The 72,089-nt window shown below is 36.0% G+C and overlaps 4 protein-coding genes, 1 long non-coding RNA gene and 1 pseudogene across 11 annotated transcripts; 2 read left to right on the top strand and 4 right to left on the bottom strand.

Moving 5' to 3' along the window:
- Nucleotides 1–12,004: 12,004 nt before the first annotated feature.
- Nucleotides 12,005–18,355, top strand: LOC114534883. The gene is made up of 3 exons (XM_028556361.1): nucleotides 12,005–12,498; nucleotides 14,820–15,578; nucleotides 17,407–18,355. The coding sequence occupies exons 1-3, from the start codon at nucleotides 12,171–12,173 to the stop codon at nucleotides 17,688–17,690; spliced, it is 1,371 nt and encodes a 456-aa protein (XP_028412162.1). The 5' UTR covers nucleotides 12,005–12,170; the 3' UTR covers nucleotides 17,691–18,355.
- Nucleotides 18,356–20,923: 2,568 nt separating this feature from the next.
- On the bottom strand, nucleotides 20,924–27,882 carry LOC114534888 (isoaspartyl peptidase/L-asparaginase-like). Its single transcript, XM_028556363.1, has 7 exons — nucleotides 27,807–27,882; nucleotides 26,567–26,619; nucleotides 23,924–24,054; nucleotides 23,650–23,800; nucleotides 22,588–22,908; nucleotides 22,138–22,310; nucleotides 20,924–21,540 (listed from the first exon to the last, which is right to left on the bottom strand). The coding sequence occupies exons 2-7, from the start codon at nucleotides 26,601–26,603 to the stop codon at nucleotides 21,349–21,351; spliced, it is 1,005 nt and encodes a 334-aa protein (XP_028412164.1). The 5' UTR covers nucleotides 26,604–26,619; nucleotides 27,807–27,882; the 3' UTR covers nucleotides 20,924–21,348.
- A 4,605-nt stretch (nucleotides 27,883–32,487) lies between these two features.
- On the bottom strand, nucleotides 32,488–34,036 carry LOC114534870 (annotated as a pseudogene).
- A 630-nt stretch (nucleotides 34,037–34,666) lies between these two features.
- Nucleotides 34,667–55,357, bottom strand: LOC114534857 (heparan sulfate 2-O-sulfotransferase hst-2-like). Of its 5 annotated transcripts, XM_028556337.1 has the most exons (7): nucleotides 55,194–55,357; nucleotides 50,522–50,619; nucleotides 48,661–48,733; nucleotides 46,841–47,004; nucleotides 36,386–36,440; nucleotides 35,046–35,176; nucleotides 34,667–34,927 (listed from the first exon to the last, which is right to left on the bottom strand). In XM_028556337.1, exons 1-6 carry the CDS (start codon nucleotides 55,250–55,252, stop codon nucleotides 35,056–35,058), a joined length of 570 nt encoding a protein of 189 aa, XP_028412138.1. In that variant the 5' UTR covers nucleotides 55,253–55,357; the 3' UTR covers nucleotides 34,667–34,927; nucleotides 35,046–35,055. The 5 variants fall into 5 exon arrangements, with proteins under 5 accessions (XP_028412138.1, XP_028412135.1, XP_028412134.1 ...); XM_028556334.1 differs by lacking the exons at nucleotides 34,667–34,927; nucleotides 35,046–35,176; nucleotides 36,386–36,440 and adding an exon at nucleotides 39,521–40,548; XM_028556333.1 differs by lacking the exons at nucleotides 34,667–34,927; nucleotides 35,046–35,176; nucleotides 36,386–36,440 and adding an exon at nucleotides 42,979–43,694.
- Nucleotides 50,038–61,035, top strand: LOC114534856 (heparan sulfate 2-O-sulfotransferase 1-like). 3 transcript variants are annotated; one of them, XM_028556331.1, is made up of 5 exons: nucleotides 50,038–50,284; nucleotides 55,892–55,975; nucleotides 58,420–58,645; nucleotides 59,338–59,540; nucleotides 60,014–61,035. In XM_028556331.1, the coding sequence occupies exons 2-5, from the start codon at nucleotides 55,906–55,908 to the stop codon at nucleotides 60,682–60,684; spliced, it is 1,170 nt and encodes a 389-aa protein (XP_028412132.1). In that variant the 5' UTR covers nucleotides 50,038–50,284; nucleotides 55,892–55,905; the 3' UTR covers nucleotides 60,685–61,035. The 3 variants fall into 3 exon arrangements, with proteins under 3 accessions (XP_028412132.1, XP_028412133.1, XP_028412131.1); XM_028556332.1 differs by lacking the exon at nucleotides 50,038–50,284 and adding an exon at nucleotides 53,041–53,168; XM_028556330.1 differs by lacking the exons at nucleotides 50,038–50,284; nucleotides 55,892–55,975 and having other exon boundaries at nucleotides 58,221–58,645.
- A 7,823-nt stretch (nucleotides 61,036–68,858) lies between these two features.
- LOC114534844 lies at nucleotides 68,859–71,495 on the bottom strand. The gene is made up of 3 exons (XR_003688167.1): nucleotides 71,369–71,495; nucleotides 69,679–69,776; nucleotides 68,859–69,060 (listed from the first exon to the last, which is right to left on the bottom strand). It is a non-coding gene; the product is annotated as an uncharacterized LOC114534844 (long non-coding RNA).
- Nucleotides 71,496–72,089: the final 594 nt, after the last annotated feature.

The raw sequence follows: 72,089 nt of genomic DNA, 5'->3' as shown, positions 1-72,089 counted from the left end.
GCCAACATATAGTATAATCAGAACACACTGAGCGCTATCATGAATATGTCAACAACTTATTAGTAACAAAATTGCTTATACAACTTGACAGAACAACTACATTGCTACAACTTGTTTGCAAATTTGCTACAAGCTTGTTCCGATCACAACTTGATGACAAGAAGTGAGACTTTTACGTGCATGTGTATATATAAGTTGTGCAGTATAATCACGTGATCGATATTTACGTATTTATATATATTTCCAGTTGACAACCTGAATGATAACGACATTCAAGGAACAATTGATAGAAAATGAGTTAACTATCGGTTCTTCGGCAGGAATCGAACCTACGCTTTTGGTCCTACGGTTTGAAAAAAGAAAGCGTGGTTAATGTGCATATATGATCGGTATAACTTAGCTGCAAGACTGTGCACTGCAGTGACTGCACTGGCATCGCAAAAGCGTAGGTTCGATTCCTTCCGGAGGACCAATAGTTGATTCGTATTGCATCAACTATTCTTGGCTTGAATTTATAGTGTGTATAATTCCACTCCAAATTACGACCCTTTCAACCTTTAGAATTTACCTACATCGAGCGTAGTGCTAAAAATCATAATTGATTTACCATTATAACGTGTCAAATATCTTTATAGTCTCAGCTACGATAAGTGTGCATTGTAGGTGTTTATTCATGTGTAGCTAGGGCAATAAAAGATAAAATAGCTGAAAGATATCTTGCTAAAGCTATATTTTATGGGCGCAAAGCACCGGCTCTGATCTTAGTTTGGTGGTGCTGGTGCAATGTTATGGCAGTTTTCAACATAGACTCGATCGCTCTGAAGTGGTATTTTTTCAGCTCAAGTAGTTTTACGGTTTATAACGAATTTTTCAATATATACATGAAACAACTTGGATTAAGCTCAGAACAAATTGGTATTACTAATCTCTTCGGCGTTCAACATGTGCATGTTTATACCACTCGTTCTCTTCTTGGGGGACAGATATCGTCTCGGAACTTTCTGTGGTCGCTTGTCTGCTGCCGGTATGGCCACACGTTGTGTCGCTACCGGCATGCTTTCCAACAAGTTCAGGTGAGGAAGCGGTATTTGGACAATAATCTGAAGAGATCCGGATATGGTTGAATCAACGATATTAATAAGCACTAGATATAAGAGGCTGATTTAACGTCGCAGGCAATATCCTATTTATGTCAGTGTGATTACATTCTTGTGACCAGCTTGACTTGTGACTTGACGTGGAATTTAGCTTCTCATAAGTTTAAGTATAGGAATACTTTACTTCACATGCAATGGTAGCATTCTGAAAACAAATAATTAGGCCAATTCTAGGGAGGATTCGTGTGGACAAAAGAGCAATTTTCGCCGAGCAACAGATTTGCACAAAAAGCTATGCTCTAAATACAAGGAAGAGAAGAAGTTAAACTCCAGGAGGAAAATACAGGAGTTTAAGTCTTGTTTATAGCCTTCTTTAGAAATATTTTTGATGCTCAATCAGGCGAATTAAGGAATTTGCATTCACGTATGTAATTATCCTTCACTTCCTACTGTATAATTATAAGGATACTGTATGTATGAGACACGTTATCGAAACTCTTTGCAATAATATACTTTTTTAACTACCTAAAGCAGGCAACCTGATTTGCAGAAAAGCTTTTCATAGCAGGCCAACGTTTTTAATAAAAAAAATGCACCCACGCGGTGAAATACAACCGGCCCTCTCCATGTTGAAATACAATCGGCCCATGCACTGTGAAATACAACCGGCCCACTGCATATGACATGTTTTTAATGCCAAATGGTAAAAAAATGGGCAAGTAGGGGACTGATCATGATAAAAAGTGTTATTTAAAATCGCATATCTTCACCTCCGAGAGTTGGGACTAAAACCATTGAAAATTAACTTCCTTTGAGACTTAATTGAAGAATTTTGCTTCTGAATAAACTACCCGCATATGCATACTAAATAAGAATAAATCACATCGCTAGAACATTCCAAGCAATAATGCGGCGGCGATGTCAACTTTGCATCGATAAAGATGATGGTCAAGTTGAAGGCATCGGCGCATAATCTCTTTTTAAAATGTGCAAATGTAAATAATTGTAATAAATAGGTTGTAAAACCAGTGCAGGCTGTGACATGTTCGTGATGAATTGTTTTTTTGTTATGCACTGCTTTAAATAGCTAGGCTCAAAGGGAAAATATATGATTGTGACTAACATTTTTCATCAGCCGCGTATGTGTTCATCTTTTCACCATTTGGTACTAAAAGCATGTCGTTCGATAGCTCTAAACCTGATCTTTCCAAAAGTAAAAAAAAAATTCGTTCATAGACTGAGAAGTTCACGTACAATATCGTGTTGAAGTTGGACTACCCTTTTTTTATACACTCTGTGCATATCTTCTTTGCAATGCGGTTGAAGACATGTTGAGTATAGCCTGCAGGCGAGAGACTCTTGTCGTTCATTCGTTCTTCGCTTTCATCGATTCGTACATGTTTAAATAATTATGCAAACCAGGCAATAGCCCTATGATGAATTGAACGAAATAAAACCGTCATATGCATTGCGTATATTTACATAATTATGAAGACAAATTTTGAAACAATTTTGTATTGAAAAGTTTGTCTTCGTAATTATCTAAATACGCAAATACGCAATGAAAAGTTGTTAAAAGGACCTGCAATCAAATTCTCATGCAAGCATGCACGTATAATTTTGATTAACTTCTTATTAACGTGTCAAATATCTTTATACTGTAGTCTCAGCTACGATACGTGTTTATTGTAAGTGTTCATTCACGTGTAGCTTGGGTAATAAAAGATCAAATAGCTGAAAGATATCTCTTTAAAGCTATATTTTATGAGCGCAAAGCACTCTGATCTTAGCTTGGTGGTGCATGCAATGTTATGGCAGTTTTCAACATAGACTCGATCGCTCTGAAGTGGTATTTTTTTAGCTCAAGTAGTTTTACGGTTTATAAAGAATTTTTCAATATATACATGAAACAACTTGGATTAAGCTCAGAACAAATTGGGATCACTAATCTTTTTGGCGTTCAACATGTGTTTATACCACTCGTTCTCTTCTTGGGCGACAGATATCGAGCAAGAAGGCTCGTCATGTGGATCGTCTCGGGACTTTCTGTGGTCGCTTGTCTGCTGCCGGTAATGCCACTCGTTGTGTCGCTACCGACATGCTTTCTGACAAATTCAGGTGAGGTAGCGGATTTTGGGCAATAATCTGCAGAGATCTGGCTATGGTTGAATGAACGATATTAATAAGAATTAGACATAAAAGGCTGATTTAACGTGGCAGGCACTATCCTATATGCTTGTCAGTGTGATTATATTCTTGTGACCGACTTGACGTGGAATTTAGCTTCTCATAAGTTGCCGGCAGTATAGGAATACTTTACTCCAGTGGTTGCGTTCTGAAAATATTAATTATGCCAATTGTATAAAAAGGGTGTGGGAAAAAGGGAAATTTTCCCCGGGCAACAGATTTGCACAAAAAGCTATGCTCTAAATACAAGGAAGAGAAGAAGTTAAACTCTAGAAGGAAAATACAGGAGTTTAACTCTTGTTTATATCTTTCTTTAGAAATATTTTTAATTCCTCAATTAGGCGAATTAAGGAATTTGCATTCACGTTATTCTAGTACATAATTACCCTTCACTTCCTATACTGTATAATTATAAGGATACTGTATGTCTGACACATGTTATCGAAACTCATTGCAATAATTAACTTTTTTACAAACTAAATCATGCAACCTGATTTGGAGAGAAGCGTTTCATAGCAGGCCAGCTTTTTTAATGAAAAAATCCACCCTCGGTGTGAAATACAACCGGCCGACTGTGAAATGCAACCGGCCCACTACATGTGAAATAAAGCCAGCCCACTACATGTGAAATACAACCGGCTTACAGTGAAATACAACTGGCCCACCATGAAATACAACCGGCCAACTGCGAAATACAACTGGCCCAGTGTGAAATACACCCGTTCCGCTGTGAAATACACCAGCCCACAATGAAACACAACCAGCCCACTGTGATATTCAAGTGAGATATTAAATATAACAAGATGAAATTGTCAAGGCTGACAATACACACAATACCTATTTGGTTGCATTCTGAAAACAAATAATTATTCCAATTCTAGGAAGGGTGTAGGCAAAAGGGAAATTTTCCCCGGGCAACAGATTTGCACAAAAAGCTATGCTCTAAATACAAGGAAGAGAAGAAGTTAAACTCTAGAAGGAAAATACAGGAGTTTAACTCTTGTTTATATCTTTCTTTAGAAATATTTTTAATTCCTCAATTAGGCGAATTAAGAAATTTGCATTCACGTAATTCCAGTATATAATTACCCTTCACTTCCTATACTGTATAATTATAAGGATACTGTATGTCTGAGACTCTCAGACATACGACTGAGACATGTTATCGAAACTCATTGCAATAATTTACTTTTTTACAAACTAAATCATGCAACCTGATTTGGAGCGAAGCGTTTCATAGCAGGCTAGCTTTTTTAATAAAAAAATTCACCCTCGTTGTGAAATACAACCGGCCGACTGTGAAATACAACCGGCCCACTGTATGTGAAATAAAGCCAGCCCACTACATGCATGTGAAATACAACCGGCCTGCAGTGAAATACAACTGGCCCAGTGTGAAATACACCCGGTCTGCTGTGAAATACAACCGCCCTCTGTGAAATACAACCGGCCCTCTGCGAAATACAACTGGCCCTCTGTGAAATACACCCGGTCTGCTGTGAAATACAACCGGCCCTCTGTGAAATACAACCGGTCCACTGTGAAATAAAGCCAGACCACTGCATGTGAAATACACCGGCCCACAATGAAACACAACCAGCCCACTGTGATATTCAAGTGAGATATTAAATATAACAAGATGCCGAAATTGTCAAGGCTGACAATACACACAATACCTATTTGGTTGCATTCTGAAAACAAATAATTATTCCAATTGTAGGAAGGGTGTGGGCAAAAGGAAAATTTTCCTCTGGGCAACAGATGTGCACAAAAAGTTATGCTCTAAATACAAGGAAGAGAAGAAGTTAAACTCTAGAAAGGAAAATACAGGAGTTTATAAACTCTTCTTTATATCTTTCTTTAGAAATATTTTTAATTGCTCAATCAGGCGTATGAAAGAATTTGCATTCACGAAATTCCAGGATATAATTATCCTTCACTTCCTATACTGTATAATTATAAGGATATTGTATGTATGAGACATGTTATAGACACTCTTTGCAATAATATACTTTTTTTAACTACCTAAATCATGCATGCAACCTGACTTGCAGAAAAGCGTTTCATAGCAGACCAGCGTTTTTAATAAAAAAATGCATCCTCGGTTTGAAATACGACCGGCCTGCTGTGATATAAAAGCGAGATATTAAGTATAACGAGAAAAAGTTGTCAAGGTTGACAATACAAACAATACCCGGTTATTGGTGCCATGACGACATTTTTGGTGTGACGAAGGCATGCATGTGTTTAAATAATAGAAGCTAAACGCGAACCATCGCGGAAGCTAAGTTAGCATTGAGTAAAAACGCGAGCAATTAATAATTTAGAAATATCATTCAAAGAAAATCCGAGACTAATTTCTTTAAGTCGTTTTTAAAAATGCTCCTGAGTGTTATAAAATTGTTGTATCTTTATATATAAATTAAATATTTTATGTAAAAACGTTGAAACCGTTCTATTTTGATACGATAAAATTTTCCAGTATCGAAGTCATCAGGAATAAAGAAAACGATAATTTGTCGAGCATCTGGCTTCTGATTGGTTGATTTTTATACTCAGATATGCTGGATGTCATTCATTTAATTTTTTTATTATATGGTAACAATGCATGTTTATTAACGGTGATTATTACGTGGAAGCATCTTTTCCGGTAAAATAGAGCTCAGTGATTGCCTGAGAAGAATTTTAAACGGTCCTTTACTTTCCCGTAATGGACCAGCGCTTTCTGGTGTTAGCCGTGATCCATAACGGGATGAGAAACAGAGAAATTCTAAATGAAAAAAATAAGGCACAAATAAATGCTCAAGAGAAAAGTTAGATGAACTAAATAATTATTCAATATTTTGTTTAGTTCTTGTCAAATGCGTGACAGGCTACTAATACAAATTCATGCATTTCTTGTTTGTTTCAAGTGCAAATACATGTCTTATGCCATATAATATAAACTTTTCATTAACCTTGTTGGTTGCTCGGTCTTTACCGAGAAATATCGGACCTGGATCCTCACTCTTCGAGCTCGGTCTGTTCCAAAAGAACTCGCGCTCAGTTAATACGAAGTTAGTGATCTTTAAACGATTGCATAATTAATCCATAAAACTCTTTTAATATTTTTAGAGTCCGTTATGTCTTGGACTAGCAATCTTTTTCTTGTAATGGCTTTATCAAGATCTTTAATCACATTTCTCGAAGGCGTGGCGTTTCCATTGGCCAGTCTTGCTACAATAATTTACCTGGATAATGAGCGGACAAGATACGGGGCGTATTACATGTGGAAACATTTTGGAACAAGTTCCTTTATCGGCATATCCGCCATACTTGCCTGGTCAATAAAAATAACAATATGCGGTCGAGAAGGATATGGTTTTTATATAAGCTTTCTTGTTGCAGGTTGTTTCCTGACCTTATCAATGTTATCGATACCATTTTTTGAGTTTAAATACGAAACTGATCGCACTATTGACTGGACAGAAGTCAAGTCGGTTGTTTTTAACGGTCACTATATATTCATGTTTTTCATGATATTTTATCTTGGTGCTTGTGTCGCATTTCAAATATTCTGGGAATTTTGGTATTTGGACGGGCTGCAGGCCAGTCCATTAATTATGGGTGGAGCTGCTTTGGTTCGGAGACCATTTTTAGCGGTTTTTATATATACGTCATGTTACGTGATTAAAAAAATCGGTGAACTGAATACATTATGTATTTCGTTTCTTCTTTTTGGAGTGGCATTCTTAGCTCTGTCTCTTTCTCGGATATATTGGTATGTTCTTGCAATAGACATGCTTCACAGCGCTGGATATGGTTTGGCGTATAGTTCGTTCACAGTGCATCTCTCTAAAGCTGGATCTAAAGCAAGTTCTGGTGTCATTCTTGGTAAGTGTTTACGAAGAGCTGTAAGTTTACATCAAAGTTTATTTAAATATTTTTTTAGTAAAGTTTATTAGTATATTGATTATTTATTTTTGTATTTATAGTATCAGTTTAGTATTAAAGTTTTTTAGGTTTATCTAATTGGCTAGCGAATAATGATATTTTCTGTGCCTTTGTTATTTTTCCAGTTAAAATGCATGCCGGCAGTTCAGATGGCAGTTGTTTGCAGTTTCTATAATATACAGTATGTAACAATTAAGGATTAAAGCACTTAAGGATTGGAGCACGTTATCGGGTTTTACATGGACTACTTCATAAACAAGGAACAAAAAGTTCAATAGTAGAAATACAGTATTGAACTTCGAGTTGCTTGTTTACCGATAAAGCACGAACATAAAAGGTGCTTTAATGCTTTTATTCATATTTATTTGGAGTAAACACATAAAGATTTTTATAAATACACATAAAGACATAAATAACACTTGCTTACCTCAAAATACGGATACACCTCATGCAGTTGCTCGTTTCGTATTCTTAGGCGTGGACTCATGTAAAATTTTCTCAATTTCGTCGTCGTTAAGCTTGGCAAATGTTTTATTTGTTTCCGTAATTATAATTTACCGACATTTTGACAGTGTCGTAAATAATGGTAATTGTTCTGAGTGGAGTGCAATTTGGTGTGAAATCAAACGCGTAATTACAAAATCGCACGACCGTTAAGTGGGAGTGTGATTTGTAATCCCAAGTTTGATTTCACACCAAAATTGGACGCCACAAAGTGCAATTTCCACTTTATTATATTCATTTTGAAGTCATACAAAAAATTAAACAAATTCAAAATGATTTATGGACTGAAAGAACCATGAACGGTGTAAAAGGCGAGTAATTTTCGGAGCATTTAAAAATTCATAATAATAAATATTTGTGCCATTTTTTCCCCTGTAATTTGATTGGATAGTTACACTGAAATACTTAATCTGATTGGTTATTGTGGTGAAGAGCTTCAATCTTATTGGGTTATAAATGATGTGATTAATGCTCAAAAATAGTGTAATTTGGGAATTAATCACATTATTTTTAACCAATCAGATTGCAAGAAACAACATTGATTTCAAAATGAATATAATAATATATTTTATAACGGCACTGCCGTGGCAGTGTTGGTATATATAAAATTCACTTACGCGTGGTCCAAATCGAACAATTGTAAGTTTACAAAAAATGAACATTGATATATCGCCAATCAATTTAAGACTTTGAAGTTCAATTCCCTCTACTTAATTGCAGGATTGTTAGAAATGTTCTTCATGTTTGGACTCGATTGTGGTGCAACGATGTTTGGAATACTTTTTCATGCAATTGGAACAGGAAATACACTACTTATTTATTCTGGGATGACTTGTCTCGTGCTCCTTGTATTTCTGCTGTACACTAATTTTTCAGTCAAGGTAAATCAGTATGAATGAATACCTAAAGACGGAGATGAAGACTGATCTATTAAAGGAAAATATAAAACTGTCGATGAAAATGGCGTCATGGAAAGCGCTGATAAGTAATTTTGAGTTTTTGTCTGGCACCGCGTGTGATAAGTAGGGTTTATCTAAAAAAAAACAGCGATTAGTGGTTGAATATATTTCGAATATGCTTTTCATTGACGACTCTTGACTGTCTGATCGAGCCAAGCTAGGATAGAATTTCATCTCACCCTTCTATAAAAAGAGAATGTGAAAAGTACAGGATATGAATAAAAGAAAGAAAGGAATATGCCTGTTTATTTTGGTGAGATGAAATTTTATCCTAGTCATATGCATGTAAACTTAATAATAAATAAAAAATAGATAACTTAATAATTGGTTAAAAACGCTTAAAAAGTTCGGCTGTTGAAGCCGGATCTTATATATTTTATATATGGGAAATGACCATATAGTTTCACCGACATTAAAAGTAGCGTATTCGGAAAATAATAAACATTAAAGCCCAACATAGTGCTTTTTGAAAAGCCATACTAAAGGACAATTTCAACAACTAAAAGTAATAAAATAACATTAGATATATAGTGGCGATTCGTAAGAGCTAGGAAGTTAATTTTAAGCGGATTTTGAATTGGTCAAAGTTAGCCGAGTGTCCAGGAATTTGGGAGTGCATGTGATACTGGTCATAACAGGGCTGGAGGTCTGTTTTCCAGTAATTGGAGACATTCCCAAGTGTTTAATATTTTATAATTATTTACTATTTAAATATAGTGCTTGCACGTGATTATATAAATATTCAAAGCGCTGCACAGTGTCATTAATCTATATTCTAAATATTTCTACTAAGAAAAACTATACTATTCTTCTGAAGATTAAAAGCGTTTTTTAAAAGGAATGTTTTTAATTGTTTTTTGAAATTACTGATGTTTTCACTTTGTCTGATTTCTAATGGCGAAGTATTCCATATTCGAGGAGCGGCCTACATAAAAGCTCTGTCTCCAACAGTCTTCAGTTTAGTAACAACAACTTAAAGGAGGTTTTGGTCGTCTGATTTTAGATCGTATTTGCTGGGCGATTTTAATGTCAGTAGCGCCGTGATATAACTAGGAGCACCACCATTATAGACCAGTATAGCAATTTTCAAATCGTTTCGAAACTTGACAGGAAGCCAGTATAGTTTGATTAAAATGGGTGTTATGGAAGAATCTTGAACTTTGGGAAACAAGCCTTGGTGCAGCATTTAAAACTCTTTGGAGTCTTTGAATTTGGTGGTATGGAGGGACTCCAATTAAGAGGAAATTGAAGTAGTAATTAAGAGTCAACAACCTTTTAAGAGATAGGACCATCACTTGCTCGGTACTCTTAAAAGTCCAATTCGAGCTTAAAAAAAGTTCACTTCGAGGCCGCTAACTTTTTTCAGACTAAAATCTGAATCATACGTAAAACCAGCTCCATGCAGTAACATCATTCTTGATACAAATAATGAAGTTATTTCATTACAAATTATTTAAATACAATTAAGTTATTTCAATACGAAGTGATTTATAGCACGTGCCGTGTTCTAACAGTATATAATTATGCAGTCTAACAGTATAAACGTTGGCCGTTAACATCTTTCCTGGTGTCACATAATAAACGTGCTCGAAAACTAGAAAATAGGAATACTGTAGCTCTCAACTGTCTCATGACTGCATGCTTCCGTCGGCCTTATCATTTAATCCACAATGTACACTTTTCATAAAAAAACAAACATACCTAGAATCGTGGAATCGCGTGAACATTCGCTAAGAAGCTAGAAACGCGCATGCCTGCATGCCTGGATGGTTTTAGCCGATGAAGATCTTCCTTATAAGGAACAATAATCCAGGTAAAATGGATCAACAGATCTCGCCGAATTTCACGATTATCGCTGATCGTGATAATCAGTTTAAAATGAAGTGGCATATATTCACCTATATACAGCTCGGGTCGATTTATATGCGGGGAAAAGTTCCATTCTGCCGGTGACGTTCTACTAATCCTATTCACTAATCATAGTTGAAGTAATCTGACAGTTTTCCTAATGTCGTACATTATAAGCCTTATCTTCCAGAGGTGCATGGGTTAGAAATTTCGTTGTGCCCAATAGCTGCGATAAAAAAATAAACTAAATTTCTGAAGAACAAAATGAATATAAATGTGATTGTGCTTTCAAAAGACAATGTCATCCCTCGTGTAGAACATCCTAGCTGTTTTAGAACGAGGACGTGAACGTTAAAGAGGACGCGAAGATGACAAATCATTGCCGGGACGCGCCTATATAATTATGGACACTATTTCCAGATCGGTCGACTTTGACATTTACGTTTTTTTGCTATTGGGCCGCTTATATATAAGGAATTTATTTTCATCCGGCGTTTATATCAATTATAGAAGTTGCTGTGATTAACTTGGGACAATAATTTAAATACGTAGGAAATGTTCACAAAACATGTACACTTTGCAAATGAACACTGTTTAAAATCTTTTATTTATTCTTAAAGTCTGGTTACCAGATTATCATGTTTGTTGCTTCGTATTTGAAAAAGCGTAATTAAAAAGTGCTTCCGGTGTTTTGCGTCGTTTTCTGGCGTTTTTCGGTAGTTTTGGAGTCTGAATATTGCAAGTCAGCATAATATCGTTCTGGTTCGACGGGATGAAAAACGTTGGTAAGGGATTTTTATAAACTTCATTACTCGTTATAACAACGTCATCTGCATGTTGCTTGATGATGAGACACTTCTCCAAAGTTAATTCGATCCCTGCTAGAGATCCGAGTTTAGTTGCGCGATATTGTCTCAAATATTGTGCCAAATCGTGTGTCCTTTGTTGTTCAAGCAGCCGTTCTAAAAAATAACAACATCAATATAACAATAGCTTTGTTATGAATTATATAATTGTTAAATAGCTTGTTGCAAAGTTGTTTGTATTTAAAAATAATCAACCGTGTGGGAAACCTGTTGTGAATTTGATTGTTTAGAAATGGCCCGTTTTAACAAGTTTCAACAAAAAACAAAAAACTAAACCTTAAGACAAAAGTTCTTTTCATATAATTCAAACAGCGAAATAAAGCTAAGCTATTTTATGGAAAGCTCTAACAGAACACCCCACCGTTATATGAACCAATAAATTAATAGAGAAAATATTTGAAAGCAATATTTTTAAGAGAAGGTTGTTTGTAATCTGGCTATTCCATAACAAAAACAACGTACTTGTATAGATACGGTTTTAGACACAAAGGCATTGCTTTGAAATAGCTTAATGTTACACTGCTTATTGTAGAGTTGGGTGAGAGATAGATTGTATGGAAATTATGGCATTAGTGAGATATTGGCGTACTTGAATTCGAATTTTGATATGTATATTCAATTTTTCGTCAGTTGTTTAAAGTGCTCCCTCATCAGTTATTTGAAGTCGCTTTACTCTCACAGCGACAATAGATGTTTATTTTGATGTGTTCACTCAATTGAAGGGTAAATAAAAGAAACGTTAGCAGTGGCACTTCGAGCCGTAGCGCGGTGGTGCCATGAAAATGGCAGGTTTCAAAATGAAATCCATCGCTCTCAAGTGGTATTTCTTCAGCTCAAGTAGTTTCACGGTTTATAGTGAATTTTGCAATATATTTATGAAACAACTCGGGCTGAGCTCAAAGCAAATTGGGGTAACTAATATATTGGGCGTTCAGCATGTGTTTATACCACTTGTTCTCTACTTGGGCGACAAATATAGAGCGAGAAGTTTGGTAATGTGGATCGTCTCAGCCCTTTCTGTTCTTGCTTGCCTTCTGTTGCTGTTGCCACTCGTGGTGCCGCTGCCAACATGTTTTCCAACAAAGCCAGGAGCCGATGAATCAGGTAGGTGGGCAATAATTATATTTTGAGATTCACAGTCGAGTGGCGGTAAAATTTATATAATGTGCGGGCTGCGTTTCGTACATATAATAGTTTTTTCGGGACAGATTAAAGATTAGAAATTCCATGGTCATGGTTTTTTTCGGTGGGAGCATTATTTCGTGAAAGCATTTTAATTATTCTCGAAACTGCGTGGGCTAAAACTCGACTGTACTTGTTTGATCCGAGCTTGAGGCCGTTAGTACAACCACAAGGTGCAACTATTTTGGTTTCTTTCAAACTGCCAGCTGTCAAATGGTTAGGTTTCGGGTTTAATTTTAATTGAAAGAGATTAAGGAGCGAAGTATTTGCTAACAAGCAAAAGCCATGTATAAGAAGCACAGTTCTAAAGCACACCGGGATCATTTTGCCCGGAAAACCATGTGACTAAGATGAATGTTAGGTCATGCATGTGCCGATGGTATATTACTATTTATATATAGATTATATATACTGTAGATTATATTAATTTAGTATTTTTGGTGTGGTCAGTACAACAGCTCCCATTCAGGTATTGTGGGGCAACTAATACTTCAAACACAAATTTGTTTTAAAATTTCAACAAATATCATTTCGGATCGGCAACTGACGGGTGCCCAATCAGTTGTATTATTAATCAACCGAAAGTGTATATTTATTATACCACTCGCTCACGTCGTATATGGCTGATAGTCCACTCAGTGTAATATAGCTACCATTAATATCATTTTATGAGGGAAATAAATTTGCGTAAAAAATTTACCTAGATTGGCTATTGATTTAATTTCAGCATAGGAAGCCCAAATATACTCGATATTTTGAACGCGAGAAACTTTTCGGCAATTTGTCAACATGGTGTAATAATGTATAATTACATAGGGTAGGAAGCTCTTTTTTTACGTTCCACTTAGAGACTTTATGTTCTTCTTTTGTTCACAAATAATTCGTAGAATGAGCTCGAAATTTCAATCTCAATATCTCTAACTGACACTTTTAATATAAAATCTAAGTTCATTGATTGCTGCATTGAAGATCCAAGCTTCGCTGTAAGTGGAAAGACAGTGAAAATTATCTGTAGGTTGGCTTTTCGTCGATCAGAATCAAGATAGAACCAATCTTGTATAATACTATTCATTATTACAACATGTTGAGAAATTGCCGAAAAATTTCTCGTGTTCAAAATTATCACGCATATTTGAGCTGCCTATGATTTCAGTCAATCCTTCCCTGAGTGTTTAAGCGTTAAATTAAATTCAAAAAACCGTTTTCATGAACAAAAAGCCTTCTGTTCTTTCGGAAGAGAACTTAAAAAACCTGTTTTAAGTTCTTCTTCATCACTCATGAGCAAGATTGTCGGCCATAGTTTGTTTTTGCTTTATTCACCGTATATTTAAATTAAGTGGAGTCATAGCCGTCGACGCACGCAGCGCCGAGTTAGCAATTAATCATATGCGACGATAGTGAACATAATAACTGGTTTATTATTGATAAAAACTTGAAAGAAACAACTTTCAAATTTACTCGTAATTTGAACAATAGATTAAAACTGAATAATTAAATCCCGTGCCGTGTTTTTTTGAACGTTTTAATACAAAAAAACGGATTTTACGGAAACAAAACAATATATTTTGTAGACTTATAGTTTTTAACCTAACGTTGAATACGTGTTGCTCCAAAGTTGGTCGCCCTTTTGGTGCACTTAGCTGTACTTTTAAATTTGGTGTATACTTTTGAGAAATCTTGCCACCATTTTGTTGGCGTTTCTCTACTAGACAGATGTGAACTATAGTATCTGTCTAGTAGAGAACCTAACAGATTACACTACCTAGCTCATATCCTGCGTTTGTATATAATAAAATCCCTTATACGGCAAGTATCATTTGAGAACTCTTTTGCTTTGAAACAAAGTGGCGTAGGAAGCACAATAATTTTTGGAGAGAGGGGACAAATATTCATTTATTTAATTCATGTTAACTGACTGTAAATACGTTCTAAAAAGAAATTGATCATGCACAAGATGGATATACAAATAATTATGTGCATCATCAGCAACAGCCGCGATCCGTTGGTTGATTTTCATTTATATTCCAATATTATTAATTACAAATTCATTTCACAAGTATATTGAATACAACACAGCCGCTCGTGTTGTAAACATTACGTAGATTACACTGAGACATAAGGAATTCTAGCTTCAGTGCTAGTCCCAGCAATGTAAGCCATACTTAAACGAAACGAATAATCTTTTATTTGAGCATCCTTTCACCCATTCATCCATTCATTAATTGATATAAATATTTTTACAGAGTATTCCGTACCTTGGACTAGTACTCTACTTTTGGTAATGACTTTATCAAGATCAATAATCACATTTCTCGAAGGCGTGGCGTTTCCATTGGCCAGTCTTGCTACAATAACCTACCTGGATAATGAGCGGACGAGATACGGCGCGTATTACATGTGGAAACATTTTGGAACAAGTTCCTTTATTGGAATTTCCGCCATACTTGCCTGGTCAATAAAAATAACAATATGTGGTCGAGAAGGATATGGATTTCATATCAGTTTTATTGTGGCAGCAGTTTTCATAACATTATCAATGTTATCGATTCCTTTTTTTGAATTTAAATACGAATCTGATCGCACTATTGACTGGACAGAAGTCAAGTTGGTTGTTTTTAACAGTCACTATATATTCATGTTTTTCATGATATTTTATCTTGGTGCTTGTGTCGCATTTCAAATATTCTGGGAATTTTGGTATTTAGATGGACTGCAGGCCAGTCCATTAATTATGGGAGGAGCTGCTTTGGTTCGGAGGCCATTTTTAGCTGTTTTTATATATATATCATGCTACGTGATTAAAGCAATTGGTGAACTTAGTACAATAGTTATTTCGTTTCTTCTTTTTGGAGTGGCATTCTTAGCTCTGTCTCTTTCTCGGATATATTGGTATGTTCTTGCAATAGACATGCTTCACAGCGCTGGATATGGTTTGGCGTATAGTTCGTTCACAATTCATCTCTCCAAAGCTGGATCTAAAGCAAGTTCTGGTGTCATTCTTGGTGAGTTTCAACGAACCAATTATGTATGATCAATTATGCATGTTATTCGATAAGCATTATGTGTGATAATGTGGTTTAAACAGATTATAGCAATATTGGCGCCTCTGATTCTCGTTTTAATAATCTTGCCTATTAAGTTTATACTAGAAATACATGCATGCAGCAACCCCTCTCTATTTCAAACGAAGCAAAATATTTCCTGAGCTAGCCAGACCTAACCTTCAATATTATGAAATGTCCTAAATGTAAAGCCGATAGCTGATGTTTCAAATATTTCGGAAACAAACACAGTCGTAAAGGTGATGTGAAATCACCCGTTTTCCTGCTGCTTCCGTTGCATTAAGTTATAGACTTTCACAGTTTAAGTGAGAGTTAATACTTCATTATAGCTAAACCTTCAAAACATCAAAACAGCCCAAATAATATAAATAACCACGATACGATAGTAACCATATAAATAATATAAAGAACGTCGAATGTTGTTTCTCGATTGTTAAATTCATGCAGTGATTGGAGTCGACTATATATAAACCTTTAAAGTGATATTTGTTATATTAAAACTCCGAATTGCACTTTTAAGGACTCTTTTGGAAGTTAAAACGATGATGTAAAGCCTTAAATAGTCGGTCACGTCTTCGCAAAACCGAGCAAAACGACATACTGTACCAAGGTCATAAAATTTATTCGTACAGCAAACACGAAATGAACCTCGAAATAAACAAAATAGACTCCTACCATTTCAAGGATTATAATCGAGTTGTTCCTTTTCACCGCTAATTCCTCCAATTGTAATAATATTTTAAACTCTTCCCAGTGTTTTATCTGTTATTTGATTCCACATTTCATAGTGTGTTTTCGAAACATTTTTTAAAAAAATAGTTTGCAAAGGGACAGTTGAATTGCTGACGTTTTTCACTGAAACACAAACGTTTCGTCTTAGCCAATCAGCAAGTTGATAATTACCAGTCTTCACTCGTTCAAATTTACGTCACGCGTGCGCACAAGTACCATGACCATTGAACGTCCATGGTCCAAATTTAGGCGACTTTGGATTCCGCTATGTTCTCCCGGGTCCCGGGTGTAATTCCTAATCTCCGGGCGGAATTAGTACCCTCCCACGGTGCGGAGCACCGGCTCGGGGAATATTAATTTTAAAAATAATGAAGTATTTAATTATCATGGTATACCATTATAGAGAGATCGCAAAAATATATGTATAAGCGTGTACTATGATTTTCGTAGCCGAATTTGAGTTTCCCTCATGTTGCATACTTTAGGGTTATGCTGCATGTAACATTAAAGATGATGTAAAGTCCGTTCTGCGCATATCGTGCTGAAATGAGTACTTCAAGAGTCAATAGACAGTAGAATAGACACATACGTCATGTAAAGATTATATAACAAACGTAAACAAACATTGTTATGCGCAGAATATATGCGCAGAACGGATTTACATCATCTTTAAAAATTTTAATTATTCAAAGAAATACTACCCAATGTCTAAAACTCTGCTTTTATGGCAAGTTCAGCTGTTTCTTGGCATACACACTCATGGCTTCATGATTACAGCTATTATTATTAGCGTGATTATATTATTAAATGATGACAGATGATTGGTTGACAGGAGTACATTTTTCTTTAATAATTTGCGAAAAAGCTAAATGGCATGCAGAAAGCTATATGGATGCAAACAAAACAGGCCTGAAAAAACTAAAAAGGCTAGAAAAGTACACAAAAATACTGGGAAAAGTTTGCAATCATAATTAACCTATAATGATTTAATTCCGCTCTTTATTTTGAGTCTTATGGTATCTCTGATCATTTACAGGATTGTTAGAGATGTTCTTCATGTTTGGCTGCGACTTTGGTGCGACGTTGCTTGGCGTACTTTTTCATGCGATTGGAACGCGATACACGTTACTTCTGTATGCCGCAATGACTTCTTTCGTGCTCCTGATATTTCTGTTGTACATCAAGCTTTCAGAAAAGGTAAATGAATTTGAGCGATTGCCTGCTGATAAAGATGAGACAGAAGATCAATGTGAAATTGGGAATGCAGGTGGTGATGATAATGGGGATGGCATCGAGGAAAAGCAAGACAAGGAATCCTGAGTTTGATCAGGTGTATGAGTATTGTAAGATGCGGTTCTTGAAAACGGCGTTAAAGATTTAGTGACAGCCGTGGATTGAAATAAGAACAACACAAACTGTTGAAAAAAATATAAATGATTAATTTGCTTATTATATTCACGAAAGGCAATGTAATTCTACTTTTAAGAGATGTAAATTAGTGAGGAGTCTGTTAGACTCAAAATGTTAAAATCAAAATATTAGTGTAAAAAACAAAAAAGTTCGGTAGTTCAAATTTTCCATCTCGAAAAAGAATTGAATTGGAAGTTGCAAAAAATATTGCACCGTATGACAGGGCCTTAATATCTCTTTAAAATGAAATGTTGGCCCGGGTCTTTGCCACTACTAGTACGGCCAGAGACATCTAGAACAAAAAATTTCAAATGTTGTTAGGGACATATGTATATGATTATTTTTCAGTAATTTATGTGGGCACGTAGCATCGTTATACATATATAGGACCTCAGTCATAAGGATGGCAACATTGCGACAATGTCACGCGAGAATTCCTTTAAATAAATGCTACGTTTAAGAATTGTTGTAAATTATATCAATCAAATGAGGTTTAACACCATAAGACTTTGAAAACAATGGGTCAGTTAGTTTGGGAATTTTATGGAGCAGTAATTAACGTGGAGCCATATGATTTTGATCAACTTTTTGTAATAATAAAAGTTAACGTTCTAACGGAGTCATTGCGATATAACTAACTCACATTAGTATAATTTCAGTATTGAAAAATGACCTTTGAGCATTCTGATTGGCTCCCTTGGCAGTAACTATGAGGCAATAGTTACTGCTCAGAGCAGTCTGAGCAGTAACTATTGCTTTTCCCCAAAAAACATGGCTGAAAATACTCAAAATCGTTTTGGAAAAATTTCGGAAGCAGAAATTGAGAACATAAATCAGTTGTATTTGTAAATAAAACTTTTTCAATACTGAAATTATACTAAAACAATTAGTCGCCTCAGGCTCGGTGATTGCAAGCCTATATTCACTTCGCCTTCGGCTCAGTGAATATAGGCTTGTAATCACCTCGCCTTCGGCGACTAATTGTTAAATAGTACATAATTATAATTCCACGCTATTACACCATAATTTGCCTGCTGTGCGTCGATTGATAGGGATGGAGACACGGTATCCGAGCGAAACGATCGGGGTGAAACTGTGTTTCTTTTAAATTTGCTGTTGTCGGAAGAAGCAAAACTTAAATGTCTCTTCAAGTATTTGGGATAAAGACCCCGGAATACGACCAAACGATAGCGCTTGAGAACATTATTTAGATATTACCTTCAAACCAGCAGATAGTTATAAGGTGCATTTGTATTATAAGTGAAAACAAGAGTCAAAATAATATTGCTTTCGACCTTTAGACTGTTTGCCCATTTTAAATTGTGTCTTTTATGAATAGATATTTCGTTGTTTACCTTGTAGTTTGCTTTTTCTTTGACAAGTGGTATATAATAGACCGATCGTATGCAAGTATGCTTTAGAAAAAAATATTTACATTTGGACATGTATCTAAACTTCGGAACAACTGCTGCATTCACCAATTTCTCAGCATTGGGAAAAATTATCTGTCGTAAACATAAATTTATCAGGCTCACAATCACAATCACAATCACAATCACAATCACAATCACAATCACAATCACAATCACAATCACAATCACAATCACAATCACAATCACAATCACAATCACAATCACAATCACAATCACAATCACAATCACAATCACAATCACAATCACAATCACAGGATCACCGATTACAGTGAAAAATTGCAAAATGTATTTGCGACCGTATAATTATTATCCGGAATATGTGTTGTCCTTGATCGTAACGGAGCATGTAAGGGGCCTGCGTCTTACTTGGTGTTGGGTAGCATTTCTTTAGCTATCTGATCCCTTTCTAGTTATCTTCAGCAAAATTAATAATCTCGCGTATTCATTTTTACTTTTATTTCATGAGTTAACCAAGCACAGTCACGGCCTTTTACTTTCTTCTCTTTCAAAGGGGCATGTCGATTTATAATAATGGTCGTCAAGGTTCGTTTGAATGAGTTCCAACTAGACTGTACGTTGTTTTCATCTTTAATTTGCTTTTTTAAGACCATAGAGTTTATTGATATGTGGTCTGCATTGTTGAGATAGTTTCAGTTTAGGTCCCCAATGATAATAGTTTCGTTTGTCTCTTCGGCCGCTAAGCTATTCATCTCTTCAAAATTACTCTCAAAATTTGCCTCTAGACGTTTTGACGAGTTGGGAGGACGATAAATCATGCACAACAAAATGGATTTGGAACTCTGAAGGAAAATCTCAATCCAAAGTGCCTCAACCGATTGGTCTTCTAAATCTGATCTCCTTTTCCATTTAATATTATCTCTAATACAGCAACCAACTCCACCACGAGGGCCTTTAACACGATCTTTCCTGACGAAATGATAACCGCTAATAGCAACTTCAGCGTCTTGTATATTCTTGTGGACTTGTGCAGATGTGATTCTGTAACACCGTATATCAGTATATTTTTGTTTGTGTCTTGAAGCATTAATCGACTATGTTCGATATTTTTCACTAAGCCATTCGCATTTTAATGCAATACCTTTAAACCTTTATTTCTAAGAAGATCGTTGAGATTCTCAAAGATACCAGTGGTATTAGACGGATCGTCTTCAATGGGCACATAGCTTGGGCAGTAGAATTTCTCCTTACCTTGTCTATCAACCATGTCCGGTAAGCATTTTATGTGATGCTTATTTTCATAGATTGAGTAACATCCAGCTATTTGATTCTTTCTAATGGTCTTAGAACAGCAGTTACATTTAAGGCAAGGACCTGGGCATGTCTCAATATCCTCTGATAGCATGAGCAATATCACTAAGGCTGATCTCGGGCGAAGGCTTATACCATTTTCTTGTTCATAATTCAAGATTGACGCCATTATGTGAGAATCTTTTTAAATCTTGAGTACCTTCAGTGATATTAAAATAACATGCGGAGTTTGATGAGAATAGAAACGGCTTCTTAGCAATTCTGACCATGCAAGACCATACAATAAGGCCGCTATATTGAAACAGTAATTATTCCGTTTTCAGTGGACGAACACGCCGGATAAATGTGACATTTTAATCTTCACACAGAGTAAACATGTGTGAAGAACGTACTATAGGTTTTGAGACAGATTTTTGTAGGAGGTGATAACAATGGCACAGTAATAAAATTGTTTTATTAATGAAATGACATTTTCGATTAGTGGAAATTTAAATAGAAAAGTAAAAAAATTGACACAAGATAACCGATGCAGTAAAAAGTACAGTGCTGCCCAGAAATAACGTAACAAAAACTGCGGTTAACCTGGGTCAAACCTCGGTCTGATCGCGGTCGAACCGCGGCCAAGAAAACGTATACCGCAGCCAAACCGCAAGCGCAGTGTTACTGAGGTTATTTCTGTACAGTACTGTATTTGAAGTTTTTCTCAGTTTTGTATATTACTTAGATACTTTTTGCAATGACTGACTGTAGAATTCTAATTATACATAAATTTCTAGGTACGCTGCAAATAAAAATTAGGTATTTTGCAAAACACCTCATACCGTACAGAATATGAAATCAGTGCGTACTGGATATTGAAATTTAAATTAAAGTTTTTTGAATTTAACAAATTCCTTTCTCTTAGAGCCAAATTCCAAATCAGAACCTTTGCAGGTTGCCCATAACATTCCAGCAGCGTTTGTTTCCACTCCGAAGTTCCCATCTTTGTCAATTGCAATCATAGAACACCAGGATGACAGGCGATTTTTCATTCTTTCTACAGCATTCTTTGCAGATAACTTGATAAAAGAAAAAAAAATAAAGGTGTCAAACCGAGAGCATGAGTCAATTATTTAGAACAGGGAGCTTTTTTTCTTAAATTTGTAAAAATACAATAATTCTCTTCGTGTCGCCAAAATTTTGTGTGAAATCAAGCATTCCTTCCCGCGGAGAAGTCCAGTTATTTTCATTAAATAAAATTATACGGCTATATCTGCCATAATCAATAGCAAATACTGCAATTTCGTTGGCTAAGGACACGATTTGAGCATTAATTGCACCTTTTGCGAGTTGTGGTTGTAAGTTAAAATGACAAAAACCGCGGCAATGAAATTGCTGACGATTAGTTATTTTATAACTTAGCATATTTTTTGATGTTCTCTGTTTTAGTGTGTCACATAATTATACGAGCGGGGATACCATGCACCAAATTTGGACTTTGAAATGGACTGATTTTCATTCTTTTTCAATATGAAAGAGTGCCTTGATCATAGATAAATTTTGTACCGAATATTACAAAACGTGGTCGAGTGACGAAAGCACCTCACGCAAAATTAATAAATGCAATAATACCAAAATTATATTAATGTTTAAAAATTTTAATGGTGAATCCTAACCGAGGCATTCTGGCCTTGTTCCATGTTAAAAACAACTTCTCGTGCTAAGTTCATCTTCATTATTGATTCTCCATTTCCACTTGATGCTGCAGCACCAAATTCATTTGCATAAGCTCCGCAGCCTACCAGCGGAGCATCCCCAATACGACCTTTACTTTTCCTGAGTACTCCACCTTGAAGTGTTAAATAAGCAAAGTCATAAAGGTGATTGACTAATTATAAAGAGAACTGTGTATGAAAATTGGGGGAACACATATTCATATATTCATGTTGTGTCTGCAAATCGATTGTCTTTTCAGTCAGTTAACACGCATATCAAATGAATTTGTGTCCGCTCCCCCCAATCATCGTGCCTTTTGCTTCCTAAGCCACTGAAAGGGAACAGAAAACTATAAGCACTGAAGAAGTTCCCATTAAAGACGTTATGACAACAGGATTTTAAAGTACAACCTGTCGATGTGGCGCAAGCAAAATGACCATCACTATCCATAGCAACCGCTGAAACGGTGTCAAATGGCAAACTTTGTTCTGGAGACGAAGTTCCGGGCGGAAAATATCGACTGGCAAAATCTGAAATGTCCATTGTCATCATTTTTTCCTTGATTTCATTAACAATAATTTCTGCAGGATCACAAATCAGATCGTTAAAGCCTTTATCCTGCGCGAATTTCAGTGCCCCTTCTCCAATGAAAGCACAATGATGTGACTCTTCCATAATTTTCCTGCATATTTTAACGGGATTGAAGAAATGTTTGGCAGCCATGACTGCACCTAAAACAATTATACTTTAAGAATAAATTATTAAGCTCTTTGATATAACTTATATATTAAGTGGAATGAAGACGCTGTTGTTATTAGTCTTGGGAAAGATCAGACTACAGACAGGTGTTCTCAATGAGCATGTCATTAAATATATAATTATATGTACGCGTATTTAAAGTTTTCTATTTAATTAACATTAGAAACCGTTCAGTATCATGACGCCAGAGTTGACAGCTACGACTGAAATCGACGTATCAACGACTACAGACCAAAAAGTTTAAGGTGTTTACCTTATTGTTTTTACCGACCAGAATACAGAACAGAATACCGAACGTGAATATATTAAAAATTCTTCTTTTAACAAGAAAATATTACGCAATTTATTACGCATCTATATTAAGAAACATGAATTCAAATGTTTTCAATAGGTACCCTGCGGCCTGCGCCTATATGTCCATATCTTATAAGGTTGTTCAATAAAGTTCGATCTTCAAAGGATGTTATTTTGTGCAAGTGCGCCGCAAGAACAATAATTTGAAGAGAGGCAATATTCATACATTCGTGTACTGCATTATCACCTCCTTTGAAATCAAATTTTCTTACGGCATATGAACAATAAAATATAAGTATCTGCCTCCGCCCCACAGTTATCGTTCTTGCAGTCCCCTTGGCTACACGGATATTGCATGGTATTTTACATAAATATTTAACTTTGCAGTATGAAAGCGCATATTTTACGCTTACACATACCTATGTTCATGGTGTTTCCATCCATAATCATTGCATCACATTCTACGTCTCCTTCAACGTTAACTAATGATCCACGACCAGCATTAAAATACTGATCATCCTCCAAAATACGAACAGCCTCTTCAACGGCATCCACTGCGGTTCCTCCACTCTAAGGAAATGTTAAAATTCCGAAGTATACTTCAAGAAACCCAACCATGCAGTCCCTTTGAACGAATACGGCATGCGCCACATTTACATTAACATAATTATGTAGATGTTTCATTATACTTACAATCATTTTTTCATATCCAGTCTTTGCAGCATTTTTCAATGTGTGCAGCAGTTTTTCTTCTCGTTCTTGAAATACTACAACATAGTATGCTCCACATTGCAGGATAATTGCGGGATTCGTTTCTTTTTTTCCTTTAAAACAGAATTACACAAAAATGAAAAAACAATATCATGCACACGTCCTTTATCATCAGTGGCGCATTCGGGGTAAGTCACAATAAATTACTAAAACTCTAAGCAATTGCATTAGTTGATCATTTTTATGTAAAAATATTCTTTAGAAATGAATACCCACTGAAAGTTATTCACTATCTTATCTTTTGCACCATTTCGTATAAGCAAAATTTTTATGCCGTTTTCAGCAAATTAAAAATCCCAGGTCTGTATATCCCTGAGATGTCGATCACTAAACTTCTACTATTTTAACAATGTTAAAAGTTCCGATCCACACACAAAGCAAAATAATATATATTTGAGGCTAAATAAAAGTTACTCCGTATTTATACCATCAACATTAATTAAGTTATTAAACGATTTATGCCCAGAACATAAAGCATGTAAGACATTTTGTGAATTTAAATATGAATTAAAGAGTATTTTGCTTAACAGGTTTTTATCATAACGCATGTTATAGTTAATATACAGGGTGTCCCCAAAAAACCCAAAACCATTGAAATCGTCCATAGCAATGTAATAGCTAGAGTTTGAATGCTTAAGCATCCTGTTGGGACCCACAAGTATCCTCTAATTATAGGCCTATATCTTTCATCTCAATCTTAGCACGAATTATGGTGAAGCTGATACACAACCAGATCTATGATTACTTGATATCTTCAAACTGGTAAACTAATTCTCAGCATGGATTCACACCATGCCATTCTATACGGTTACTGCATTGCTGGACATCACCAATAGATGATATCAAATTATCGACGTCGACAAACTAAGCGGTATCGTATTCTTAGACTTAAAAAAAGCTTTTTTCTAATATACGACTTGCCTCAATGCTTAGAGAGAACAAGAGCTATAGTATGTTTTCCAATGACACCCAAATCGATACATCTATTGAAAACATTAATGAGATTGTAGACAATCTTAATCAGGACTTGGAAAAAGTATCATCTAGGATGTCAGCTAACCAACTTTCCCTAAATCACTCTAAAACAGAACACATGATAGTAGGTAGCAATAGAAGAATTAACCAAATTGATGCACATCCTCGCATACATAGAAAAATAGATAGAGTTAAAGAAACCAAATCACTTGGTGTAAAGATTGACGAAAAATTCTCATGGAATGCCCAAGTGAACCAAATCACTAGAAAGCTAAATGCAGGCCTCAGCATCCTAAGACATCTTCAAGAAATAGTGGATTATAGATCACTAATTATAATATATATCCATCAATTATTCAACCACACTCGCAAGTTTGGGGTTGTCTAGGAAAAGGTTTATCAGACAAAGGGGGGTTCAGGCTTGGAATGACCTTTCCACTGAAATGAAATCATCCGGTAATATCTCAAGCTTCAAAACCAATTTTTAGTACCAATATGCTTTACATAAAGTATGTGGATAACAAATATTAAATTTTAAATTGTTGTAGGCGAAAATTCGCGAACAAATTATTCAAATTTTCAGGTGATTTCAATAGTTTTGGGTTTTTTGGGATACCCTGTGTAGTAAATTTTAGCCTTAATTCATTATAATTTATGTATAATTGGATTTTATATCATCCATTTCGAAAGTATCACTTTGTATAATTGTAACTGAAAAGCCCCAATGCGGGGCTGTATCTTTAACATTAGCGGATTCAGGGTAATTCAGAATAAACAAGATGCCCGCTAGGCATTAACCTCGCATTGCTTGTGCTAAGGGTTGTTTGGTTAATGTTAGTTACTTGATCACAAATTACCACAATACTGTGACTTGGTCTTATGTTCATGAGAGTAACAGAACAGCCCATTTCGAAATCGCTCGGCGTCTTTAGGTGTATTCATATATTCTGCTATGCCTGGATAATTTCTTTAAAAACAATTTCAAGCTATTTCACTTTCAATGGAAATCGCCTTGGTATAACAGATTATATGAATATGGTCCCCCTCAAATAATATACAAATAATGAATGTTTATGAGTGCAATAGTAAAAATATTTTCACGAGGTGAAAGATGGAATGTTCCATCTTTCACCAAGTGAAAATATTTTACCATTGCACGAATGAAAACATTCATTATTTGGTTTATATCATACCTAATTAGACTGTCTCGTTTCAAAAATATAATTTTTTTAAAAAACATACTGTATGGGTCAATAACCATATGTGCGAGAAACATTTTGATGGATGGTATTTACTGAAAGCATTAAGAGTGCAATGGAACAAAATGTATAGTACAATTGCATTTCGAACGCACCATTGTACTCTTGGGAAATGGGACTTTCTATTCAATATTACGTGATCGTCATCAACCAATTAAACGCTCTAAAGGTATCACTTCTCAAGCCCACAACAATTACATCTCAACCGTTTGAATTCTATGAGAAATGCTGACTGAAAATATTAAAAGATAGACTCGGGTATAGTAAGGGTAGAACGAAAGGTAGAACCTTGGTTAGTACGATTTTTGAAGTGTGTACGAGTATATGATACCTTCTGATACTTTTGATGGTTCAGAATTTCCTGCCATATCTCCAACACAAGATCTAAAAGAAAGAAATTAATAATATGTATTTCGTCAACTTCGTCAACAATTTTAAGTTGATTGCAATTTTATTTTGATGATTTATTTTGAAAATCGAAAGTGAAAGATCTCTTCGTGGCTTGAGAAAAACTGCTTATTCGAAGAGACAAAATGAACCCTGTTTATGACTTGTTACGAGCTAATCGTAGTTTATCACTCCACAGATGAAATTGTAAAAATGTATTAAGACAACGTTGTTTCATGCAGAGAAGCTTTCAATGCCCTCAATCAACATGAGTTCATGTGTTGATTCTACAAGTTAAAATTTACGTTATGGACTAGCGGTCAAATTTCACCATAATTGGTGCATAATTTATGCATACTTGATATCAAACGATAACTATCGCATTTCATCACAGCACAAAATCTATCACCGCACCTTAGAATAATTTTTGCCTTAACTTTCTTACAATTATATATGTTTGAGCATGTGTGTGAGAAAAAAAAAGTGCAATAAAAAAGTGTAAAACTACTGACAAAATAATTACCACAAAATTGCTTATTATGATCGAGGTTTATATGTCGCTGTATAATACAAGTTAGAAACTACACAATACGTTAAGCTCGACTGTAAGAGCTGCTTTTCACTTACGTGTTTTTCATACACACGTACACGGACGTAAAAGTCTAAATAATCTAAATCGTAAATATAGGTGAATATATCGAAAGAACTTAGTTTCAGTATATTTTGTGCGCATTTGTTGAACCATTTGTTAAATATTAACAATTTGGAAGCATTTAAAGTTTTCCGCCAGTAAAAAACGCGTATGTAAGTGGAAAATAAATACCAAAACGGATGTGTTGAAGACATCCTCTTACCCTCTTATGAAGAGTTTAATTCCTTTCCTAGCTGTTTGCCCTAGCCTCAACCATCTAGCGTCTGTGATAACAGAAATTACCAAACGCGATTTGCTAACTTATATTATTCAACGCCGTATAAAACAACCACGTGAAAGACTTTAACTTAACTTTCAAATATCCTAGAGTGCAGGTATCTACGTAGCCACGTAGTCAGCTATATAATGTATTTTTGTATGACGGGTATTTTACCCCGCAGTTTCCCGTAAACGTCTATCTAAAACTTTTTATTGACTGCGTGTGACAGATCATGCAGCTTGAACGGTTAAAAGTTAATTAGATAAAGCTTACCAAAGTTGAAGAATTGTGACGAATTTGCACCTGCAAGTTTATCTTTAGTCTGTCAATAATACGGTGTCAGAATTCCTTGACACGTCGCAATGTTTATTTTGTTCAAAACACTTCCTACTTCCTTATATGGGGATAACTGATTCGTACAAAAGCATTTTTTAACTCATGCATGCTGTGAAAATTTCAAATATCTTGACACATTTGCATTTCTTTGTCGTTCCAAGAATTAACCCGATTTTCCATGTATTATTAAATGGTTGGTTTATTTTTGGTAAATTTTGAGATTTTTGTACACATTCGTTGTTATAAAAGCTGTTTGTTTTTGTTTCGTATTTTAAACTAATATTGTAATGCCTATCTGTTCTGTAGGTATATATGTCTGTTATGAGTAGCTGATATTTTCAAATAAATGGACATTGAAAAATTCAAATTCCTTGGACCACATTGCCATTGATCTTGTAAAAATACGAGTGTATTATATACTTGAAATTAGCTATTCCCAATCGAGCAGGATACTAGCCGGGTCTAGTCGCGAACCTCAAAGCATCTATCGACTGTTTGGAGGGGCAAATAATTTCAGACTTATATTTCCTGCACTTTCAAACAGTCAATAGATGCGTTGCGGTTCGCGACTAGACACAGTCCCCTGCTCGATTGGGAAATGGCTAATTGAACTTGGGGTACATGCATGCACAACTCATTTCTATTTCAAAAATGAAATTTTCTGATTAAAATTTTTTAAAATTATAACAAACAAACTATCCTGTAAACTGTCCTTTGACTTCGTATAAAAGTTCCTCTTTACTATCTTTGATTTTATATAAAACTTCCCTGTTCAAGGTAAAAAAACACGCAGCGTCAGCATTTTTCGTATCTTGCGTGGGCTCCACGCGTGAAGTCAGATGTGTATTTGGAAATGAACGGAAAACGCTTGGGACTACATCCGGGAAGTAAACGAAGTGCTTTTTTTTTAAAAAATATATTTATGACGACAATTATCGACAAAGTTTGTTTTGAAAAATATATAATGTAAAAAATATTAAAGACAACATAGGTTTAATGTAAGCAAAATCTTTGTTGAGAAGCAGCTAATGGCTCTTAAACGAGGAAAATCTGCTGGACATGATAATATTCCACCAGGTATGTTGAAGGATGCAGCAAGTGAATTGGCGAAGCCATTATCGTATATTATAAACTTGTTTTTACGTACTGGTGTAGTGCCCTCAGAGTGGATAATTGCCAAGGTGACGCCTATCCACAAGAGTGGATCAACATCACTGTTCGACAACTATCGACCTGTTTCAGTGTTGCCGATCTTATCCAAAATCTTGGAACGTGCAGCAAATAAGCAGTTAACCAAATTCCTCGAAAGCAATCACTTGTTATCTAAATATCAATTTGGCTACCGTAAAAAGAGATCTACAGAACATGCAACGGTTTTGTTCACCGACAACATTCGAAAGAAAGCGAATACGGGGAATCTTGTAGGGGCAATATTTGTTGATCTTTCCAAAGCTTTCGACACACTATCCCATAGTATATTACTAGCGAAACTCGAAAGTTATGGTATTGTGGGTTTAGAATATAAATGGTTTTCTGACTACTTATTTCAACGAAAGCAAGTGTGTAATTACAAAAACACATTGTCAGATGAATTCCCCTTAACATGTGGTGTGCCGCAAGGATCAATCCTGGGACCAGTATTATTCCTATTATATTTTAATGACCTGGAAGAAACGGTTCTTTATGTGGCAGACCCATCATTTTCCGTCATCGAGAGCAAGCTAAACGCTGATTTAAAGAATTTAAATATATATTTTACGGACAATGAACTAATTATTAATTTAAAGAAGAACAAAACCGAGTCAATGCTATTTGGTACAGCGAAAAGACTAAGCAGTTGTCCAGATGAACTAGACCTACGTTACCAAGATACAAAAATAAATTCAACGACTACATACACATATCTTGGAACTACCCTAGACAAAACATTAAATATGGCTGAAAATTTTAGAAAAACCTATAAGAAATTATCGTCGAAGTTATGGTTACTTTCTTCCTTGAAGCCGTGCTTAACTCGGAAAAGTCTGGGGAAGATCTATCAGGGAATAATTTTACCAACAGCTTTATTCAACTGCACTGTAAACCTTAACTATTCCAATACTCAACTAACGATGCTCGAATCTATAGATCGAAGGGTGGAAAGGATTCTTGGGGAGAAAAAACCTAGTATCCTAAACGAAATTTATAAACACACTGTGTTGATTGTTAAAAAATGTATGTTAGGGGAAACTAATGAACATTTCGCGGATTACTTTACTCTTAAGGTGCATGAAAAAGTCACGAGGAATAATGGGACTTTACTTTGTATTCCGAAAACAAAGCTGAAACTTGCCAAATCAGGATTTTTCTCTATGGGTGTTAAAATTTATAATACCTTGCCAAATGAGATAAGGCGATTGGAATCTTTTCCTGCTTTTAGAAATAAAGTAAAACTTTTTTACTTGTTATTAGTAGTTAGTATTTTATCTTTTTATGGATGATCTAAGCATGCATACATATTACCTTTTTATATGTAGTTTTACAATCAGTAATATTCTACTTAATTTAAAAATAGTTTAATTAGTTCTAACTTGACAGGACACACGGTAATAGCAGTAATTTTTTACTGAAGTGTTTTATATCCTGTTTGTAAATATTCATGCATAATAATAAAATAATAATTTTTAAAAAATGTCTAAAACATTTTCAGTTCGGGGATGCTAGCAAACAGTAATAATTATTATTAATGCCGTTTCCGAGTGGGTTTAATTTTTCCTGGAAATCCTTATCCATGCCTTCCTTTTTTACTTTTCGGACAGCGCATTGATAGGGGTGATGACACATTGGCTTGTTTAATGGTGGTATGTCGCCCCATTGCTAGAATTGACATGGATTTTTCTTGTTTATTTTGTTTTATTATTATCATTGTCTTATTTTTTCCGAACGAGCAGATAAAGTTGCAGCTTGGTTTTTGATCGGGCAGGTGTCCCGTGTAGACACCGGATGTTGAGTCAGTGATAATTTTTGTATGATTTGTTTTTATGGGGAGTGTGCACCTACGCATTTGTTCTAAAAGGCGTCGTGCGTACGTACGCGTACGTATGCATACGTACGCATTTGTTCTTTTTTAAAACGTTTTTAGTTGAATGGTTCTAGGCAAGAGGGAAGAATGTCTTGGACGAGCGAATTATTGCTAAACGAGATTGATGAGGTGGTGCCGACCGATTGAATTTAGTGTACGTACGTGTACGTACGCACATACGCTAAGTGGCTATCATGGGCGACAGGGCATCTTTCTTTGGCGACAGGACATCTTCTTGCTGTGACACATATTCGCGAGGGGTTTCGGCTGTAATTGCTTCATCGGGGAAAAATGCCGCTTCCGGTACCACTTATTGATATTCGTCATAAATGGTTGGATAGTGGAAGCAAACATAATTAATTTTTTAAATGTCTGCAGCTCTTGAATCTCTCTTTTTCAGTGTTCCGATTGGTCTTTAGACACAGAGATTCGCGTTCACGATAGCTTAGGCTTTGTTTGAACATGTTTACAGCCTTATAGGATGATTAAAATGTCCAAGTTTTGTTTTTACACTGTATTGAAGTGTTTTTAATATTTGAGACATGAACAGTGTCATGTCATTTTTAAATGGCAAGGACATAGTTATGTTTTAAGACGGAGAATCAGAGAACAGCTATCCAAAATTTAAAAGAATTGGTCCAACTTGGAAGAAAAAACCTCCCTTCGTTTATGGGGAATGAAATTCAAGCATACATTTGTTCACAACCACAATCAGTCAACAACCCGAGTAAAATTTGTCCGTTTTACTGTTAATATTTCTCATAACAAAATAAAAAGTCTCCGCGTTTAAATTGCATGTTCTTGCTTTCACAAAGCTAAAAAAATCAACCAGAAATATAAGCATGGAAATTTACCCCCCCCTGAAATGTTGCCCACGAGCATTTGTCCTGGAGAGTGCACTAGACTTTTAAATTATTTTGAATACTTCGCACTTAAATTTCACCCCCGATAAACGAAGGGAAGGGTTTTTTACTTCCAAGATGGACAAATGCTTTTAAATTTTGGATAGCTGCTATTGTACTATCAATTGTTTATCGATGCTGTGAAAAAACTGGGGATACAGCTGGGGATCAAGAAGTGGCATTTATCGTTCAGAAAGGCGGCGAAACATTGCAATGGCGACATAATTTATGAAATGTCAAGGGACACAAAAATTTAAAAAAATTTACATGGCAATACTTCAAAACCAATCAAAAATTGGTTGAATAATTCTTTAGTCAACTAGAATCGTGCTATATAAAGTACAATATTTGGAAGGCGCTTGCGATGCACGGCGAAAAACGGCGATTAAATTTGCAAAATATGGCGGAGATGTTGTTCTGGGGGGGTAAGTGAAATGAAATATGTCGTATCCCAACAAAACATTGTTATTTCCTAGGAAATTTATAATAAATATATTAAAATAAGCATGCTTTTTCATCATATGGCAAAAATTTTTTGAAAATAGGCAAATTAGACTTTGCCAGGTCCTGCTGCTAATAATAATTAGTTATTTTGCAAAAAACCTCATACCGTACCGAATATGAAATCAGTCCGTAGTGGATATTAAAATTTAAATTAAAGTTTTTCCATTTGAACAAATTCCTTTCTTTTAGAGCCAAATTCCAAATCAGAACCTTTGCAGGTTGCCCATAACATTCCAGCAGCATTTGTTTCCAGTCCGAAGTTCCCATCTTTGTCAATTGCAATCATAGAACACCAGGATGACAGGCGATTTTTCATTCTTTCTACAGCATTCTTGGCAGATAACTTGAATAAAAGAAAAAAAAAATAAAAGTGTCAAACCGAGAGCATAAGTCAATTATTTAGAACAGGGAGCTTTTTTTCTTAAATTTGTAAAAATACAATAATTCTCTTCGTGTCGCCCAAATTTTGTGTGAAATCAAGCATTCCTCCCCGCGGAGAAGTCCGGTTATTTTCATTAAATACAATTATACGGCTATATCTGCCATAATCAATAGCAAATACTGCAATTTCGTTGGCTAAGGTAACGATTTGAGCATTAATTGCACCTTTTGCGAGTTGTAATTGTAAGTTAAAATGACAAAAACCGCGGCAATGAAATTGCTGACAATTAGTTATTTTATAACTTAGCATATTTTTTGATGTTCTATGTTTTAGTGTGTCACATAATTATACGAGCGGGGATACCATGCACCAAATTTGGACTTTGAAACGGACTGATTTTCATTCTTTTTCAATATGAAAGAGTGCCTTGATCATAGATAAATTTTGTACCGAATATTACAAAACGTGGTCGAGTGACGAAAGCACCTCACGCAAAATTAATAAATGCAATAATACCAAAATTATATTAATGTTTAAAATTTTAATGGTAAATCCTAACCGAGGCATTCTGGCCTTGTTCCATGTTAAAAACAACTTCTCGAGCTAAGTTCATCTTCATTATTGATTCTCCATTTCCACTTGATGCTGCAGCACCAAATTCATTTGCATAAGCTCCGCAGCCTACCAGCGGGGCATCCCCAATACGACCTTTACTTTTCCTGAGTACCCCACCTTGAAGCGTTAAATAAGCAAAGTCATAAAGGTGAATAACTAATTATAAGGAGAACTGTGTATGAAAATTGGGGGGGGGGGCACATATTCATTTATTCATGTTGTGCCTGCAAATCGATTATCTTTACAGTCAGTTAACATACATCTATATTAATTTGTGCCCGCTCACCCCAATCAGAAGTTCCCCTTAAAGACGTTATAAAAAATGTGTAGTGAGTGTGTTAACTTCACAATTTTTGTTTTATTTCAACTGGATTTTAAAGTACAACCTGTCGATGTGGCACAAGCAAAATGACCATCACTATCCATAGCAACCGCTGCAACGGTGTCAAATGGCAAACATTGTTCTGGAGACGAAGTTCCGGGCGGAAAATACCGACTGACAACCTCTGACATGTCCATTTCCATCATTTTTTTTCTTGATTTCATGAACAGTAATTTCTGCAGGATCACAAATCAGATCGTTAAAGCCTTTATCCTGCGCGAATTTCAGTGCCCCTTCTCCAATGAAAGCACAATGATGTGACTCTTCCATAATTTTTCTGCATATTTTAACGGGATTGAAGAAATGTTTGGCAGCCATGACTGCACCTAAAACAATTATACTTAAAGAATGAATTGTTAAACTCTTTGATATAACTTATTAAAAGTGGAATGAAGACGCTGTTGTTATTAGTCTTGGGAAAGATCAAACTACAGAAAGGTGTTCTCAATGAGCATTTCATTAAATATATATTTATTTACGAAAATTTAAAGTTTTCTATTTAATCAACATTAGAAACCGTACAGTATCATGACGCCAGAATTGACAGCTACGACTGAAATCCACGTATCATGCGACGACTACAGACCAAAAAGTTTAAAGTGTTTACCTTATTTTTTTTACCGACCCGAATACAGAGCAGAATACCGAACGTGAATGTATTAATAATTCTTCTTTTAACAAGAAAAAATTACGCAATTTATTTTGCATCTATATAAAGAAACATGATTTCAAACGTTTTCAATCGGTACCTTGCGCACTGCCCCTATTTCCATATCTTATAATAGTTGTTCAAAGAAGCTCTTCAACGGAAGTTATGTTGTGCAAGAGCGCCGCAAGAGCAATAATTTGTAGGGAGCAATATTCATACATTCGTGCACTGCATTTTCACCTCTTTTGAAATCAATTGCTCTTACGGCATATAAACAATAAGATATAAATATCTGCCTCCGCCCCTCAATTATCGTTCTTGCCGTCCCTCTTGCTACACAGATATTGCACGGTTTTTTACATATTTAACTTTGTAGTATGAAAGCACATAATTTACGCATACACAAAAATACCAATGCTCATGGTGTTTCCATCCATAATCATTGCATCACATTCTACGTCTCCTTCAACGTTAACTAATGATCCACGACCAGCATTAAAATACTGATCATCCTCCAAAATACGAACAGCTTCTTCAACGGCATCCACTGCGGTTCCTCCACTCTAAGGAAATGTTAAAATTCCGAAGTATACTTCAAGAAACACGGTCATGTACCCAACGAATCCGGCATGCGTCACATTTACAGTGACATATTTTATGCAGATGTTTCATTATACTTACAATCATTTTTTTATATCCATTCTCTGCAGCATTTTTCAATGCGTATAGCAGTTCCTCTTCTCGTTCTTGAAATACTACAACATAGTATGCTCCACATTGCAGGATAATTGCGGGAATCTTTTCTTTTTTTCCTTCAAAACAGAATTACACAAAAGTGAAAAAACAACATCATGCACACGTCCTTAATCATCAGTGGCGAATTCGGGGTAAGTCACAATAAATTACTAAAACTCTAAGCAATCGCATTAGTTGATTTTTATGTAAAAATATTCTTTATAAATGAATAGCCAAAAGTTATTCACTGCCTCATTTTTTGCATTGTTTCGTATAAGCAAAATTTTTATGTCGTTTTAGATTAGGAATTACACCCGGAACCCGGGAGAACATAGCTGAATCTAAAGCTGTCCAAATTATATGTCATGGACGGTCGACGTTGGGTGGTTTTGTAAGTTACGCGCATGCGCGAGTGACAACTGGTAATCAACAAATGTTCTGATTGGCTAAGACAGAAAGTTTGAATTTCAATGAGAATGTCAGCAATTTAACTCTTATTTCGTAAACCTTTTTGAAAAAAATATATGAAGGATGACAGAATGATAGCAAAGATGAACATGGACTACAGTCAAAACAAAGCCGTGTAAGAGAAATAATTCATAATCTGCAAGCTTATAGAAGTGTTTTCAAAGGGTAGGTGTTTACTTTGTTTATTTCGTATTAATATGTTTCGCGGTAAAGATGAGCTGTAGCTACTATTATAATTTTCAGGTTTGTATAATTTTCAGCTTTTTATAACAACGCATTACAAGGCTATTACACCTTTGCTTTAACTTCAAAAAGTGTTTTTGAAAGCGTAATTTGATGCATCACAGAATAAAATAATATTTGAGAAAAATAACTTTCTCAATATTACTAATATTTATTTAAAAAAAATTTTCTTTGTGTCTGAAGATTTTGTACTACTTTAACCGTTTCAAACTTCGATTTTAAACCATTACTTAATTGCTGCCATGGTATATTGCAGCAAAATTGAACGGGCAATGTTTACACTAGCTTTATGATTATTTTTGTGCCAGTGAGAGTGAATGATGGAAATATTAGCTATACCAGAAATAAACGTCGAATGTTGTTTTTCAGCAAATTTGTGGACTGATTTGCGTCACATCATTCGTTAGATGAAGTGTACCAACACGAAATGTATCACTTCTCAAGCCCACAACAATTACATCTCAACCGTTTGAATTACCGAAGATATTAAGAGATGGACACGGGTATAGTAAGGTTAGAACGAAAGGTAGAATTATAGTTTGTACGATTTTTAATTGTGTACGAGTATATTATACCTTCCGATATACTTTTGATGGTTCAGAATTTTCTGCCATATCTCGAACACGAGGTCTAGGAGAAAGGTATGAATAATATACATTTCGTCAACTGGATCAACAATTTTAAACTGATTGCAATTTTATTTTGATGATTTGTTTTGAAGATCAAAAGTGAAAAATCTCTCCGTAGCTTCAGAAAAAACTGCTTATTTGAAGAGACAAAAAGAGCCCTGTTTGGGCCTTTTACGAGCTAATCTTACGAATTACTGTTAGGAAAGTTGATCACTCCACAGATGAAATTGTAAAAATTTATGTATATAAATACAACGTTGTTTCGTGCAGAGAAGCTTTGAGTGCCCTCAATCAGCATGAGTTCATGTATTGATTCTACAACTTAAACTTTAAGTTATTGACTAGCGGCCATAATTTATGCATACTTGATATTAAGTAATAACTGTCGCATTTCATCACTGCACAAAATCTCTTTTGATTTCCCGGCGCAAAAATCACCGCACATGCAAACTGGTTATCACCGCACCTTAGAATAATTCTTGCCTTAACCTGTCTTAACCTGTTTGAGTTCTGCAATTAAAGGTGTAAAACTACGAGAAAATTAGTAGAAAATTGCTTATTATGAGGTTTATATGTCGTTATATAACACAAGTTCAAAACTACACAATACATTATGCTCGACTGTAAGGGCTGCTTTTCACTTACGTGTTTTTCATACGCACGTACACGCGCACGTAAAAGTGAAAATTCTCTAAATCCTAAATATATTCCAAGACTACTCTGAGTCACCCACCGGGCAAGGTAAAAAATTAGCTTGACCACGGTGAGAATCAAACCCGCGACCTTTGCTTTGCTAGTCCAATTGCTCTAGCTAACCAAAGGTCGCGCGTTCGATTCCCACCGTGGTCAAGCTAATTTTTCAGCTTGCCCGGTTGGTGACTCAGAGTAGCAACATCACATTTACATTTAATATACCCACCTGAGTCTTTGCATTATCAATATTCCAAGACGTTAGGTGAATAAATCGAAGTAACTTATGTTTTCAGTATAACCATTTGTTAAATATTAACAATTTGGAAGCATTTAAAGTTTCCGCGAGTAAAAAACGCGTATATAAGTGGAAAGCAGCCCTAAATATCAATCCGTCATCCGTACGTGTTGAAAACATCCTCTTACCCTCTTATATAGAGTTTAATTCCGTTCCTAGCTGCTTCCTATTCCGTTCCTAGCTCAACGATCTAGCGTCTGTGATAACAGAAACTACTGAATGCGATTGAATTCTAATCCAGGAGTTTCCCCCTGTTGTGACAGAACGTCTGTGGGCGTAGTTACGCAAAATAAAAAGTTAACAGAATGAAGCATAGCAAATTTTCACACCGATAGGGGACAAACTATATAGGTGCAGGTATTACCATAGTTAATTACCAGAGAGGTGCTGAAATCACCTAACGCTCGCCTGCACTATTTGTCTAGAATAAGGCTAAACTCTGTATGAAAGGTATCTGTATGAAGCACAAATTACCGATCTTTTTATTACAAATTACAAGGCTAAAATCCGCGTTGGAAGGTAATATTAAGCACAAACTTCAGATATTAGTTGTGATGGCCGGGAGCCGGTCCTCCAGGAATTTTAATATAGCTCAGTGGGTAAGCCCTCGCTGTTTAAATCTAAGTAACTGTATTTGTCAAACGGGAAATCCTATTTTCAATTTTCAAAGTATTTAGTAGAAACATTCAGCGAAGCTAAAGCAGTGGTTGTTAACACTGAGATACTTCATCCCGTTACTCCCTGCAAAATTTGAGATCTACCAATAGGCAATACAAATTTTCCTGTATGTACAGGAATTTGGACGAGAGTGTAAACCGGGCTTTAAAAACTTGTTCAGTGTGTTCAGATAGTAAGTTTAATTCGAAATCCTAAGCTACACCTATATATGCCAAATTCATGACAAGGCGCGACTAAGGTGAATATAAATGTTTAATTTAGTTTTATAGTATATTCAATTAGGTTCCGTACATGTCGACAATTTATTAATTAAATAGTGCTCATTGAGCAATTTTCATTGAGCAATTCAGCAGAAATTTTAGCTGCGAAAACTATGAGCAGCTGCTATTTTTTACTTTGTTTGCAAAGTGGAGAATCAGCATGCTATTACAATCACGCATAATAATACACAAAAACAATCAGAATGAGGTCAGAATGAGGTAATGATGATGCCAAGCCTGCCAAACCTGCCAAACCTGCCAAGACTGTCATCCTGGCATTTCAATATTCCTGGTTATTTGAGTGACGACCACTGAGCAATATAATAATTCTTCGAGGACTTGCTCTTGACAAAAAAGTGAATGCTGATGCCATATATCCATCGTCCCAATGGCCAATGGTAATGACCACTGACAACCGCGATGCAGTACTTCACGCGCATTCCTTCGCCCTCCGGCTCCGGAATTTTTTTGTACTTTTTGTGCTTACTTAGTGTGTTTTCAAAGGAATCATAATATTTTTTGAACTATTTTTTTAGCCTTTAAAAAAAACTGACCCTTTTTATAGTTTGTGAATGCAATTATAGTCGCAAGAAGGGATGGATATCGACTCATACTTGTAAGATTTTATATGTTTACGCATTTAAAATAAACGACAAAATTTTTTGAAGCAAACATGTTTCGACTTAACTATAAGCCATCTTCAGTGCGAATGAATAGATTATTTACATTGTGAATTATATAAAGTAGAAATATATACAAGCGAGGTGATACTCAATGAATAACTAGATTATTTACAAATATGATTGACAACATAACAGGATACAGAATATGCATACTAAGTGAGACAACACAAAAGACAGAACATAACAACAACAAAAATTATTTATAGCTGGAAAATAGTATTAAAATGCTAAACCTGTCTGTTAAGGTCTGGTTTGTGTTTACGAATATAAAGAGCCTCTTTGAGTTTGAGAGAGAAGGAAGTTTTAGCAGTGTCTAAGATAGAAAAGCAGGACCGGGTGTATTTAGAATTGCAGTTGGGGTTTTGTAGGTGTTTACAGACGTGTAAGTTTTTGTCAGTGGAGGTGTGTTCTTTGATCCTTGTGGCGAGATATCGGGTGGTTGTCGTTTATTTTAAATGCGTAATTGCTCTTGTGCTACTCCGATCATATGGTAAATTTATATGTTTACTTTTGAAGACTCACCGATGGCATTTTTGAAAGCTTGCATAGGAATAAATTTCATGTAGAAACAAATCTTTTACTTGTGATGTAAATATTTCTATTATTAATATAAAACCGAACGGTTTAGAAAATCCTTTCTACCATATTAAATTATTACTAAAGGAAATTGCTTGTAAATAATATAGTAGAATGCCCTCATAGGGGAATGACAATGGAAGAAGTAGCCCAACGGCCTTCTCTCTCTCTCTCGTGGTGGTCATTTTGCAGTAATTTTACTTCGCAAGAAACTATGAATTGCAATATAGCCTAATTTTTTTACGAATGTAAAATTACTCTAGGTTTTAATCTCAATACCACAATTCAAGGCTTGTTTAAAAAACAAGGTTTTCGCAAATTCATACAACTCAATATCGGCCTTGTTAACGTCCATAATCCTTTTTCTAGTGGACTGATTAAGCGGCTTCTTTGTAACTCCCTTTGTTACAAATTCCTTGCCCATTCCTGTCTTGGGAGGCGGAAGTACAAAATCGGGCAATCGTTTATGCAAAACCATAACGAACTCGTTAATGTATTCCATAATCCCCACACTTGCATAGTAATGAAGCATATTATGTTTAGCTGCCGCTAAAGCTTCGTCACTTCCGGTTTTGCAAAATGCTTGGGGTCCGCAGAAGAATCTTGTCATATGATTCCATACGCATCCTTCGTATTGTTTTTCTAGACATTCTTCAATGGTGACATTAAAATGGCCTAATTCTTTTAACCTTTTTAACTTGTGAGCATATCGGTTTGGACTTCTGCAGTAATAATAATGCGATATAAAACGGGCGACAGGTTCTCGTAACAAATTAATGTAAGCTGAATTGATATCTTCTCTGAAATACAGATGAGCAACTGCCATAAGTTTTCTATTTAGCTTCCTGCTCCGGGAAATTTGTGATTGAATACGTGTTAGTATTGGGTGTGAGATATTCTCATTTTCCCATTCTTCAGTGAAATCTAGGCAGAAGAAAATTCAAATACTTAAAATTTTACATATTTCGCATTTAGGCCGTGTTAAACTATGCAACTTTCCTTCCAACTTGCAATGCAATTCTACTCCTGAGGCATCTAGGGACAACAACTTTTCGAAACCAATATTTTAAAAAAAGTTTTATAATTCAAAATATCAGTTATGCTGACGCGATCAAAAATATTAATTTAGCAAATCGCACGCTTCCAAACGCTTACTTGTTACCAGTTTTAACTCGTCTTAAACTCGCGCATGCGCATAACTTACAAAAACGCCCAACATCTATGACATAATGCAAGACATAATGGCGGAAAACTTTGATTTCGCATTTCCATTCCCGGGCGTAATTAAAATCTCCTGGCGGAGTTAGTACCCTCGCCCGGCAGCTCGGGGATGAATGTTTATGAGTGCAATGGTAAAAAAGTTTTCATGAGGTCGAAGATGGAATGTTCCATAAAAGATGAATAGATTACCCCCCCCCCCCTCCGCCCGATATAGTGCACTTTGTTACATTTCACGCGTAAGTGCACAGAAAGCGCATACGTCACAACCATGCGCAACAATCTGCAAGTCGTAACTCTAACCCTAATCAACCCAAACCCATTCGTATTTCGCAGTCTGAGGTCTCTTGCGTAACTACACAGAAGGCTTATTTACGCACGACTTGTGAACTGTTTTAAGCGTGTACTTAATAGTAAGTTTCATGGTAAAAGAAACAACAACACCTCATTTCAATGGGTCATTTTAGTATGAATTTTTCTCAAGTTTATTAGAAGATGCTCATCTGCTCATAAAAGTCAATTGCTGCTCGATAACAAGCTATTGAAACTCTGCCGGTTCTAAGGGAAGGAGCTGCCAATTTTATGGAAGGTATACTTTAGCCGCAGTTACAATCAGCAAAGACACGAACGGGAATATTGTGCACTACGAGAACAAGAAAGAAACATGTGTTCAAACAGACTCGGACAGTCAAGAAAGAGATTTCCAAGACGATGTCTCGACCTCTTCCATGCACTCAGCAGTCTGGAGGTTCGACAGCACTGACTTAGAATCTGAAGAAGAAATAGATCCCTGGATACCACTAATAGAAGAAGCAAAACAAAGAAGTGACACAGTGTTCGAGAAAATGAAAAAAAGTTTTATAAACAGAGGTTACGATGAGCAAAGTGAAAGCTTATTGCTAAAGTGAAAGCTTATTTGAAAATATCTATTTAGAGCGCCTTTTGTGGATGAGAAAATTAAAGAAAGATCCAATACAAAAGAAATTAATGGAGACAAAATATGTGTTTCTTAGAAATGATGATTTTGACCCAGAAGAAAGCAATATAAGCTGCAACTGATAAGAGAAAGTTTCTTATTGAAAGGCGTTTAAGCGACCACGAAACTGAAAATAAAGAGGAAAATAAAGACAGTGGTGATGATGATGATGATGATGATGATGATGATGATGATGATGATGATGATGATGATGATGATGATGATGATGATGATGATGATGATGATGATGATGATGATGATGATGATGATGATGATGATGATGATGATGATGATGATGATGATGATGATGATGATGATGATGATGATGATGATGATGATGATGATGATGATGATGCTGATGATGATGATGATTAGAATTTAAACTTTGTTCAATGGTTTACCGATCTTTTTTCTTAAGGAAACCATGGCAAACGAACAAAAAGCGATAAAAACTATTTAGAAAAAAAGATATTCCGCACAAAATTGTACCCAGTTCATACTGATAGAGTATGCCCCTGTTCATTTGACGGCCTTAATCGCCACAATTATTTTGTAATAGTAAATATTGTGATGTTTTGTAAATAAAGGGGCTTGCAAAACCCTTGATGCCCTCAACAATTTCACGAATCCGAGGCAAAAATTCAGCTCCGATCCGAAGCAAAATTATTTAGAACCAAATAAAACTTATTCCGTCGTTCTTCAGTTAAAACCTAGTTTGTTTTCGTGTTCACAAAAATGATCTACTTTCCACCATTACGTGGATTTGGTCAGAGTAACTATAGTGATTTAAGATTCCTACATGTCATTTTCCACTCAAAAATTTCTAGTGGACCACCAAGATAATTTATTAAAATTCTAAGATGACGTAAGCATCTGTGTGGTATAATCGTTAGAATTTGTACTTTTTTGGCGTATTTTGTTCAATTTGTTGTCTTCAAAAAAGTGAAAAAACTCGAGGTTAAAATATAGACACGTTATTGAACGGTAACTTTGGTCCGGATGACAAAAAAACATGTCTTCGGTTATAAAAGCGGGCACATTTCGGGCTGAATAACATAAATATTTTTAGAAACAAAATACACATGCGAAGGACGCTGCGAGATTAAATTGCGGCCTCCTTTAAGCTTCAATTTACTTGATCAAGCCGTTTCATTTGAATTTTCTCAATAGGGCGAAAAAATATTTATTTATTTACAAATACAAAAAACACATCATGTAACAATTTTGATTCCACAATTCAACGCTTGTTTAAAAAGTAAATCTTTCGCAAATTCGTACAACTGAATATCAGCTCTGTTGGCATTTATAATCATGCTCCTTGTGGATTCACTTATTCCATTTTTTGTTACTCCCTTTGTTACTTTCTTTTTCCGCATTCCATCCCTAGGGGGCGGAAGTACAAAATCGGGCAATCGTTTATGCAAAACCATAACGAACTCATTAATGTATTCCATAATCCCCACACTTGCATAGTAGTGAAGCATATTGTGTTTAGCTGCCGCTAAAGCTTCGTCACTTCCACTTTTGCAAAATGCTTGGGGTCCGCAGAAGAATCTTGTCATATGATTCCATACGCATCCTTCGTATTGTTTTTCTAGACATTTTTCAATGGTGACATTAAAATGGCCTAATTCTTTTAACCTTTTCAACTTGTGAGCATACCGGTTTGGACTTCTGCAGTAATAATAATGCGATATAAAACGAGCGACAGGTTCTCGTAACAAATTAATGTAAGCTGAATCGATATCTTCTCTGAAATACAGATGAGCAACTGCCATAAGTTTTTTATTTAGCTTTTTGCTCCGAGCAATTTGTGCTTGAATACGTGTTAGTATTGGGTGTGAGATATTTTCATTCTCCCATTCTTCAGTGAAATCTAAAAATCAGAAGAAACAGACACAAAAATTATGCATTACTTGCATGCGTATAAAAATTACTTAGGTTCAAAATAATGCACTAGCTACATGCACAACGTCAATTCCAATTTCAGCTAAGAAATTATTTATATTCCGGAAACACACAGGAAGGTTTCTCTTGTAGTGCAACTATAAGCTGCGCTTGAAAAACCCCGGGCAAACCTATACCTAACCAGAGAACAGCCGTTATAAAACATACACCTACCCAATGTTGGAAGAAGATTGCAAATTGATACAACTAAATCACAAAGCTGCGGTTTACAGTTGATCAAAGAGCAGTGCGCGAGCATGTCACAAAACTTATTAGAGATCACAAAAGAAAAATAGCAGCAGAGGAAAGGGCAAGTGGAATAAGTCCTGAGAATACATGAGTTCGTTGATGCAATGGAGGATATCATAGAAAGAATCACAGAAGCAGAAGAAGAGCTTGCTAAACGGGAAGATATTAAGGAAATGAATACTGAGATAGAAAGAGCAATTGCTGAGAGCGTGAGAAAAACTAAGAGACTTTCACAGACCATGGAAAAGGAATCTGACCAAGAAAGTGTCCGTTTGAAAAGAAAGAAAGAGCTTCAGGTGACACAATTGAATATCTTTGGGATAAAAATTATCAAGATCTATCAATAAGGAAAGAAGAAATTCAGTTAAAAAGGAAAGAGTTCGCACTCAGAGGGAAAGAAACAGAAAAACAATAGAAATTGAAGCATAAAGGACAAAATTTGAAAGAGAAAGAGATTGGGATTAGAAAAGAAGAAGCAGGAGCTAGAAACAAATTATCGTTCTGATAGCTATGTTGCAGCAGCAAAATAAACTGTTGGTAACCCTTGTAGCAAAAGCACATACAGTAATAAGAATTATGACATGGTATGAATATTATATTAAACTTATTTTCCTAAAACGTTCATATGTTGTTAGAAATTTTTGACAGTTAATAATTGGTTTTAATTGTTAGTTATTTTTTAATAGTTACTTATTACAACGTTTTTGTTAAATAATTTAATTGATTCATTTATTCAATTCACATTATTAATTGATGATAAAATTTGCTTTAGATAACTTCCCAAATCCCTAGCCGAATTTCTGACTTTTACATATTCTGCAGACACTATACATTATATTCATTCAGACCTGGTGGTTGTAAGTGAAAAGAATGACGATGTTGTGTTGCCATAAAGGCAAGTAAGTGCATTCCTCAACAGGGCACTGTAAAGTCCAATTTTAATGTTCTTCCTAAAGTCAATAAATTTGAAATAGTTGGCCATGCCACCAAAGACCCATTCAACGGATACTCGAGCTTAGCTCATAGATTGATTGAAGCCCTCGTCTTTCAAAGCGATCCCCGCACGTCTTGCATATAGGCACAAATGTACAACTTACAATTTACAAATGTAGGCGATGTGGATAGGATGGATCATCCCCATACAGGCATAAATCTTGGCCAGTTGGCATTCTGCTGTCATGTCGTCGTCCTTCTAAAGGGCCATACAGGTTTGCGATCATACCATTAGGTGCCACGACAGACTGAAACTTGAGAGCGCGTACCTTTTTATGGCCATTATAAACCCATCTCTGATCCCCCTTTGGTCTGCAAATAGGCCTGACGGTCCGTCAGTAAAGCCTTGCAGTTATTAAGAGCAGCCCCTTTTTCATGAATGATTGCCGCATACATTTGCAGATTTGCAGGAGATAGCCAGGGTTGATCCAATTTTAGAAGAAGGTAACTAACTATACATATCATATAGTCAATCATCATCTTAGCTCTCATGCAGAGTTGTGCTACCGGTCGTCCGAATTTAGGTACAAGGTTTGCGTATCTGCACGAATAGGCAAAATGGCTTAGGCAAATGAAAAGAGCCTCCACAACTAGTCCATTAAAACATCTGTAAACTTCAGGAAGTCCAAATATAGCTACACAATACTATACATATATATCATCCTTTTGAGATCGTATTTCAACCTCGCACTCATCATTTCCGATTTCCGCGATCACAATTCATCGCTATTGCTTTTATCGCGATAAGCCCTCAGCGAGAACAAGGCTTTACCTTCCTGGTCATGATTACAAAAAGCTTTCGTCCAACTTTGTTGATTTTTGAATTCCGGAAACAGGTATCCAATTATCTGCCTGTTTCATTCTTTGGAATCTGTCGAGAGAAAAATCGTTAATGTAATGTAATCATTAAAATAAATCTTTTGAGATATTTTGATATGTGCTGTACTAAAATCAGGACGTTATACTGCAAAGTTATATACTTTTACTTACTTTCTTTTGTATATAGCAATGAAAAGGGTTTTTTTCTTCCTATGTCTTCTCTTGTAGAACAACGAAACCTTCTCTGTCCTTTTTTGACGTTTACTTTGGGCGCTTTTTACTTTTCGCCGCACACCGTGAAAAGAAAGTTTATTTCCCGAATTTTTTTAATTTTACAATTTTGTTCTAAGGGAAAAAATTGCCTTGTTGCATAATCCCAGTGCGTTGCAAAAGCAAAATTTGAAAAAAATTCTGTCGTTTTGTTCCCGCCGGTCAATCATAAACTGATTTGCATTCAACCAATCATCACGGATACAATCCCCACTTTTCACAGCAAATATCACTTCTATTTTATCTCATACCCAGTGTAAAAGCTGTGTTTCTATTGGCTAAGACCAGGCGTGTTCAAACTCGAACCCACCTGCCGAACCCAATGCGTAACTTTTAGAACACATTTTCCCGAAAAGACATGAACCTTCCAGTTCGGAAAACCTTCAGCCGCCCTCGGTGCATGGGTTAATCACGGACTCACCTCCCAGGCTGCAAGTATGTTTATTGTAAGATCACCCATTAGATGTGCTCCCTTTTGAGAGTAACTAATTAATATGCCATATTATTGTTAACCCAAAAATACGAAAATGATCTTAAGAGAGAGTTAGCGGGCATAATAGACCTTATCGCACGCGGCAGATATACAGTGGCGAGGATTTTCGCAAGATTTACTGTTGACTACTGCAATAAGCCTTGTCAACCTAGCTCTATATTTGTAAAATATCGTAAAATATTGTAAAATTTAAATTTAGGCTGAAAAATTTAATAGCATTTGCCTATATTATAACTGCAGCTATAAAGTACCTTTGGTAAATATATAGCCAAGTCGTTTACTGCATTTTTTGAAGAAACTGGACATTGTTGAACTGGCAGATTTGAATATCCTGTTATAAAATACCACCCGTGGATGTAATGGTTCACAGCTTTGCGTTGTCAAATCTCCAAATTCCCGTGATCGTGAGACGGATCTAAAGAAAACGAGACGATTGTTCATTTCTATTATAATACATTATTTCATTTTAATTCAAGGAATTGGTTTTCAGGTTGATTTCAGGAATTCGACAGTTTAAGCCTCGAGACAACAGAAAATTTCATTAAACAAACATTTAAATAATTAGATACTATACATGTCTTGCATGATATTGTTGCAGGGACGCAGTCAGACCATAAAAAGGCGGGGGGGGGGGAGCCGTGCATCGGGAGGACAGGCTAAAAGGTACATTAGATTAGTAATGGATGGTTAAATATATATATATATATATATATATATATATATATATATATATATATATATATATATATATATTTGCTGAAATGAGTTACATATGCTGTATTCCATGTAACTTTTGAAGGTTAAACGCTTACAGTGAAACACAAAACACCATTGCATTTTGCATTGCGATTTTGCATTTTATTGAAAAAAAGTCCGTCGTGTTAGGGAAAGTGGGACTCAGGAACGATTTGCAAACACACCGTCTTTTGCAATGTAAACATATTATAGAATTTTACTTGTGATAAATATTTTGCGCTCTTCAAAAAATGCCGGAACGTTGCGTTGTATATATACGGCTGTAGCTAGCAACACGGCGAATTCGGTAAAGGGTATAATCTTTACATCGCATACCGTATTGGGAGAATGATCGACGATTGGCGAAGAGCAGGCGAAAGAAATGGTTGGCTTTTATTAAGCGCAAAAAAGCTCAATGCACGCCAAGTTTTGGTTCAGTGGTTTGCTCTGAACACTTCACTGAAGACTGCTTTGAACACGGTTCAGAGATTGTGAAAAAATACAAAACCCCAAAACTCAAACGAGATGAGGTCCATTTCATAACCAGGGCAATCGTAGGAGCCTTCGCCGTCAAAAGAATTCGATGCTGAGCTTGGCATAACGTGTTTTCTTACAAAATCTTCGTTATTGGAAAACCGCGAAACACGTTTCCTGAGTCCCAGGCCCCCGAGGACGATGGAAATTTTTGCAAATCGCTATGTTTAGATGTAAATATTTCCGAAACTATTTGACTACATCAAGAATGGTAATAGAAGTTATAAGTTTGCAGATCCGTAAAGATCCCACAAGTGATATAGGCGCTTTAAATTCGTGTAATTAACATGAATAAGAGACTATTGAAAATGGACGCATTTTTGCAGTAAGGCGGGCATCCAGGCGATTATGTGGCTTGGGCCGCCCAATTTTGGCGTGTTTATTATGTTCATCCAGTATTTATACTAGCCGCAATTTACCACAAATTAATTCGTTCTGACCTCTAAGCTGTCCTCTAATATAAATAAATACGGTTATGTCACCCCCATATGTGACATACGGAAAATAGGCGCACTGTACCCCGGATGTAGTGGCGCATGAGTTCTAGGAGAGTTTTGATTCTCAGTAAATTAAATGCCACGATCCATATAATAAAAATATCTATATAATTATACTTAATGTAAGAAAATTGGCTTTTTCCACATAAATTTCCAGAAATGACGTCAAATAATTAGCGTTGAAATATAGTTATGAGATTAGCGTTTGGTTTATGCTCTGCGTGTTTATGATTCGGGTTAGAATTCAGATAGTAGAGAATTCAGATTGTTAATACGGAACATCTCGTGAAAATAACCTGACTTACGTATAGTTCTTTGAAGTAATAAAATAACCACGCTGTACGGATAGTTCTTTAATTTGTTTCCATGAACATTGACCTAAAGGTAAAAAATAATATATACCACTTATTAACCGAATTTGAGGTCCGTACTAGAAAAATATCAGACCGAGGTCTTGACAGTACGGACCGAGCGATAGCGAGGTCCGTACATAAAAGACCGAGGTCTGATATTTTTCCAGTACGGACCGAACGTATTCGGTTAATAAGGGATTTATTTTATGGCATACAATATTTAGTTTATTTATTTATACAATGCGCTGCAGCATTCTTGCCGGCTCTTTCGCCAGCCAGTCGCCAAGCAAGCACTGAAGTTGCTTCCAAACTTTGCTTTTTACTCGTTAAATAAGAATGATACAGTAATATAAACAAAAATCAAAGATGAATAAATATAATATTCACATGTACCAAATAATACTCTTCTTCGTCCATTCTCCGTCGATATTTTTCGTGTCAAAAATAAAAGTGCAAGCTTGTTTTTGTTCAGAAATATGAGAATTGGACCGTTACTACGGCAACGGTTCAATACTGGGAGATTCCAGACCGGCAAGAAACCAATCAGCGCACGCCATTTTAGTCACGAGACCGCGTGCCATATAATAAATATGAATATAAATTATGGATGATGCTGCGATTGACTTCCCTAAAGTTTTGCATAAACAGCTCAGTTTTAATATAAGTCATATATGTCATGCGTTTCACTTGCAATATTGGGCAATATCTATGTATTGAAATGGCGACTTATTGAAGTAATAAACGACGCGTTGAAGTTGTTTATTTTGTCATTTTTTCATCTTAACCTACAATATAATCCTACTGAACTCAGGAAATCACTGAAATTATTATCACCGACGAATTTAGAGCCGTGCTCGAATTCGTTCGATTCAGGTGTTCACACGGTAAATATGGACTGGTTTTATGTGTTCTAGCATGCACTAGAGAACTCTATATATATGGAAGGCTCGCTCCAGTTCAAAGTGTGAAGCCAAACATGGCGGATCATGAAGGCTGCTTGGGTACCGAACCAATCCTCCACGAAGCGTAATGCGCGAATCACGCATGTGGAAATTATAAAATTATAAAACCATATGACGAAAAATAAAAAAGCTAACATTTCGGACGTTACAAAGTTTTTAAAAACAAAGTTTTTAAGAATGAATACATACAATTTGTTGAAACCTTACCTGGCAATGTTACTCTTTCTGGAGAGGTAACTTATGCTGTATATTTTTGTTGTATTTGCAAAACTGACCGAGTTCAACTCCTACACGTTGCCGCCATATTAAATTTTAACCGCTCGTGCGTGGAGGTCTGGTTCGGTACCCAAGCAGCCTTCATGATCCGCCATGTTTGGCTTCACTTTTAGATTATGCAATATACTAGAGCGAGCCTTCCGTATATAGAGAGTTCACTGGCATGCACACGAGGAAATCTGACAAACTGGAGTACGCGGAGTATGCCCAAATTCGTCCTGCCCCGTGTGAACGTTGTCTAAATGCGTAAATTATAGCGCGAATGGGGCTCCTATAGCTGAGCGGACGTAATCCAACGGCATCTACTGTGGCGACGGAATCAGACTAAACCGGCAATGGTGAGCGGGTCCAAATAATTCACACTAAATATTTCTTAAGACTCTTTTCATCGCAAAAATTAAACACTTTTAAATACTTGACAACTTCGCTTCGTCAGGATGGGGAAAACCAAACCTTGATTATTATTAATAGACCACGCAGGCCGCAGCTGGTAATTATTGTGGTATCATCCATAACGTGAGTGTTTATACGTTTTAAATATAGTATGGAATATAGTAGCGCGATTTTTTACTTACTTGAATATACACATAGCATCAAGAATAGCACCGACATGATCAGCGATAAACCAATGATGTAAAAGAAACAATATTTCATCGTCTGAGCGTAGTAAAACCTATACAAATCGAGAAACATTCATGATTATTGTAAACGACACGGCTAAGAACTTAAGCATTCGGCAATATATATCAGAGTCTGAATGTCATGCATGCGGCCATATCAGGCAGACAACATATCAGGCAGACGTACAATCACGCAAACGTACAATCACGCTGTACACAGCGACGATAACGTTGTAATTTACATAACTAAAAGAATGCTTTCCCAAAGGATTGATATATTATTTTACTATGAGACATAGTTCAATAGTTCATAAGACACTCGATCGAGATGGCCATGTTTCCATTCCATCCAATACTTGGTGTTAAGTTACCAAATACAATGCGTTAAAGTTGTTCCGCTGAATGTGGCCTCCCCCCCCCAAATATTCATAATACTTGCATTGTTTGTCCCGATTTATACTAGAGACGGATCACACGTATGGACGAACTTGGGGAAGCGAAGATAATACGTCTGCTATTTCTTCTGTAAACACGGGCAAACAGACGGATCATCCGTCAACAGGAATTATCCCCATAGTTCGTCTATTTAGAAGAATTTGAATAGTTCGTTATGACGCATCACCCGTCTTTTAATATACAAATACGGGGTGTGTGGGGAAACAGAGAACCACGATAAATCGATAAAACCGCCTTTGTGCACTCTTCTTACCTCATGAACAATTTCCAAATCCCCGTGCACTCTCTAAACGCGCGATGCTGTTTCGTCTGACTTATTCGAACTATCGTCTCTCAGATAGTTTGTCGTTTGTTTATACTTAGGCGAATAATCTGTCACACGAATAAATATGTCGACATAAATCGGGCCATTATCAGCTTTACACCTTTTATCATGGTTATTATAACAGGTATATATAATATTAACTATATGCTTTTATTCAACCGTGTTTTACATTGTCGGCACATAAAGTAAAATTCCGGCACCTACGTAGTATGTACGAAGGTCTGTCTGCCGCAATTACAACTACAAGATAATGAGACGTACGACATACTAGATTTCAAACTCATCTTGAGGTTTCTGCTGAACGGCCCTTGAACAAAGAAAACTAATTCCTACACTCGACATATTTTTATAGCCCCTACAGATAAGTAGAAAATTTCAAAATTTTATTGATTGTATGATATGTGTTACTGAATAGAGGCAATTTAAACGTCTTATTGGGCCTGATGGATTGCTCGTAAACAGGCGTGGACCGCTTGGACTGGGCCCAAAACGCCATCCTATCCCTCCTAATGTGAAGGCCAAAATTAATAGGGCCTAATATAAAGAGGGCGATAATCCCGCCTTGCAAATTTACACCATGGTGTTGTTGCGTGCGATTTCTGACGAATTGAAACAAGTGCCTTCCCTAAAATCTTTCTAATTTCATTGATGATGGAACCCTAATAGTATGCAAATACTCTGTATTCTGTTTATACGCAAATGCACATGTATTGGCCAGGTTAAAGCCTAATTTTCATTTCTCGTGATCCATCGACGATGTTTACTGTTCTATACGATCATTTGTCAGTATCTCGATGATCAATGACCAGATTCATATTATACAGACAGATTATCGGTCTTGACGAATGATATGTCTGACAGACAACAAACCATCTAGATGATCGAACTATGTATGTATATATATATATATATATATATATATATATATATATTATATATATATATAATATATTATATATATATATATATATTATAATATATATATATATATATATATATAATAAGTGCGCCCAATATCTACATGATATAAAGATGATATAAAATTTTTTTATTTACAAATTTGGGCTAGGAGCCTACCAGAAACCATATGGCTTTTATTTTAGGCCCCTAATTTACTGAACTAAAATAGTTACTGATTTTAAATATAATGTCAGTTCGAATGTTATTTTTTTATAATAAAAAGATACAAAGTCAAAGGTATATTAATATGTATATATATAAAAAAAGGAAAAAAAGAATAAAAATAGTAAGCAGTATGGTGATATAGGTGATAAGGAGTATGTTAATATTCATCTAAGCGTGAAAGTTTTTTTTAATTATTATATAGACGAATATGTCAAACGAAACAGAATCGCGCGTTTAGAAAGTGCATGCAGGAATTGGGAAATTATTGATGCAGTAAAAATAGTGCAAAAGAGCCGAATTTCTCGTAGTTCGCGTCCCCACCCTGTATTTATACAAAACAGATGCATGACGTCTACACGAACTACCCATTAATGAAGTCGATATTTTCTGGCATAGAAAAATATCTTTAAGAGTTTAAGTATCAATTACCACCTACAAATGCCATCTTAGAATCGTATACGAAAAATCGAGCAATTAAATTGGTCTTTACATGCTATATAAATAGCACCTGTTGATAACACGCATACGACAATAGCGCCACATTCAATCGAGCAACAATACTGTCTTCGGTTCAACATATTTATCAATTAGCTACATGTGAAATTTCTGAAATGAAAGCGTACTTTTTTGTCAATTTTAAAGTTTAAATTGAGCTTTTCAATGAAATTATGTGCCCTAGTCACTGATGATCTGAAGGTAAGGTTATTTCAACGAATTCTCGATCCTTATTTTAATTTCAAATCTGAGGACGTTTTCAAAACTTTTAACTTTGGCTCGATTGCCAATTGATGTACACAGAATATCAGATAAATATACTAGATCTGTCAAACCAGTAATCAATTGCCATGCACTACTCCCGATTATACGACGACTTTACTAGGCTATATAGCGACTGATTAGTTTTAGCCTGTGTTTAGTGTAATATTTATGTCGCTGAATCATAATAACAGGTATTTTATGGTAATGTTTTACAAAATAGACTTGCGAAAGAACAATGCATGCAGTACACTCAGTACACACTGATTTATTACTTATATCTTTTTGTAAATTTGCAATAAGTCATATATTATTTTTTTATAATTCTGAAACGCATTAGAGTTAAAAAAGTCGGTAGCTTTAGGATGTTTGGATGTTTCATTACGGAATAAAAACTTGGAAACAAGTGGAATAAATTACTATAGTTGCCGTCAAGGTTTTACACTTGGTGTTACATTTGATATTAAAGTAGATTTCTGTTATGCATATCATACAAAATTAGTATTATCATTTTATTATTATGCTCTATATATTCAAATACTGAAATTACGTAAAAAAATTGCCTTTGATGCAAGTAGATTGTGTCTTATTTTGTGAGTCATCGGTTCTAAGTTCCAAAATAACAATGACAAATCAAATATTGAATGCTTAGCCTTAGGTTGAGTTTTATTTTTTATAGGGAGAACTTTCATTCATTCATTGAGCTGGTGCAAATGCTTAACACCCCTGTAAGAAGCAAATTCTGCTTTCTCAGTACCCATGACAATAAAATAATATATAGCTACAGTATGAATTGAAAATATTATGAGTAACCGTAAAGTAAACTCTGGCGATTTGTTCAACAGAGATTGATTGAAGATTGAAAGCAATTATTACTACTATACCATTTCGGCCAACACCTATGCATGTATAGTTGTCAATTTTATAAATTAGTATAATATATACAAGTAAGTGCAATAAAAAATTATATTGTTGATCTTTGTTGATTATGCAAATATCTCGGTTGGTTACGGTTTGAATAAATAATTAAGCAGAATGCTGTCGCAGTGTCGCTTCGTGAGGAATTATACCCGTTTACTTAGTAATATATCAAACAGCCTTAAAGAATATTATACTTATACTTAAATGAGGTTTAGTATACCCCAGTTTACCCATATATTAATATTCCCAAGTCAAGATTCCTCTTCAATAAGAGTTTGCTTCGTAGCTGTATTAATACGATTGAAAAATCAGTGCTATATCTAGCTTTTGTACAACCGTCCTTGAAGTATAACTACATGTGGAGATTATTAGGCATTTATCAACATAACAATTTGCTTATTTACTTACATACCGATTTGAAATGCAAATTATATGTATCTTCATGATAATGTTGCATACAGTATACTTCACAAAATGATAGATGGATAATAATTCATAAATTTTCAATCAATAATTCGTTTGTTGAAAGATATGCTGAATTTTAGTGTCCTTCTTGCTTTCATGACCTTTTAAAGTGAGCAACTAAGTATCTCCAAAGAATGCATATTATTGCAAATTGTCAGACTCAGACATTACGAAGTGTTGTTCACTTACCGGAACGAAGATGGCTCATTGCTTATATTGTTATACTTATAGAAGCCTCCATGCATGCAGTCATAAAATTATCTAGTATCATATTTATTGGCTGCACTGATTTATATCCTCTCGAAACTATTTACACCTACTGAACATCAGCATCTCTTTATTTTAAGCTGTGTAGGTTTAGGGTTAGAGTTAGAGTTTGGATTAGAGCCAAGATTAGGTTTAATCAAACTTATTTTAGAGCGATTGAAAATCCACTATCTGATAGATAGAGCGCTATCCAGCTTTCATGTAACCAACCCTAGGTGATTGGGCTCGAATTAGAAACGAGCAAATCAGAAGGTTTATTAAGGAATGCATGAAATATTATATCTGCTTATCGACAAATAATTTCTACTGTACCTTCCTTTCGCTTCTTCGTTTAGGCTACGAGGGAGGGCCATATGGCAATTCTTACACATCTATAACATTATTTAGAATTTACGCTTATAGCTAATCCATCTTCTTCGTGACATGTAAAGTGAAGTTATAATGATATTGTCGTCGTAAGCTAAATCGTATTAAAGCGAGTGCCGCACGTTGCTCCAACTGATTATAAATTCAAACAAGCGCGGTCTCTTTCCATTGCAAATTAGTTGTGCTGCGCGTTGACGTCATGGGCGCCATCTTGGATGGTGTCGCCATCGAGGTTTTTCCAACGAGTCTCTCTGTTTGCAATTGGGATTTCTCATATCATCCATTGCTCACATCTTATCCAAAATTCGCCGAGTTCAATTATTCTTGCTTTCCAATTTATCATTTTTGGATAAATTGACAAGATTTAGTTTGTATAATAACAATTCTTAATAAGACTTCACAACATTTTTGGGCCGCCAATGTTCCTACGGCCGTTTCGAACCGGGCGTATGAAAGTGCCTCGAAAATTTATAACATATAATGTCGATTGTCGAAGTGGACTTTGCGACCGAAAGTCATTTAGAGGATTTTAGATCTTAGGCATCAATAATTATATCGTTCTCGATTTGTTTTCTATTAGCCCAGCAGCACTACAACGGCCCAAGGTTAACGCCAAGGTTAAGTCGGCGTTTTTTGTTTTTCAGAATAACCACCCACGATGTTCAGGCCAAGAAAGTGCCATTTGGCCGGCATATTCATGTTATCAATGTTGGGAATAATGTTCTACTGTAAGATAAGTATTCAACACTGTTCTGATTATACACTGGTAACGCAATTTCGGTAATTATAGAGCAAGGGTTTCGGTTTGAATCATGCTCTATAAATCAGTTTGTAATCCAAGAGTCGCGCGTTTATTAGTTGACATGCACCAAGGACGTATGCGACGTTACATTCAGTTATGTAAATGTCTAAACATACAAGTTCTTCGTTGTGATTGGCTATATAGATGTATAATGATTGCAAATGGGACGATGTACGTGCTTTGGATGCCCGTTAAAAAATAATAGTCGAGCACAGATTTATTTTCTTTATATTTATGGTATTTTTTCTTAGGTTTATAGCATGCATGGACAGCAAACAACACACCCCATATACTTGAACCTAAAACTAATAATTTTTATATGCATCCAACATTATATGAAATAGTCAGAAAAAAATTATAACACAAAATGCTGTTTCACAGTTTGCCGAAAATTTTAGGCAGAATTTTAGGGTCTACATAATGTCAAATGAACTTGCTTTTGGATGTAGATAAGGTACATAATTAGTCGATCAGTGTAAATTAGGCTTTTTAAGATTAGGATATATTAAGCTTCAACTTGCGTTGAAAAAACTTATGCAAAAAAGAACTCCAAACTTATTTTCGTTTATGAATATATCACATTGGCGTTCAACCGATGCGATCCCGAGATTTTACGGTGACAAACGAGTTTGGCAGTCTCAGCTAATAGGCTACCCGCAAAATATCACCGCCGTGGCATATTTGCCCGAAAAAGGCCTGCTGAGGAGGTAGACCAATAGGAAACAATGTTGTTAACGTAAGTAACGGGGGTCCAATCAATTATCGTACACTTTCAAAGACAATTATTTCCAAAAAATTGCAAAGATGAAGAATCGATCATTCCAAGACTGTTGGTTAGTAAACAATTACCTAATATTTTCGTATTTGGATGGGCTGATACATGCAAAACACGCGGGAATTTACGAAAGCGCGCGAATGCAATCAGAACACGCACTGACACACGGGCTTCGACTAATCAGAACACACGCGTTATCTACATGTTTGTTTATAATAATTCTAGAGGAAAAAGTGTTTAGTTTGGTAAATTTTCTATTACTTATATGATTTAAAAAATTAGAGACATGACAACAAACGAAGCGTTCGTTTCAAATTTAAATGACTTACGATAGCAATGTCAGTTTATATCACATCCAATAAATTATTGTACGCCGGCTACATTTGTCCAACTTTTGCGTTTGCATTGCGAAGTAATCTGTCAAAGGTTTATATAAAATTATTGTTAAAATTTCCGAAAACTGTTTCCTCAACTGTTGGCTGGATTCTTTTAGAGATACTTCAAATTGAACATACCAAAAAACGAAGTTCTGAAATAGTATGCGCACAATGACGTGACTAGAACGACAATTGTTTGGGGTGTTTCTTTATTATTCAGTTCAGTAAGACGGATTTTGTAAGTTCAATAGTTAATGGTTAAATAGAAAACCGTCGGACAAAACTGAATATATAACACCTCGCAATTATCGTTCTAGTATAATTACGCCCCTGTATGCGCAGCCTGTGAAATAAAATTGCTACGAAATCCACGTTCGATGTGTCGCATACGGTTGTTCCAACACACCTGAGAATAACTCAATATCGATATCAAAAAACTTAATAAAACAAATTTACATTCAATACCTAACTTTGATTTGCAGTCCAAGCCATTTAATGCATGAAGAACTAGGTAGACTTTGCAACGTTGGCAAATCCAATCACTGAGCCCTCTCCACAAAGCCATTTGTTTGCTCAGAACATTTCACAACCGATGACTTTTTGCGTCCACTGGATTTGTCTGGAATTGTTAAAAAGGCGCACATTACCTCGTCTAAAAAGTTACAAAAAAACTTCTGATGCACTTGTGTGCTCAGTTGCGTAGCTAGCCTCACAATTTTCCCCGTTACACGCTAATATTTTTATGTTCATTGCCAGTAAAAACAATAAATTAGACAATAAAATAATAAAGATACAGCCTCGTACCCAGGCGCTTTATTAGAAAACATAAAGTCTGCATTCAGCGTAATATAGAGATCTATGGTTGAGATATGTGCGAGCGCGCATGGGTGCTTGGGAGGACGCGACGGGAGAGCAAGGCCGCGTCCTCCCCAAGCACCCCTGCGCGCTCGCATATCTCAGCCACAGATCTCTATATTACGCTGAATGCAGCCTTTATGTTTTCCAACAAAGCGCCTGGGTACGAGGCTGATAAAGATATGAATAATTATAATAACTGGAAATTTACATGGCGGGACAAATTGCTGGCTACGCTATGTGTGTGTTTCCATGGTGTTAACGAATGGAAAGTTAAATATATTTATATCAACTTATCAGGATTACAACTTATCCAAAAATGCAAAAGTGCGGTAGCTAAAGTTTCTATTATCTCGTTTTTAGTCCATTTTCCTTGGGATTATATTGAGGAATCACTTTTATCCGAAAGCCAACGGTTCCGAGAAACGAAATCGGTCACATCAGCCACAACATATGAACCGAAGGGGATCGTAATCAATAAGCAAATATCGTTCCAAAATTTCGAGGATTCAAAGTCACTGGGAAAAACTAAAAATATCGATGTCCTCGAAATTCAAAATATTGTTAAGATCAAAAGACGCAAGTACCGGTAAATAGGAAATCAATATATAAATAAGTATACAGTAAAGCAGCTTACATAATTATATATTAATAGCTTGGTTGGTAGCTAGTTGGTATAGTTGAAATCGATCTGGCTTTCACGGATACACAGCCAAACGCTTCAATCAGCGTAAAGCGACGTGTCTTTTCTCTCAACATAGGGAGTTTAAGATGACACAAGGAGCAACGGTTACGAACTACGGTCTATAGTTCGTCCAATATTTGTACTCAAAGTGCTTAGCTTAGCTGCATGAGACAAACAACTGAGCGAATAAAATTTGCATATTCGAAAGGTATACTCGTGGGCGTGCTGGACGGTAGAGCCTCGGGAAACAAGGCCAAGCTATTCGCTTCTCAATTTGTAAACTTCATAGCAAACTTATAGGCAGAGTAAAAAGGAAATGATTTATTTATTTAGCTATTAGTCTATTTTGTACCGGTGTTGCCCACTGCATAACATTTTCAGTTTGAGTTTATTTTTCAGTTTTTAGTTGGACGTTTCGTATCAAGTGAGGCATTTTTCGTAGTTTTCCTGCCACTCGGGCAAATGGGTATACTTTACACCAGCGACCTTGATTATGACACAATAACAGTACTTTTAGTTTTAAAAGCAGAATGAAGAAACTCTATAGAAAGAAAGAAAATTAATTTAAGTTCGAATTCAAATTTTTTTTATTATAGGTTACCGAAGAGAAATCGGAGTTCTACTCAGTTTTGGAACAAAACAATTGCTAGTAAATATTTGATTAATGTCTCTGACCACAGCTGTGAACCATTATACCCCCAGGTGGTACTTTACAACAGGATATTTAAAACAGCAAGTACAACTATGACCTCGTTTCTTGAAAATTGTAGTAAGAGCCTTAATTATGGAATATTGAAAGGTGAGAATCTTTTAATACTGAGTATAAGTAGAAACTTACCTATAAACTTACCTTTCTTAATCGTATTTGAAGGTACGAGAATATATAAAAAGTATAAAGCACATTGGCTATTGCCTATAATTTTATTGCCTATCGCGAAATTACACCCGTAAATGTAGAGAAATGATAATATCAAAATTTTAGCAAAGAAATAGATGTTTTATAAATCTCTCATTTTTTGCAGTCGTACGTGGGATTTTATTCCATTTCCACGCAGCCTGATCATGAATTTTTCTGTCGTCCTTTGTGATTATATAATTGTCAAAATGATTGGCGGTCCGAGTTAGTTTAGAATTAAGATCCACAATCCTAAAAAAAAGCTTCGGGGCAGACTTAGCAAGACAGATTATTACTGCAAAACGGAGTAAACGAAGTTTCCTTTATTCTCAGAAAGCCTGTAGACACAATCAATACTTTTATATTTTCTGTCTTAGAAGCCACGGAAGAATGGTCTAACCAAAGGAAATCTCATCCAATACTGCAACGCATTCAAAGCAAAGCGTATCAGGATCTACGAGAACGCAGACGTCACTTGGCAATCTCTCATTTTTACTTCAGGATTAACTCGGGCCTTAAAATGAAACATACCTATATAAATTTACTTCGTGAACCCGTAGAACGTTTCATATCTCATTATTATTATGTAAGAAGCCCAAATCGTTGGGGGGAAAAGCTTCGTAAGTTGAAAGCTTTGGGTCATTGGAATGTGACCCTGGAACAATGCATTGAAAATCAGTACGAAGGTTGTAAATGGAACACTATGACCAGATTCTTTTGCGGACCAGATACGTTTTGTCAGAACGGAACCAGCCAAGCCTTGTCGCAAGCGAAGGCCAACATGTTTCGTTATTACTGCAGTATTGGTTTAGTAGAATATTTAAATGAGTTCACGGCTGTTTTGCACAAACGTTTGCCAAACTTTATCTCAAAATATCACAAGATAATAGGCAAGAAATTCGTAACAGTCGGTGTCGAGAGGAAACCAATTAGTGATAGTGTCATGGCCAAACTAAGAATGGTTAACAATGCAGATATTGAACTGTATAATTACGCCAAAACTTTGTTCCTTAAACAAGCCGAGCAATGTGGAATAAAAATAAAATGAACGTCTTCCAAATTAATCTGACATTGGAAGAGGCCGGGTGAAGTCGAAGTGTAGTAAACAACTTCTATTTTTTTATAATGCAAGTTGTCTTCTGAGCGATCCAGGATATACTCACCCGTTCCCTATTAATGTCTGTCATCTTGCGCGAGTAATCTTTGTATTATTTCCTCACATGTCGCCCCATGGATGTTGCATTTCCGCAGCTCGTTACTGGGCTTTTTCCCTCGGTCTTAATTAAGATTGAAAAAAACCAAACACGAGTTTGGGATATTTTGAGCTAGGGGTTACAATTACCCCTAGCCATTTTATTAATAAAATGACGTAATATTTATTAACTTTAACAGAACTGATTAACTGTATAACTTTACATATTTTTCATCACATTGTTTTATATTTAAAGTTTATTTAAAAAATCTTCATATTGCAGTTACAAAACTGAATTGCATGAAAGATATTTACAATAAATTATAGTTAAAAATCTAAGTTTGTAAGATATTTTAAATACAAATAAAATCCAGATATATAATGATGGAAAAATAATTAGGTGGAATGTTTCGCTGCATAATACGTGATAAAGGAGTTCTTACAACGATCGGTACGAGCTCGTGATGTGTGGAATGTTCTCTTTGTTCGCAGACGACTTGTGGCGGTGCCAGTCCGAGGTGGAAGGAGGTTAGCTAGCTTGTGGTAGCTGTTAGCAACAATCTCTTGAAAAAGTTTTTGGGAACAAGATTCTCTACGTTCAAACAGTGTTTGGAGGTTTGCTTTAGCCATACATTCCTTAATTGTAGGGGATTTTTGGGAAAATAATCTGCAATGCCCTTCTTTGGATTCTTTTGATCTCATCAGATAGATACTTGGGGAGGCTGCTATGGTATAATTCGCACGCGTATTCAAGAACAGACCTAATACACGAACAGTAAAAATGTATTAGGTCTGCAGTTTCAACTTTTGCTCGTTTCAGTTGGCGGAGAAGATATAGACGTTTAGAAGCTTTCGTTGTAATCTGGTCAATGTGATCGTTCCATTTTAAATCGTTCCTGATTGTGACTCCCAGCACTTTAGCAGATGCAACCAGATCGAACCGTCGATCATTCACATCAATTGGAACATAAGTTGGACATTCCTTCTTGAATGAGATGACTAGTTCCTTACATTTGATCGGGTTTAGTTGGAAGGAATTTTCGCAGGACCAATCAGATATCTGTTTGATAATACTCGATAGGTTGCTTTCTTCATGTTGTGGAACAACTTCGGATACTGTAGTATCATCGGCGAACTTCCATATACCAGTTGATGGATCGTCAGGCAAGTCAAGGTCATTAATCATTGCCAAAACAACCAAGGGCCTAACCGGGTGCCTTGCGGTACTCCAGCAGGTACGTTTAGCCAATTAGAGAAGGAGTTATGGTCTAACTTTACTCTTTGGGATCTATCTCTTAGAAAGTCAATTATCCAATTTAAAACAGTGGGTTTGACTCCAAGACTTAACAACTTTGCAATCAGAAGATTATGGTCCACCAGATCGAAAGCCTTACGATAATCAAGTAAAGAAACTCTTACTGTGGAGCTTGTTCCGTCTGTAGCATGTAGCCAATGATGAAGCATGGATATAAGGGCAATTGTAGTCGATGAGCCGGGAAGAAAACCAAACTGGTGGGGGTCAATCGATTTTAATAGAGTTGGTTTCAGTTCTCTTTCGATGACTATACTCTCTGCGATCTTGGATAAGGTTGACGTAAGGGAGATGGGCCTTAAATCCTTGTTAAAGTCACATATGGTAGGCGCCTTTGGAACAGGTGGAACATTTGCAAGTTTCCACACCGGAGGAACTTTACATTCTCGAAATGAGGTGTTAATGATATCAGTAACTGCCGGAGCGAGAAGGTCAGAGAACTCTTTCAGGACCCAGTTAGGCAAATCATCAGGGCCACCAGCACGAAATGTGCTAATCTCTTTAAGCTTCTTCACAACAGATGTTTCAGTAACAGATATCGGTTCGTCGTTTTCGTTATCTACGCAAGTGTCCTCCGATAAAGGAGAGTAATTTTCCATTACACTAATGAATGCTTCGTTAATCTTGTTGCACAATTCTTTGTCCTCGAGCTTTAAATCCGCGTGTAAGATAGATCTCAGGTCATGTCCACTAGCTTTGGCTGGATGGCAGAGCTGTTTTATCTCCTTCCACCAGTCGCGAGGTTTCGACTTTCGTAGGCAACATTTTCTTTGGCGGTTTACTTTATTCCTCAGAAGTTTAAATAGAGATTTCTTACCCGATGCAAGGGCTTGTTGTCTACGTGATATCAAGGACTTTAGCTGACTATTCATCCATGGACGGTCATTTATGTGGACTTTTATACACCTTTTGGGCATGATGGTATCTAAGCCATAGTTCACAATCTGCGTTAGCAAATTTAGCTTCTCTTCAGAGGACTGAACTGAGGAAATTAAATTGGACCAAGGGACTTCCATGAAAAAGCGCCCAACACTTGCTACTTTACTAGGTCTTTTATCTCTTAGTTTGATACTTTTTGTTTGGGGCTTTACTTGTTTCGTGCGGGACTTGGGAAACAACGTCACTGTGATCCGAAAGGCCAAATGGCGGAGCGGAGGTGGCATGCGAATAAAATTCCTTCAGGTTGGTAAAAATTTGATCAATGGTGTTAGGACCTCGAGTTGGAAAATCCACATGGGTTTTCAGCTGGAATTTTCTCGCGGATGATTTAAAATCAAACCTGTTAAAATCACCCGCAAGAATCACAGCACTATTGGGATATGTTGATTCCACTTTTTCCAGTGAGGATTGGAGATAGTTATGCATAGATTTTTCATCGGCATCGGGAGGATGGTAAATAATTGCTGTGATAATATTTGAGAAACCGCGTGGAAGGCGTTTAGGTCGTAACAGTGTCCACAGGACTTCATGATCTTCACTTTGTAAATCTGGAAGTGGGTGGCAAACAATGCCATTCTTTACATACAAACACACTCCACCACATTTTTTGTGTTTGCGGTCACGTCTCATTACTCGATAGCCCGAAATATTAATAGCTTCATCTGGGATTGAATCTTTAAGCCATGTTTCGGTAAAAAGTGCGATGTCTACGTCTTTCAATTTCATGAAGTAAGCAATCTCGTCGATCTTTGGGGCAAGAGACATCGTGTTTGAGAGCAACATCGAGGGAACGTAGTAAAATGCCACGGATGAAGTCTGACTTTGTTCTCCGGTTTCAGTTGATGGATTAATTCTTTTAGTTTGCTCCAGCGGCGTAGCCAGAACGATAATTGGGGGGGTCCATATTCATATATTCGTGATACGCAGGATTAATTTCTTTTCAAATCAATTGTCTTTACAGTCTGTTTACATGAATATATGAATATGGACCCCCCCAATTATCGATGCTGGCTACGCCAGTGGTTTGCTCAAATGTGTCCGCTTGAATATTTAATAAGTTCTCATAGTTGGCAAAACACTGATTCCTTCCGACTTTGATTCTTATAAATTGGTTCGATTTAATAACCTGGATACTCTTAATAGATTCCCTTGCACATCCACCACGATTTCCTCTGAATGGTTTCAATAAGCCAATCCGTTTGAGATCATTCCACACAACAGACGACAATCTATTTAGCGGCTTGTTCAATAACATCTCGCCTTGACAGCGAGTTTGTAGTTTCCATAATTTTCCAATGTTGAATAGCGAGTTCCTTGTGTAATACAGCATTATATGGGATCCTTGCAATATATAAGTGGATTTAGCAACTTATCATTTATAAAAACGACGCAAAAGCGGTAAAAACTTGGAAAATATGTGGAGCTATTAAGATGGCAGCCGTACAATGGCGCTCACAATACGTGAAATACAATACGTGCCCAGTAAGGTGAGGGTAAAATTTACAAATAACGCCCCCCTTTAGCCCCGAATACCCGCACAACCAGGTTCATGGATGCAGGCATGGGGAGGAGGTGGGATGTATGAAATTGTTTCAGAATAGTTTTTAACTTGCTTCGCCAGCTGACTTTAAGCGACTAACTAGAAATGTTTATGAGTGTGTCTTATGACAGCACCCTGAAAATAATCTAATTGTTCCATCTGTTAAATTATTGGCCTACAGCTAAAGTTTTATCTCTTCAGAGCAGATTTCCTCCACCCCTTTGGCAGAGTTGCCCATTATGATAATGAAACAAGATGACAGACATAAAATTCCTATTCGCAGGCAAATATTATATTTAATTTAAGGAATTTCCATGATAAGGAAGAACACGCGATCTTGTGCGATTTTGTCCAAAAAGATTTATTCCTGCGACTTAAATACAAATAATATTCATAGATGTATATTTTATTAACTTAACGTATTTAATGCCCTAAATATGCCCTCAATTACGTGTTTTTAAAACCTTTCTATCTAAACTCTCCGGTCGTGCCATAAACGCTATATTTACTGCTTTAACTGCAGAGACTATTCATTGGGAGTGACGATTTACTGGTTTTATACATAAAAGAAAACATCTTCTTACTATACAATTAGTGATTATGGAATAAAATACTACTCACAAAGTCGACTGAAACGTAAAACTATAGCAAAGGCTCACAAAGTTCTGCTCATCCAGGTTCAGTAACTCGATTCTACTCATACAAATATTGTACGACACAATTTAAGTATTCGAATATCAAGACATTGCTGACGTACTGCCTCGAGTATTCATTGATTCACTTGGTTGACTAGACATGGAAGCATCCATGTTGCTAAATGCAGGGTTGGTCCTCTCATTTACCAGCACTGTTTTCGGATATTGATATGATGAACTTTCAGCATATGCTCCAATTGGATAGGCTGGTTTTCCATGCTTGCTTATATCAAGACCTTGAAGACGAAATAGTGTACAAAAATGAAACTTAATATTGCAACAATTTTTTAACAGAATACGTAATTGTGAAAGATAGAACACAAATCTTCCAATCAGGAATATCCTAGCCCTGTGATTTTTAATAGGAAGAACCGTAGGAACGAGACTGACCATCATATTTTTTTTGCAACGTTTGCAAAATTTGAAAAGTGGGTATTGATAATTGGTGCATGGTCTTTTGTAAAAATCAGCCAGCGTATGTAAAACTGTTACGAGGCGTATGTGATATTACAATAAATTGTTTCAGATTTGAAAATCACCTTTCGCTTCAGCTTCAGCTGTCACTTTCAGTTTCTTGAAGAACCTGAGACTTAGAAAAAGTATTGCCGAGAAGAACGCAGACAAGACAATTATCGCAACACCACCAAGGAGATTCCAACCGAGTAATTTAAAACTGAGCTTATCACCAACATACAATATACCATCATTTTTGTCCAACAGAGGCGCGGCAAGAAGCCCCCACATTCCGCCACCTAAATGAACTGAAAAAATTTAAAGACTTTAATTCGAAGTCGCTTAAAATTCAAGGGTGCTGGTGCATGAAGCAACATCAGCACATATAGGTTATGGATATGAATTAAATAAAAAGTGGAAATGAGATTTATTTATGCATCTAACAATGCTCATCCGAGTGCGACCAAGGTCCTCAAAAATAAAGCGAAAATTGATTACCCATTTAAATGGAAATCCATTGTCAGATCTCGGAATTTTTGCAACAATTAAATTACACCTCAATTATTTTTCGTGCATGTGCCACAAATGCTCCTAATTATCTTCCACCTGTCATATTTAAACTTGTCAAAATTTTGTGGTAAGAAAGAATTGAATAAACTTATTGTTTTGAATCGCCAGCAGGTTTGTATTTTGATGAAAATAATTTCAGGAAAACGTAACGAAAACCAATTCGGATGATGAACATTTTTTCATAGAAACTACTTTCATTTCAAGTATTCCGGATCGCCCCCTATGGCAACCTGGTATGCCCAGCACAAAAACGACTCTCAATAATTATGCTTCATCATGTGATTATTTCAAATGAGATTGCCATTGCCTCATGATATGATTGAATAACCACACTTGAATTACCTGAAGTTGCCGTCACTGGATCGTCGATTTTTAAATGGAGAAGTACGATATCCCAGGCGATATAGGTGGCCCAAGCAATGAAACCGACAATAAAAGCTGCATACGGATGCATCTCGTTGCCACCGGCACTAATAGACACCTAGAAACACGCACGGATCAATTGATGAAAGATAGGGTCCACCGCGGTCGAGCCTATCATAACTAAGACGAGAAATGTTTCTGGCCATTGGCAATCACGAGTAGCTGGTTTTAAATATGCATTTAAATACGATACAATTAGAAATTAAAATGAAATGTATTACTGAATGAGCACTAAATGAATTGAATTGTAAATTTAGCGATGACTGCAGGGAAATAATTTGCTCTATCACAATGAGTTGGAATTAACATTTAGGCCAACATTGGGAAGAAGTTTTTGTACTGTTGAAAATTTTTATTCTCTAAAATTTTATACTATTAAAATGTTTTCCTATCACGTGCATGCCCTATAAGTGGTACTGTTTTTCATTGATTGGAAACTCCACCGGTTATATAACAAGATAGTCAACTATTCGGTTAAAGTAAATGAAAAGGCACATTTTTCACTTTAATCCTATCGTAACATGCCACAGCATATTTATTTTTCTCAATCTGATTAGTTTAGTTGGGGACGCAGCTAAGTTATGGAACTATTTGTTTGGAGTGAAAAAAAACCCTTGAAATTATACTACAGGCACACTTGAAATTTAGAACTTGTGTTTGCAGGAATACCGTTCGTCTAGCTGGACAATGATTTCTTCGCTGTGCAAAAGCATTATCGTTGCCGTCGGGAGGTTTCCATACGCATGAAAAATAGAACCGAACAAAACGTATAATTCGCTAATATCATCTTACCGCTCCAGTCAATGCTCCATTGATCATAGTAAGGACACTGGAGTGATGACCATAACATGTTCCCCAAGTTCGACGGATAAAAAACGCCGTCAATGCCCCACCGGAAGACGACAGTATCGTGTTGATTGCAATTAGAGCTATTGCTTCAGTGTCCCCGCGGGATGTCACGTGCCCTTGGTTTCCGCAAATCACAGCGAGAAAACCAAGCAAACAAACGTATCCTCCAAACGCAGCAAGCTAAACGCGAGGTGTACATGCACAGGGAGCCCGCTATTGGATTTTCTATTAATTAAATATTAAACACATTCTATGCAAAACGACATGAAGTGTCATCTTCCTTCATTCACTGCCGACATATTATCGCAGGCGCCAATTCGTGCGGTGCAGTGTAACCTTTATGTATATATTAATATAAGGTTGGCAACTCTTTGTCGTATTTTCACATTTACGAATTACATACCCAAATTACACATGAAAATACTCGTACTTAAACACAAAAATATACACAAAAAACTAAATCTATGTGGGAACTGACTCTCCTAAAACATTTCCGAAACATTTGTTTGTCTTTAAAGCCATTGCAAATATGTGAAATTTACGAAAATACAAACACTTTTTGGTTGAATTTTTTGAAAAGCCGTCGGGATCCCATCACCCTGCCCTACGTCACAGCAAACACGCAATATGATTGGCTTAGCTTTGAATTTTGAAATTTGTTTACGTTAACGGGACTCAACCAGCCAATCATATTGCGTGTTTGCTGTGACGTAGGGCAGGGTGATGGGATCCCGACGGCTTTTCAAAAAATTCAACCAAAAAGTGTTTGTATTTTCGTAAATTTCACATATTTGCAATGGCTTTAAAGACAAACAAATGTTTCGGAAATGTTTTAGGAGAGTCAGTTCCCACATAGATTTAGTTTTTTGTGTATATTTTTGTGTTTAAGTACGAGTATTTTCATGTGTAATTTGGGTATGTAATTCGTAAATGTGAAAATACGACAAAGAGTTGCCAACCTTATATTAATATATACATAAAGGTTACACTGCACCGCACGAATTGGCGCCTGCGATAATATGTCGGCAGTGAATGAAGGAAGATGACACTTCATGTCGTTTTGCATAGAATGTGTTTAATATTTAACTAAAAGCAAATCCAATAGCGGGCTACCTGTGGTACATGTGCAAAAAATTAATTAAATGCCTTCATGGTCGCCAGGAAAGTGTTTATGTAAAAAGTGTTTATGTATTATATAAAATTATCATATAGTTTCTCTATCCACATTACTACTTTTAAATTTTATTAAGCCATAATGCACATGATTCAAGATGGCTAAATATATATTTACGAATACGATGATTAAAAAAAATTCTTACCGGAACAGTATGTCCACCAATAGGAACTGGTTTACCACGTTCAAATCTTCCAGATCTTGATCCAATTACTGCTGAGCCTACCAAAGCCATGGTTCCTGCAGTGACATGAATTACACCACTGCCTGCAAAATCCTGCAAATGTGTAAATATAGATAGATCACAGGAAGCCAGTGATATTTCAATTTTGAATTTATTATTTTTGCTTTAAGCAGCTTCTCAGGGCAAAACAAGAATTGGTGATCAGCAATTACTTAACTTTTTCAAAAAAATTTTAACCGACTTTGGCTAAGATTTTACGATTGTGGTGTACCAGCTTAAGGTAATTTGCATATTTATAAAATATTGAAATATGTTAAGAAGTAGAAATGTATGATTGTTGTAATTCGCGTTCACAGTACAGACATTCACATGCCAAGTTCGCTTCAGCAGTCGTTTCGGAGTTTAGATACACGTCCGAAAAGAAATAATTTTTGCGCAATTGTGCCGAAGTTGATTTGAATAATACAGCGGCAAAACTCTTGCTCTTTTCTACCATAAAACTAAGCTCCAAACTAAGCTCTCATTTTGCACACTGAAGCAGATCTGTGCTGTGAACTAGACTCTATGTAAAAGACGGATATTATTATGTTAAGATATTTCGATATTTTCAATTTTATCAATAATTATGCAAAATTAATGGTGTACCACCTTAGGTATTTGATAAAAACCCAGGGTTCCTCGTCTTCCTGATAGCTGCGAAGTTTCGCCTACCTGAAAAGAGACACCTTCTCCAAGAGTTTCTTCGTCGCCTTTCTTGAGCCAGCCTTCCTCGTGCCAACACCAATGAGTAACGACGGGGTAAATGAAGCCTTCAACAAAGTGAGTTATTAGTAACGACGCAAAAGCTGCGCAAACAATCAGTTCTCATAAACTTCAGGATCGTTAAATATTATCACGGATGTTCAACAAAAGAGACCCCTCCTCTCCCCCCCCCCCCCTCAGGCTAAAAGCATTGAAATTATTTATTATTTATTTAATACTTGATCACGTGATCTGTGCAATAATAACAAGAAACCGAGCTGCATGGCTAGTAAGGTAGTAAAGTTGCAGGGGTTTCAAATTTTAAAAAGTTTTGGGGTACTCGAAAATGAATTAATTCTACAGATTAACTTAGAGTGTAAGCACCGTGCGAGGATACTAATTTCGCCCGGAGGTTAGGAATTACACCCGGGTATTGTGACAGAACATAACGGGATCAAAAGTTGTCAAAATTCTATGCCATGGTCGTTGGATGCCGGTTTTGTTACTTATGCGCTTGCGCGAGATTTAAATGAGTGGAAGCTGATCAGCAACTTTCTGACTGGCTGAAAATTCGTGTTTCAATGATAACGTCAGCATTTTATTAACTGCAAATTTGGAAACGTTTTTTATGAAACTGCTTTTAAAGTGCCTATATCACTCGTGGGATCTTTATACATTCGAAAACAACGTAAAAAGTTAGTTAATATATTAAAAAACATTTTTTGATTTAGTGCAATAATTTCGAAGATACAAGCCTCTAAACTAACTGCGGTTCCTGAGTCCCAACCTCCTGGGTTTAAACACGGCTATTCAATTTGAAACTGCCCATTGTTTACAGGAGCCTGGGACTCAGGAATTGCAGGTAGTTTAAAGGCTAGTATCTTCAAAATTAGTGCACTAAATCAAAAACTTTCTTTAATGTATTAACTAACTTTTTACATTCTTTTCAAATGCATAAAGATTCCACCAGTGATATAGGCACTAAACATTATTATTACATGCCAAATAAAATGGGTTTAATTAAAAATCCAATGAAAATCATCATTGGGATCCAATGATCTAAAACAAAGAAGGTTTCCCTTTAAGTTTAAAAAGCGGAAAAGAAACGATTTATTCTTTATATAAAGCTTTCAAATGTTTTAAATCGGTACGTGTCTATATAGTATAGTTGCTTATAATATACTGTGTTCGCTGTATGAAGAAGGATGAAGTTTATTTATATAATTATGAGCTGGATACGTTGTTTTCTAAAGTCATAATAAAAATATTATTAGGCTACGAAAGGCTTTTACATCATCGCTTAAACTTCAAAAAGGGTTTTTTAAAACCAAAATTTCTATTTTATTGTAAAAAGTCGCTTCAAAATCAAAGCTTTCACAGTCAACGGCATATGTAAAGAATATTTTGAGGTTCTGTATATTGAAGATTTTTTCACTGTTTTGATGTTTTTCTGAAGCCTCAAATGTTGAAATTTTAAGCCAGTTACCTAAGATGGTAGGGTCTAAAAACGCCTGTGGAGAACGGGTTACATCACCCTCAATCTTGTATATACCAAATGATAAGAATATTGGCTATCGACGCTTTGCCTTTGAGTCATCCATAATATAAACTTGTTGTTATAGTTAGAACAATCTAAAGGTTCCTAATAGCATCAACTTACCTGACATCAATACCGTAAACAGCGTGTACACGGTAAAGTTTGTCCTTTCGGCGAGAGCACCACTTACAATCGAACAGGTGAAGGCAGCGAGGGTGAAGTGCAACAACCAATGAACATAGATATTAGTTGATTCAAGAAGGTCCGACAGGGCGAAATTACTGTGGCTAAGAAACAGATTACTTTTCTCTCCCCACGCAAACGCGTAACCAAACAACCAATACATCAGTGCGCAAGTGACTAGAAAAAAACCGGAACAATGTAGACTCGGAGGCCTGACACGAACTTGGGTATCAAATTCACATGTCATTACATTATATTATACTTCACACTTTGAGAACGCCTAGTCAGAAAAACTTGCAATTATATTATCACGTAATTCTAGGTGTTTGCAAAAAGATAATCTGGATTACATTTGGGGTCCACAAATTCAGAAATTTAAAACTCAGTTCATTTAGTGCTCATTCAGTAATACATTTCATTTTAATTTCTAATTGTATCGTAATTAAAAGCATATTTAAAACCATTGGCCAGAAAACATTTTTCGTCTTAGACTTAGTTACGATATAGGCTCGACCGCGGTAGACCCTATCTTTGATCAATTGATTCGTGCGTGTTTCTAGGTGTCTATTAGTGCCGGTGGCAACGAGATGCATCCTTATGCAGCTTTTATTGTCGGTTTCATTGCTGGGGCCACCTATATCGCCTGGGATATCGTACTTCT

The sequence above is a fragment of the Dendronephthya gigantea genome, unplaced genomic scaffold (genome assembly GCF_004324835.1).
Source record: "Dendronephthya gigantea isolate DGI-Jeju-01 unplaced genomic scaffold, DenGig_1.0 000108F, whole genome shotgun sequence".
NCBI classification, from domain to species: domain Eukaryota; kingdom Metazoa; phylum Cnidaria; class Anthozoa; order Malacalcyonacea; family Nephtheidae; genus Dendronephthya; species Dendronephthya gigantea.
The sequence above is the reverse complement of the archived record's forward strand: the minus strand, read 5'-3'. Positions and strand labels throughout refer to the sequence as shown.

What these genes read in the sequence shown, in the direction of transcription:
- LOC114534883 (XM_028556361.1), top strand. Translation starts at nt 12,171, where the DNA reads ATGAAAATGGCAGGTTTCAAAATGAAATCCATCGCTCTCAAGTGGTAT. An exon ending in GCCAGGAGCCGATGAATCAG is followed by an intron (nt 12,499 to 14,819) that starts GTAGGTGGGCAA and finishes ATATTTTTACAG; the next exon opens with AGTATTCCGTACCTTGGACT. An exon ending in AAGTTCTGGTGTCATTCTTG is followed by an intron (nt 15,579 to 17,406) that starts GTGAGTTTCAAC and finishes GATCATTTACAG; the next exon opens with GATTGTTAGAGATGTTCTTC.
- LOC114534888 (XM_028556363.1), bottom strand. Translation starts at nt 26,603, where the DNA reads ATGGCAGGAAATTCTGAACCATCAAAAGTATCAGAAG. An exon ending in ACCATCAAAAGTATCAGAAG is followed by an intron (nt 24,055 to 26,566) that starts GTATCATATACT and finishes TCTGTTTTAAAG; the next exon opens with GAAAAAAAGAAACGAATCCC. An exon ending in TGGAAACACCATGAACATAG is followed by an intron (nt 22,909 to 23,649) that starts GTATGTGTAAGC and finishes TAATTGTTTTAG; the next exon opens with GTGCAGTCATGGCTGCCAAA.
- LOC114534857 (XM_028556334.1), bottom strand. Translation starts at nt 55,252, where the DNA reads ATGTGTAAGAATTGCCATATGGCCCTCCCTCGTAGCCTAAACGAAGAA. An exon ending in AACGAAGAAGCGAAAGGAAG is followed by an intron (nt 50,620 to 55,193) that starts GTACAGTAGAAA and finishes CGATTTGTATAG; the next exon opens with GTTTTACTACGCTCAGACGA. An exon ending in TGGCTATATATTTACCAAAG is followed by an intron (nt 40,549 to 46,840) that starts GTACTTTATAGC and finishes TCTTCTGCCTAG; the next exon opens with ATTTCACTGAAGAATGGGAA.
- LOC114534856 (XM_028556330.1), top strand. Translation starts at nt 58,239, where the DNA reads ATGAATAATTATAATAACTGGAAATTTACATGGCGGGACAAATTGCTG. An exon ending in ATCAAAAGACGCAAGTACCG is followed by an intron (nt 58,646 to 59,337) that starts GTAAATAGGAAA and finishes TTTTTATTATAG; the next exon opens with GTTACCGAAGAGAAATCGGA. An exon ending in TAATTATGGAATATTGAAAG is followed by an intron (nt 59,541 to 60,013) that starts GTGAGAATCTTT and finishes TTTCTGTCTTAG; the next exon opens with AAGCCACGGAAGAATGGTCT.